This window comes from Hirundo rustica, chromosome Z (genome assembly GCF_015227805.2).
Source record: "Hirundo rustica isolate bHirRus1 chromosome Z, bHirRus1.pri.v3, whole genome shotgun sequence".
Lineage (NCBI taxonomy): Eukaryota > Metazoa > Chordata > Aves > Passeriformes > Hirundinidae > Hirundo > Hirundo rustica.
The window spans coordinates 71,694,425-71,765,795 of NC_053488.1; the positions used below are offsets into that span (position 1 = coordinate 71,694,425).

The 71,371-nt window shown below is 41.6% G+C and overlaps 2 protein-coding genes across 7 annotated transcripts; one reads left to right on the plus strand and one right to left on the minus strand.

Annotated features, from left to right (window-relative positions):
- The first annotated feature begins 2,494 nt into the window (after nt 1–2,494).
- CLTA (clathrin light chain A) lies at nt 2,495–16,483 on the plus strand. Of its 4 annotated transcripts, XM_040091172.2 has the most exons (7): nt 2,495–2,758; nt 8,823–8,860; nt 10,736–10,853; nt 12,216–12,327; nt 13,735–13,788; nt 14,956–14,991; nt 16,035–16,483. In XM_040091172.2, exons 1-7 carry the CDS (start codon nt 2,548–2,550, stop codon nt 16,204–16,206), a joined length of 741 nt encoding a protein of 246 aa, XP_039947106.1. In that variant the 5' UTR covers nt 2,495–2,547; the 3' UTR covers nt 16,207–16,483. The 4 variants fall into 4 exon arrangements, with proteins under 4 accessions (XP_039947106.1, XP_039947107.1, XP_039947109.1 ...); XM_040091173.2 differs by lacking the exon at nt 14,956–14,991; XM_040091175.2 differs by lacking the exons at nt 14,956–14,991; nt 16,035–16,483 and adding an exon at nt 14,532–14,781 and having other exon boundaries at nt 2,504–2,758.
- A 3,445-nt stretch (nt 16,484–19,928) lies between these two features.
- Nucleotides 19,929–53,957, minus strand: GNE (glucosamine (UDP-N-acetyl)-2-epimerase/N-acetylmannosamine kinase). Of its 3 annotated transcripts, none has more exons than XM_040091169.2 (12): nt 53,878–53,957; nt 40,841–41,049; nt 38,437–38,888; nt 37,270–37,422; nt 36,606–36,818; nt 36,310–36,397; nt 29,351–29,561; nt 26,846–26,975; nt 24,847–25,068; nt 23,697–23,879; nt 22,999–23,115; nt 19,929–22,275 (listed from the first exon to the last, which is right to left on the minus strand). In XM_040091169.2, the coding sequence occupies exons 1-12, from the start codon at nt 53,926–53,928 to the stop codon at nt 22,040–22,042; spliced, it is 2,265 nt and encodes a 754-aa protein (XP_039947103.1). In that variant the 5' UTR covers nt 53,929–53,957; the 3' UTR covers nt 19,929–22,039. The 3 variants fall into 3 exon arrangements, with proteins under 3 accessions (XP_039947103.1, XP_039947104.1, XP_039947105.1); XM_040091170.2 differs by lacking the exon at nt 53,878–53,957 and adding an exon at nt 45,020–45,091; XM_040091171.2 differs by lacking the exon at nt 53,878–53,957 and adding an exon at nt 44,715–44,869.
- Nucleotides 53,958–71,371: the final 17,414 nt, after the last annotated feature.

Consider the following 71,371-nt stretch of genomic DNA (forward strand, 5'->3'; position numbering starts at 1 on the left):
GCATTTTCCTTTGCCTCTAAAGCAATAACATTCAGTTACTCATTCTGATGGAACAGAGAAAATAATTTTCTTGGGCCATTTGAAAAATTGCAATTCTGCTTATATTTCATATACCTTAATCCCTATTCTGCAATTTTTAGATGAGCAAGTAACTGGATTTGCTTTTTTTTTTTAAATCACAATGTCCTACTTATGTTTGTGCTATCAGAAATCCCCCAGAGCACTAAGAGGCATTGATAAAGCAAAAGAGGAAATAGCTAGACAGTCATCCAAAATTCACAGTTAAAGGGAAGCAGTGCAATATTACTTTTATTTACATATAAGGAAAGAAGACTGACGAAAATGGACATGGGAGTATGCTTTTAGAAGAACTTGAGGAATAAAGTCAGCAAGTTTCTGTGAGTGCATGGCATACGCTTTATGATGGCATTTCATTTTTATCTCCTGTTGTTAGTTACGGGCCTGCTTGCTGCTGTTATTTTTAATTCCTTTGCTTTCCCATGGCAGCTGGAGATTATTTAAAATAAATAACCTTGCTGTGTTTCTGTGAGAGACAAAATTCAGGAAAGTCTAGCCTCCTGCCACACCAGATTCTGAGTTTTCGTAGGAGAAACTAGGCACATGTTTTGTTTGACTAAATGAGGTGAAGGGAGCTCTCTGTCATAGTACAGGAGTTCACTTGTGCTTTTTCTCTAGCAAATGATATGGATGAGGGGAGAAATTGTAACTCAGCATGTGGTTTATCTCACCCATTAAATTCACATGGGAAACAACTGTATTTCAGAGTTAAATTTTTCTCTGAATTTGGCCTCCTTCTGAGATATGTCTGAATCCTGGTTTGGGACTATAACACAAGCCTGGATAGCATTACCTCTAACATATCATGAAACGTAGACTTACAGAGACTTACAGGCAATATGTAAGTGGGATTAAACAAGTACCTCTTGCAGCAACTGCACCAGCTTGAGGGCTGCCAGCTTAATTTTCTCTTTTCTTACAGCAGTATTTTCCCCTCCCCACTCTGCTGTGCCAATAAACTACATGCATGGCCAGCAGGTCAAAGGAGGTGATTGTCCCCCTCTCTGCTTATGGGAGACCCCACCTGGAGTACTACACACAGTTCCAATGCCCTCAGCATAAGAAAGACATGGAACTTTTGGAGGAAGTCTAGAGGAGGTCACAGTGTTGGTAAGAGGACTGGAGCGCCTCCCACGCAAAGGCAGGCTGAGGAAGTTGGGACTGTTCATCCTGGGGATGGTTGTGCAACCTTGCCAGTAACTGAAGGGTAACTGGATAGGGAGTCAGTTTAGGGAAACTGGAGAGGGAGTCAGTGTCAGGAACTGTAGGGACAGGGCAAGGGGTAACGGGTACAAACTGAAAGGGGGGTAATTTAAGTTAGATATTAGGAAGAAATTCTTTAATCTTCTGTTGGGGAGACACTAGAACACGTTGGCAGGGAAGCTGTAGATGTCCCAACCCTGGCAGTGTTGAAGGCCAGGTTGGGTAAGACCACGAACAGTCTGCTCTAGTGGAAAGTTTTCCTGCCCAAGGCAGCAGGGGTTAGGACTAGATGATTTTTTTTGGTCCATTCTAATCCCTTAAGATTCTACAATTGTGTGATTCTATCTGTTATAAACCAGATAAAGGAACTGATGAAAGTAACTGTCAAAAAAATTGTACCAGAAATCACTGCCCTTCCAACGAACATTTTGTCAGCACACAGTCGATTGAACACATGCCTCCCGAATTTACACTTGTTTGACCTCATTAATGTGTATAAATATTTAAAGGCAGGGGTGTCAAGAGCAGGAGCCAGGCTCTTTTTGGTGGTGCCAACCACTAGAACATGAGACAACTGGGTAAAAGTGATGCACAGTAAATTCCACTTGAATATGAGAAAGAACTTTACTATGTGGATGACTGAGCATTGGAACAGGTTATCTAGAGAGGGTGCGAAGTCTCCCTCACTGGAGATATTCAAGAACTATACAGACAACAATCCTGTGCCAGATGCTCTGGGATGACCCTGCTTAAGCAGGGACGTTGAACCAGATGACCCACTACGGTCCCTACCAACCTGACACTTGCTGTGTTTCTGTGACTTTAGCTTCCCTGTGTCAGACAGAAGACACCCAAAATCACGAGAGGAACCGCTGTTCTGGACGTATTCTGCGGGTTCTAATTTCTCTCCAAGTTGCCGACGGATCCGTGTCTTGTCCCAGCGGAGCGCCTGTGCTTTGGCCGGCTGACAGAGACGATCCCGGGGCGGCCGCAGCCCGAGGGAGCGGATCCCTGCAGAGCAGAGCCCGCCGGTGCCGCCCGGCCTCTCCGGGCACGGGGGCCGCGCCCCGCCCCGCCCCGCCCTCCCGCTGCTCTCTGGGCGCCGATTGGCTTGCCTTCCTCAGGCCCCGCCACGGCCGCTCGCTGATTGGGCAAAGCCGGCGGTGCTCGCCGCTCATTGGCGCCGGCCGGGCGCCCCCGCCCCTTCCGCGCTGGTGCCCGGCGTAGGCGCGGTGCGGAGCCGCAGCTGCCTGCCCGTCTTCGTCCATGGCCGACATGGAGCTCTTCGGTGCCCAGCAGCCGCAGCAGCCGCCGGCCGGGAACGGGGCGTCCGACGGTGGCGAGGAGGATCCCGCCGCCGCATTCCTGGCGCAGCAGGAGAACGAGATCGCGGGCATCGAGAACGACGAGGGCTACGGCATCCTGGAGAACGGCGAGGTGCCCGAGGCGCTGCAGGGTCCCGATGGTCTCGGCATGGGTACGCCCTGCGGGGGCGGCGGGTGGGGCTGCGGGGTCCCGGCTCCCCTTGTCCCTCGGGGGCGGTGCCAGCGGGACCCTCGCCCCGGCGCTCTGCCCCCAGCGGGGCCCCGCTGCCCCGGGGTGGTCCCGGGGATGGATCGGGGCCGTCCTGGGTGCGCTGTGCCACAAGCGCTGTCCTGCTCCCTCGGTTATAGCATGTGCCCCCTGAAGATGCCTAAGGTGTGCCCATATCCTAATGCGAAGGGTGCTGTTCTCGTCTAATCCAGGAGCCTGCCTGAAGGAAGGCTTCTGAAAGCTGGATAAATCCGCCGCTTGAGTTTCTGTCTTCAGCGGGAGTGATCTTAGTATTAAAGCCTAAGAGCAGTTAAGCTAATGTTTAATTTTACTAAACCTTTAGCCTTTGTTCCTTGGTAACCTTTGTACTGAATGCACCAAGCCCGACGCTGCAGATCTTGCGTTTAGAGAATGGTGGGAACTGTGTGTTGAGAAGTATAGGTTAGTTTCCAGTTAGTCTAATGGTAGCTAAATCAGCCCGAAATAAACACTTCTCCTTACGAAAGGTTTTCACCGAAGCCTGAGTGGAAAAGGGTTGATGTTGCAACACTCTCAGAAGACTGCTTCTATTTGTCACCAGGGCCATAGGGACATATTTGCTCTCATGTGACATCTCTTTGTCACTGCAGTAGGATACCACTCTCCTTCAGACTAAGTTGGAACTGCTCCTCAGTTCATTGTTAGAACATCTTTAGAATTAAGTCTTCATTTTGCAACTTGATATCAGAAATTACTGGCGTGTCTTATGTATGAGGGGGCAGGTTTGTAGTATCTCTGTGAATAATGCTCATCTAGATAAACTGGGTAATGGAGACCTTGCAGTGCTCATTTAGTGATAGCACTGCCCTTAATGTCAGCTCACTTATAAGGCCCAAAACATATGGATTACATACTCTGAAAAAAATGGTGTTTACTGGGGACTATCTTGCTGCAGCATAAGAACTTGAGAATGTTATCAGAATACCATCCTGTTTTGGTATCATACATAATTTGACTTCCGTATTCTATGTATAGTGCAGAAACAGACACAATGGACACTTCCCTTCTTACTTTCAGACAAACATCATGCCTTACATGGGCTTTATGTTCCAAATAGACTCTGGAACCTTAAAGTATCTGTTTGAAAACTAAGTTAGTTGGAAAAAAATCTATCACTGACCTTTCTCACAATGTAGCAGAACAACTAGAGGAGTACGTTCTCTGCATATGTGTAGGGAAGACTATTGCAAAGTGTTTCCTTGTCAAAAAGTTGATTTGTTCAATGCTTCTAGATTGGTTAGATATTTAATGACTTCTGTTGCCATTTGTGTTAGACATCTCATCATCTGCTCAGTACCTGAATAAATATCAAACAGGTGTAGTCTCTGGCATATTAGCTCATTAAACTCTTCTGTAATTGAATGTGAATTTCTTCTTGAAACAATGCACGTTCTTATGCAAATCCTTAAGCATCATGACCAGGGATTTGTGGATTTACTTTTTTTAACCATAACCTTTTTTGAACTTCTTATTTACAGGTCTAGTGGATAAGTTCTCTCTAAATACTGGGCCAAATGTAATAACTTGGGCAGCTCTCAACTCAAGTTTGAAGATACTAACTTCGTATATAGTGACAAGCAGTTATCAGCTTCTTGAAATACACTTTTAAGAATCATAGTGTCTCGTCAACAAACAGTCTTTCAGTTTCATCCTCTTGGTAAATGATTGAACAAATACATGGACAGAAGTGAGCTTCATGAGTTGAAAGTGTCAGTATTGGGAATTCTGTTAATTGTCATAATGGTGGATACGGGGGGAGTATGGGGGGAATGACAGAATATTGCCAAGCTCGTGTGTCTCACACAGCATCATTTCACGTTGCCATGATCAGGGTTGGAATACTGATCCAGGCCTGATCCAGTAGGCCATTCCTTCTGTAAATAGCTATGCCATTCAAGCTGCCTGAACATGCGAAAACCTAATCTTATTTCCCTTGGAAGGTGAAGCATAATCCCAGCTCCAGAAAGAAAGGAGTACGGTATAAATCAAGTAATTCAGTGATGTTGCCTAGGTATTAGTAACATGATGTCTTACGAGATTTCAATGTCCATGTATATGCAGTGAGATTTTGACAATAGTATGTCTTGAGGTTGTATCAATCCACTTACTGTGTTTTCTGAGCAAGAGAGAGAGAGTTCAAGGGGAAATGTGTGATTTCTAGATAGTGTATGCCTATACAAAATCCTCCTGGCAGTTTGTCCAGTAGTTTCTTATGGAAAAATATTCAAAGACAAGCAGTTATATATGTTAACAATCATGCAAATACACAAGTTTAATGTAGGCTGACTAGTCTCAAACATTGCTTTCACGTTTTCGTGCTCTGTAAGTTTTATATTAACTTGACTGAATTATGTTTGTCTATCTTCGAAAGACTTTCATGAGCCTCTAGCAATTAAGAAAATTAATTGTGTCTGGTGGTTTGTCTAGGTATTTCAATTAACAGCCTTTCAGGAATTGAGTATCAATTTTCTTGAAATTGGCTTAGGAAAGAATTGGTTCTTCCTGTCTCTGTAGTTAGCACCACAGACAGAAGGAATTCTTGTCTGTGACTATTGATTTTTTCTTAATTGTTTGAACAGCCATTGATCTGGGTTTTGCTATGCAATCATCATCTGAGGCTTCAGACCCCCATATGACAGCACTGAGAAAGATATGATAAAGGGATGGTATCTGTCCAGCTTGTGTTAGTGATGCTGCATTTTTATGAAATCAGGACAGAAAAATCTATTTTTTTTTGTTTGTTTGTTTGTTTTCAAGAGAATACTAGTGGGAATTTACAGGAGGTGGAAATTGCAGAAGCTGTTACACTGGAAAATTACGGAAGCTGTTATGGCGGAGTATTTTTGCAGGTGTGTTTTAGTTCTAGCCTATTGATTATATTGAAAATGAGGGAACTAATGGGTTTTGATAGGACAGCAGATTAGAACTAGAACACCAGAAAGAGGCACTCTTCCTGAGCTGCTTGCCTTTATTTTGCACACAGGCATGAGAATGAGTTATGACTAAAAAAATTATTTCTTCTCCAGGTTCTTGCATAACTATGTAAACAAAAGTTTTGTAAAAGATGCTTCTTTCTTATCATCTTATGAGTGACAGGTAGGTAAAAGGAAAGCATGACTATGCCTAAAAGAAAAGGATGGGAAACTAGGGCCTTGAGTGGTGAAGTTACTTAACCTTGTGTCAGAATATATTAAACTTTATGTTCTTTTGTTGCTTTAACTAGAGCTGCTAGCTCACTGAAAGTAGCAGTACTTAGAGTACTTACTGTTTAAAAGAGATGCTGAAGGTAACTCATAAAAAATACATCTATTTTAAAAGAGCAAAAGAAAAATGTTTCAATGTACTGCAAAGCCCTGCCTCTCATGTTTTGGATAACAGTCCTCTTTTGCATTGAGAATAAGACTAGAGGGGCTTAGGTCCAGTGATACGGAGTGGTAATAATACCAGTGGTAGCCTTCGGAATAGTTGATCATTATTGTGATAAACCTCTGAGGCCATATATTTACTTCTAAGACTGAAATGACAAAATGGTTTTTGTATTTATCTTCAAACTGCCCAGCCTTTTCTTTTGTAAGCTGTAGTAAATGTGGAGGGCATTGATGGTAGATTTCTATTTCTGGCAAGCTTGGGTGTTGTATCTCGTGTGAATGCAAGACAGCTGCATAACTCTTCCAGATTTTAAAAGGTATCTGCGTTGCTGTATGAAAGTTCATTATTACCATATTGTCAGCATGTGTCATGGAACTGTAGATGTTTGGGCATGTTCACTGCAACAGTGCCCTTGAAAATAAGAGTTTATCTTAAGTTCAATAGCAAACAACAGGGAGTATGGATCATTACTAACAGAGATTATTCTAAATATGTGGATTTTAGGTTCAGGAGGTACAATACTGTGATATAATTGGATGGACTCTGAAACCAGTAGAGGGGTCTCATTGTTCATGGCTGCTGAAAATGTTACAATGGCACTACCAGTATTTAGGCTTTTTCTGTGGGAAGCTTAGTAACTTGCATGTTTCTGTGAACAAAAAAATCTGATACACAACTAGCACAGATTACTGATATGAAGGCTGGCAAACAGGTAGTTTTTCTATACTTCATACTTAATTATACAAGCACGAAGACTGGAGAGCTGAAATAAAGGAATGTTTGACTGTTGGTCTTGTTGCACTTTGCACACTTGTATTAGCATATGACAGCATGCTGGTACAGTTCTGTTTCCTCTTCTGTTTGTGACATGCTCAGTCAGCATGCTGACTCCACAGCTTAATTGCAAGTTCTAGGGAGCTCAGAACAGATGGGAAATTTGTTCTAATATTGCTAATGCTTGTGACCCAGGTGCCCTCTCGAAACACAGTTCAGTGTCTGTTAGTGTCTATTTCTGTGCAGAACAAAAATGGCCTTTAGACAAACCTATGTGTTTCATCTCAGGTGCAGCCTTAAGCAGTGATGTTGTTCCTTTTACCTGGGTGGTCTACCAGCCTGAGTAGTGAAGACCACAATGAATTTTTTTTTTGGTGTAACAAGAAAACTTGAATGTATTAACACTATTCTTGGAAGCATCCTCAAGCATTGTGAGCCCCCTCACTCAGTTGGTGACTTTAGTCTCTGTAGATGCCTCCTGTGCCTTGCAGACCAGTAGGAATCCGAGAGAGTAGCAACCATGTCTCAGTTATGGGGGTCTCACTATAAAATATCCATGTCTCATAACTGAAAAGTTATTTTTTCTTAATTTGAGTCTTCCCCTGCAAGTTAGTAACTATGTTCTTGGGGACTAGTATCCTCCAGCCTAACTGCCATTATTGAACTGATGAATTTACAGTCCTCTGCATGACACAGTTAATGATTGCTCTTCAGGGCTCAGAGATGTCTAGTTCCCTGATCAAGGAGTATGAAGAATGTCCTGTTTGTAATTTGCTAGTACTGTGAAACTGGTGCATACCTGGCCACAAACAAGAATGTACAGCAGCGTAACTCGCTTAGTTTCAGGTCAATCAGCTATCTATTTTTAAGAATAATAACTTGGTGCAAAATAACTTGATTTTTTTGCTTACTGTTAAGTACAGTCACTTTTTTCACTGAGGAGTGTATTACAGTGGAAATACTTCTGTGTGATGGATTCATCCATGGTGGCATGAGTAACATGACTACTTCGTATAGCATGCAGACATGTTCCATGGCGCTGCCCCAGAGAGATGCCCTGCTGAAACTTAGCAGTTCTTGAAAACGTTGATGTATTTTGTATTGTCCAGAGAATTAAATAGTTTCAAAAACTTAAAAGTTTGCCTCACAACTGGCATGTTCTCCCTATGGTTGTGTTTTAAAAAGATATTTTAGGGTTCTGTGGCAAAGATTTGTACCTGAGCCTTTTCCTGAGGTTCTGTTGCCATTGTCACTTCAGAGATAATAATGCTGCAACTGAAGTGGGAAGCTGTCAAGCCTGTTGTCACAGATGGTAGCAGAAAGGTGACTTTGCTAGGAATGTTAGATGTATCTTTTGAGCTGATTAGGAGGTAACAACATTAGGATAAGAATTACCAATTGTTGGCTGCAGGATTGTTAATCTTCCAAGCAGACACTAAAAGAGTCATCCTTCTTAACTTCAGAACAATTGTGTAGTAATCAGCTTCTAAGAGAGACATGACAGAGTGGGAGTAGCTTTAGAATGCAGTCTGTAGCAGCTTCTCAGCAGTATCAGCTCTGCTGTTTATGTTGTTAGAAGCAGAATTTCATGATGAAGAAATGACCTTGTATTTCTGGTTCTGCAGAATGGTGGCTCACTTGGTTTTTCATGCCTGTCCAGAAAAGTGCAGGGAGAAGGAAGTGTCCCTGCAGGGTATCAAGTAACATTCACTTTCACAACTCACACATTACATACTCTAGTAAAGCTTTCCATATAAGTTACAGAAATCAGTAAATCTGGCTGTTCTATATTTTCTCAAATGACTAAACAAGTCACCTCTTTACAGATGCCGTTGATGGAGTGGTTAACGGGGATGTCTATCAGGTAAGATAGAAGTATTCTGTACTTAGAATGTGCTTTTCTACTCTGAGAACTTTATCTCAATGTAGACTAATACTTCCTATTTCTTGTTTTTAAAGTAATTTAGTCTCCTATCTGAGGAGGGTCTTCTATTCTGGTAGCTCATCTCATAAAACTGAGTGTTCTTAATTATGCTCACTCTCTGAAGTTAGCGGCGGCTTAAAGCAGCAGTTCATTTTGAAATGCGGCTTAACAGTATATAACCACTGTAAAGCAGACTGATAGGCTCAGTGATGTGACTTTACATTGACTTGCACTGGCTGCTAAGCTGAAAGTATGCTCTGATTACCTAGTTTAAAGCAGAGTTTTCAGATTTGCTTGCTCTTTAAAGATAATTAATGCATCCTGGTTGTCTTATCAAGATGGTCATACAAGGAACGGACTGAAAACATTATACATTTCTTAGTGACATGAAGGTGCGTGAAATTAAGCTGATGGCTAAAAAGCTCAATCGCAGTATGAAAGCATGGTAGACAGCCATGATAATCACAAAAGGAAGAGATATCTGCTTTATTGGTGTCAGGGGGGAATGAGGCATGCTAAGGCAATCACGTTGTTGTAACTGAATTTCACACCAGTTTGTCCAAGCCATGGTCATTGCCTGGTGTCACAGTTGGCTCATTAGCCCTGATTAAATGAATGCTAGGGAAGGAAGCAACATATGAGCGATATACTCTTCCTTAGAGTTTTAAGTGAATGCTGAGCTTTGTGGAAACACAAACAGCTTTCACTGCTGCTGTCATTCTTATATCCTCAGCATTACTGTGAGATTGATGGGACAACTTGTATTTTACAGGCCCTTTGCACTTCCTTGTACAACAGAAGGTAGATTGCGCTCTTTAGATATCTTGATTTTGTGTTTGGAGTCCTAAGAGACCAGTCGCTTTGGTTGACAAAGCTTCCTCTTAATGAGAAAGAAGAGACTGAATGGGCTATACATAACTTATGTTCTAGCTACCTGTAACTAGCTGCCCCTGCAGCTGGCCAGTTTATTTTTCTGGATGAAATGTGAAGCCTGGTGTTGTTGCACCAGCCTAGTGTCTTATCTTTGCATTATTCCTTCATTGAGAGCTACAGGAGGTCCAGAGAGGGGCAAGGTAGCCAAATCTGTGGTCAGCTGCAATCGACCTGGTACTCTTTGGAGTGGTATTTCTTAACTCAGGGGTAGGATGAGGCAATAAAAGTTGTTAAACTTAGAGTATCTTTTGTAGAAAATACCATGCTATTTATTAGCTTTGTAAATCTGGTGTATTAATGTTAGCCCTATTAATTTCAAGTCTTCAAGATGTGAAAAGGACGCTAGTGCTCTCACTGTTCTGATGATTAAGTATTGAAACACCTCTTGTGTTATAAGCTGCACACAGCAATCCAGATTTTGTAATGTGACATGCAAATGTCTCCTGAAGTAGACAAAGCTGCAAAGAGTGTTTTATACTCCTGTGCGCAAAGCCATAAAGGAAATTACTTTCACAGCAAATATTTAAGGTGAGATGAACTCAGAGACTATCTGGCTTGCAACTGTATAGTGAGGTGCTAGGCTTTGTCTTCTGTGTTCTGCAGGCTTAGTGCTCTGGGTCTAAGTGTTTGTGGAACTTTTATTTCCAGTTGTCTTGAATTTTTGATCCTTGATTTCCGGATGAAGTCCTGTGTTAATTTCCTTCAATTCTGCTAATTGTAATTTGTAGCAAGATATTTTTGGTGGTGGAAATGTGTTATAATGTCAAATGAATGTGTTATTAGCTCAGTTCAAATAGAGTCTAATGTTATATAGCTGGCAGACAGTTACCTGGAATCTTCACTTGGTATGCACAAATGACTTTACTATTCCTTTCTTCCAAGGAGAGTAATGGTCCCACAGACTGCTATGCTGCCATCTCCCAAGTAGATCAACTGCAATCAGAACCAGAAAGTATTCGTAAGTGGAGAGAGGAGCAAAAGGAGCGCCTGGAGCAACTTGGTAAGCATGGTATTTATTGAGTAACTTAATGTTAGCTTCTCTCGGGCTGAGAGAGTTGGGATTGTGCCACCCGGAGAAGAGAAGGCTCTGGGATGACCTTAGAGCGGCCTTCCAGTACCTCAAGGGGACCTACAGAAGAACTGGAGAGAGAATTTTTACAAGGGTGTGTAGTTTACAGGAGGTAATGGCTTTAAGCAGAAAGACGGTAGGTTTGGATTAGCCATTAGGAAAAAAAAATTATGGTGAGGGTGGTGAAGCACTGGCAGAGATTGCCCAGAGAAGCTGTGGATGCCCCATCCCAGGTGAACGGGGCTTTGAGCAGTCTGGTCTCATGGAAGGGGTCCCTGCCCATGGCAGAGGAGGTGGAACCAGGTGATCTTTAAGGCCTCTTCTAACTCAAGCCATTCTATGATTCTTAAGCAGTAGAATTCTGAACGATGACATTGCCTCTTTGGAGCCTTAACATGCTTCCTGAGTTCAAGGAGCAAGCCTGGATGAGTCTTCTAGTAAGCAGACTGAATACTGGTGTGGGAGTCAGCAAGAAGTGGCTCTCTGAACCTTTACTTACAGACAAGCTGACAGCAAATGAACAGCTTTTGTAAGTTAAAAAGTTGAGAATAAATACTGCAGGCATTAATAGTTTTATTTCAAAGGATAAAGATTACTCATTTTGTAATTGCTGAGGCTATCTGTTGTCACATGAATCTTACTCTAATAACTAAATTAAGAAAGTAATGGATTATTAACTAAACTAAATACAGTAATCAAATGCAGTGGTATCTACCCATGTACAGCATCTAAGAGACTACAAACTGTGCTTCCTACTTCCATGGTGGATGAGCCATAGCCTGAAATTGTTAGGACAGAATCTTCTGTAAAAGGTAATTCTGGGTAGAGCTGACCCTTTTACTCCTCTTTTGGGCTAGTTACAGCAGATGTTGTGGTTGTCCTGAACTGTAGGCTGTGTGTAAAAGTATGCGGAGTGCCAGGTTCCTTCACTTCATCTAAGCATAGAGGCTTTACTAGGCTTTGTTCTAGCACTGGCATAGCAAGGTGACTGTTTCTGTTTTGAGCAGTCTGCAGGCCAACAGATTTACTGAATCTGAACTACTCTGCAAAATGCCTATCCTAAAGTGAGATGGACTGTCCCAGTTATACAGCAGAGAAGTTCTGTTTAGCTAATCCTTTGAATCTTTGTAGTATTTAGAGTTCTCATAGCCTAAATCAGGAAATATCCTAACCCTTATCTGAGTTGGTGAAGGAGCTGTCCTCATTAGAGTGCACCCTGAACCATCAGTTGAAATGTTTGCAAGATGCATTTGCATACAAACATGACTGACAAAGCAATTCTTAAATCTTCAGATGCAAACTCACGAAAGCAGGAAGCAGAATGGAAAGAGAAAGCAATAAAAGAGTTGGAAGAGTGGTACGCAAGGCAAGATGAGAAGCTCGAGAAAACAAAAGCCAGTAACAGGTAAAGTTTCTCCAGCCATCAGAAGAGTTATGGTTCTAGTTATGAAAATAATTGGGAAAGGAGGTTAGAATACTTCTTGTATGTCCTAAGGCAATGATCCTTCAGATCATTAAAGCAAAGTCTCCTCCTACCTATCTTTTTAAATTTTATTAAATAATCTAGATTAAATGTCCAGGAAGCATTAAGATGATGATCAAGTATTATTGAAGATTCCTTAGGGCATGAAGCTCGAACGTGGCCAGAAAATATTTTTCTACCCACTTATTGTAATGCTCCCAGCTGCACAGGCCTTCAGTGTCTGCAATTACCTACCCTGAGACTAGCTTTTTTACTTGCTTACTTTAGAACATATGGAAGTGGCATTCTAGTTAATCTTTGCTACAGGTGATTTCATTAAATATCATTAAATATCTTAAAACCTTTTGCCGCTCTTTTTGGATGCAGTTCAGAAATAACATGACTCAGTTCTACTAGTGAAAAATTAAATGCTGACTGTGTCTGTAGTGGTTTGGGTTGTCTAATTATGGGTCCTGTGGCTGAAAGTGATGACTTGGTTGCTGGCATAGTAAGATCTTACACTTTCTTAGAAGTTCCCTGTGGAGTTTTGACTTCAAGCTACGTGAAGATAAACGTGATAAAACTCACTTAATGCCTCTTAAATCTCTACTTGATTCTGTCCAGGTAATCATTGGGACTGCATTGTATTTTATGAACTCACAGGGTTCAAGATGAACTGCTGTTTTGTTCATTTTGTTGTTGTTTTTTTGTCCGTTTGTTGTTTTGAAATACCACTTTTCTTATCAAATGGCCATCAGGTTTGTCTTTATTAAGTCCTAGGTGGACTACTCTTCTTTCTAAAGGAAGAAAGGAGGTCTACACTGCCTTTGGAATGATGAATTTGCCGCTTCCATTCAATGAGGAATTTACTACCTTTTGGTTGGGCCAAGAAAGGGAAACAGGATTAGTACTGTTTTAGTTGGTGGCCAGAGCTCATGATACCCTCACAGCTTTATTATGGCCAGTGTTTGAGTGCAGGATATGGGGTCAGGAGCAGTGCTCATTAAAGAGATGTGGCACAGAAGTGTTTGGCATTCTCACCACCCTGGTGAGATCTCTTGCCTGATGGTAGTTTCTACCCTCTAGGAGTAGTCTAATGCTAACATTGGGACCCTAGTCCTCAACTAGCTGGTCCAAATTTCTAGGGTGTAGCTGAATTTCTGTGTTGCCCCTCTGACCAATGGTTTAATTGATACATTCCATGTGGTAACTGCTTTCCTGTTACAGTAAGTCTAGGTGATGCAAGGTTAATGTGCTTGTTAAAACTGTCTCCAGCTGTGTTCTGTACTTCTCATCCTTATCTCTTTTCTCCTGCCTGCTTGCCTGCCTGTTGGACTACTTGCTACCTAGGGTGGCAGATGAAGCTTTCTACAAACAACCCTTCGCTGACGTGATTGGTTATGTGTATGTTGCCTAACTACTAAATCTGTTTGCTAATCAACATGGTAATAAGCAGCATCAGAAATAGTGCTGGATGTCTGAAGGCGCTTTCTGAATATTTACTTTTTGCACCACTTCTGGTCTGCAGTATTAAGAGCAGTTCTCCTGTATGCCATGCACAAAGGCTAGCACTTTCAAATTAAGTCATATAGTGTACTACCACTGGAATTTTGGTAACGACTACAGTAGACTTTAGACATAAGGGTTTACAGTTGTTTCCAGGCCAGTGAATGTTGCTTAGCAAGATGCTTTGCTGGGGGTGTGGGTTAGTGCCTGCAGTTTCACATGGGTGCTGTATTTATTCCTTCCACAGAGAAGCAATATTTAACTCTGTAATAGGCAGTTGACCACCTGCTTTGCCTACATATCAGAAAAATATTCAGGCGATGCTTGCACATAAAGGTTCACAAGCCAAGAAAGGTAGAAATTAATTGCCTGACATCAATCAGTAAAAAATATGCATGCATAAAGAAATAGAAGGCTGTTAGAGAACAAATGGGAAGTACAAGAAGGTGATACTTGGAAATCAGTGTAAACTGCTGGGAAGACATTTAGGAGCAGTGCTGATGTTTTGCCAGCCTAATAGGTAAATGGAAACAGAGCTCAGACTTTCAAGCCCCAGTGAGTGTTATAGTTTCTGACTGGTAGAAAGATGGCAATGTTCATTGGCTTGTTCATGTATTTTAATTTCTTCCCTTAATTTGTAGACTTGAATTGAAAGATGGACATGTCACAGATTCTAAGGTGACACCTTTAGAAGGTGTACTGGTGAGCCGTGTTGTGGCTTTGAGTGCATTAATATTGAAGTTTGGTGTGAAATTCACAGCTAACTGTAGGTGGATGTAAACCAAGACTTGTGAAATGATGGATTTACAGGTGGTGTTTAACTTTTCTGAAATCTCCTGGAGTTGGTTTTGTTTGATTTCTTCAATAAAACCCTTATTTTCATCTGTCCAATGCAAATGTGCAGCGTAAGTGCTCCATAATAAAACTGGCTGCCTGTTTCCTGAATGTAGGCTAAGCTACTAGTGCATGTTCAGCCAGCTAATCATCTGCATTAAACTCATTCTCATTTTCTATATCTGACTTAAACTTTCTCTCCTTGTTTCTTTTCTTCTCTTCACCTTTAAGCACAAACATAAATCATCCTTGCTACAGCCTAGAACAGTTAAGTAAAAAAATCTTCACTGCCCCTTAAAAGTGTCATATCACATAAAGTAGCAGTGTCGTAGTGATCCTTGTCTTCAGTGGTGTCTGTAACCTTATCATCCCTGTGAATAGTGCTGAACCCTCATGGGAGAGTCATTTTCACTGCTTTTTCTGTACTGCTTGTTGGAGTAGATGGATTTGGTTTGATCTCTTGATGCTTACTGCTTCTGCATTCAGGCAGCTACCAGGGCCCCACAGTTCACATAAACTAGATGCTGGAGTGTTATCCCTACATTGAAGCAATGCTATTGGCAGCATAGAAAAGCCAAAATAATACATCTGGAAAGCCACTGGCACTATCCAGTACGTAATGTACAAAGCCTCCTTAGAGTCTCCTTAGGGTGAGAGCAGGGGAAATATATTCGTTCTGTGAGGTGACCTCAAACAAGTCATCTCCTCTGCCAAGATATGCTGTAGTCTATTGCATTCACAAGCATGGGATTCATGACTTAAATTCCTTATGATTCATGCTGCTTCACTACAGCATTGGGACTCAGCAGATAGTTTGATGATGGCCTGTAGGCCTTGGGGCTGATTTAAATCCTCAAATGGAATTTGTTTAAAACATGCTTGCAGGCAGTTGTAAATTTCCCATTGGCAAACGTCCAGTATAAGCCGTCAAGTGGCAGAGGCTTAACTAGTTAAGACCCGGGCGTTTCTCCATAAATAAAATGCCTACATAGAAGTACCTTACTTTCTGGAAGCTTGTGTGGTGACTCCTTAGGCAAAGATTCAGTAGTTATTCTTAAAACCAAACACCTGTATTCCAACATTTTACACAATTCTCTGTAATCCTCTGCACTGCTTGTGCATAGCATACTACTGCAAACTACTTTCATCTCCAGGACTGGGGCAGTGGGAGCTTATGTGGCCATAATGTCCACAAGCAGCTGTCGGGTCACATCTCTTTTGAAACATGCTGAAAGAAACTGCATCCTGTAAGAGGGAAGGAGTGCCTTATATGCTGGGCATTAACACAAGGTGCATTGCATTGCTTTTAGGGCAGCTGAAGAAGCCTTTGTGAATGATGCAGAAGAAGTTTTTCCGGGCACTGAGTGGGAACGTGTGGCTCAGCTCTGTGACTTTAATCCCAAGTCTAGTAAGCAGGCAAAAGACGTGTCCCGCATGCGTTCAGTCCTCATCTCGCTCAAGCAGGCTCCGCTGGTTCGCTGAAGCAAAGCTCGATGGAAACACTACAAATGCAATATCTTAACCTTACTCAGAGAAGCTATGTTTGCAGTAATTTGATTAATTGTTTCAATGTGTTTTTTTGGACCACATCATGGTCCATGGTATCTAGAGCTGATCATTGTTTGATTGCATGTTCTTCCTGATGTTTCCTTTCTGTGTCTGAAATGGGAGAACCTCCAAAACTGTAGTCTCTGTGCTGTTGTGCACTGAGGTGTCACTTCCCCCATTACTGATATTAAAAATCTGTTAAACAGCAAAATGTGTTGACTTTGGATGAATTGAGGTCTCCTGCTTCCTTTTGACAGAGGGTGTTTGAAATATGCATGAATAAACATTTCTCTTGATTGCTAGTGATTTCACCTTGCTGTTGAGTGTCCAGCCAGCAGTACTTCTGGTCTCTGCAAGGCAGTCCTGCTTGTTTCATTAAGCTTTCTTAAAGCTCTTGAGAGCTTTAGTTTAAAAACTGCTCCCTTATCACACTAGACAGCAGCTCAAGAAAACTCTAACAGCAGGCTCACTAAGGGGCTTATCTTGCTTCCAGTGGGACTGAGGACACTGCCTTCTGCAAGTAAGTAGTTTTGTTTAGTTTTCTGCTGTCACTCTGGCTGCATATCTCAGGCTCAGCATATAGGAGGGGCCATTGAACAATTAAGACTTTTGATATTCTACTGCTTATTCTGTTCCGCTAGGTTTTCTTCATATGCTGTCTTCATATGCAACAATCTGTGGTGTACAGGCTGTTTGGATGTTTTTGAACTGTGTCCTTGTCCTCACTGACCTTTCCGAACACTTCCTCCCACTAGGGTGGTGAACTGGAGAGTTGGAGAGCAAGAGAAGGGAAGACTTGCTCTTACTGCCGCTCATCTCTATGTTGGAGCTCTGTCTGCCAAGGTGGTTGAATCTGAAACAAACTGATCTAAAAAATATTTTCTGCTTCCTTGGCTCACCCAGCAGTCACAGGAGCTGTATTCTAGACTAGAGCCTTGCTGTGTTAAACCTTACCTTAGCTGTCTATCTTCTTAAACTAATCTGTTCAGTCTCCTACATTATTTCACCATGTTTATCAAAGACACAGTATCTTAACTACTGTGTAGTGCAATTGCTTTAATACCTTTTAAAGACATCCTGCTGGAACACTTAAAATGCAGCTCCATGGGTTCTGATTACCTCCACTAACACTGGTGCAGAGATTTTGCAGATTAACTCTTCTGCCTTAATTTTACATTCAAGTATGCTAGCTCACTATCTCCAGTGTCACAGAATCATAGACTGGCTGTGGTTGGAAGGAACCTCTAGAGGTCATGTGGTTCAACCTCTCTGCTCAAGCAGAACCCCATGGAGCCTGTTGCCCATGACCATATCCAGACAGCTTCTGAAGATCTCCAAGAAGTGAGATTCCCCTAAATCTCTGGGCAGCCTCTGTTAGTGCTTGGACACCTGTACAGTAAAGAAGTGTTTTCTGATGTTTAGTCGGAGCTTCCTGTGTTTCAGTCTGTGCCCAGTGTCTCCGGTCATGGCACAAATGAAAAGAGCCTGGCTCCCATCTTCTCTGCGCTCTTGCTTCAGGTATTTCTATACACTGATAAGATTCCCCTAAGCCTTCTCATTTCCTCACAGGAGAAATGCTGTGATTGCTTTATAATCTTTGCAGCTCTTTGTTGAGCTCTCTCTGGTGTGCTTATGTCTCTTGTGTACTGGGGAGCTCAGAACCAAGCACAGCACTCCTGCAGTCAGGACATTTTCTGTGTCTGAGAATTACTTTAGATACTTAGACCTTATGACAGGGAAAAAGAATTCTCACATTTATTTGGGCAGATCAATTCTCTTGTGTTTCTAAACATCAACTTGTTTTCTTCAGAGGTCAGCATCTGTCACTTTGTTTTGTAACTTCATGTGTCAGTGTTGTGCTACCTCTGGCCTGCTATGCATGCTCAATCCTGTTTACTGGCTTTAATTTCCCTCTATTGCTGCTTATCTCGATAGCATTAGTCAGTGGAATCTGGAAAAAACCCCTGGATGCTTCCTATCCTTCAGACATAATCCCAGCTGCATGTGCGTGAAGATCTCATGCAGTATTGAGAGAGAAGCTGTGGACTCCTGTTGAATACATCCTGGTATAGAACTGGCTTTGTTTAGCTTCTGATCAGGTGGCAGCCAGCAGCCAGGCAGTCTGAAATTACAATGAGCATTTGTAAAGAAGGGGGATGGAGAGGTCATGGGTTCACTGGAAAGCAGGGAGCCTGAAAACAACAGCACTGTGCATTCATCCTCTTAGCCTGTGGAACATGGTTAAGTTTTAAGCAGCCATAAAGAATATGGTGTGGCTTATCTGTTTCTTGCTGATGTGTTTTTTTCTAAGCAACCGGTTAAGATGGAAATATACACATTACTGGCTTGTATTTCAGAATGGACAACATGGGTGTCTATAGTCTTTACCAAGAGGATTTCTCCAGCAGTAGTTGTCATGCAGGCAAGCATGTTCCTCTGCAGAACCTTGTGCTGTGGCACTAGCTCTCACCCAGATATAATTATCTGGAATGGTCCAAGGGGTGTATGGCCCAAGTGTTTTATAACTAATGCCTGTAATGTCTCCATGGCATTTGAAAGGGACGCAGTGATAAGATTTCACTGAATCCAAGTATAAATTCTGTCTGTGCCTTAACTCTGTGTTGTGTTTTTGTAATACAAAATTACCATTGCCTCCACAGGCAATACCTGCAAGTTTTTGACAGCTTTGTTACAATTAAATGGAGGAAGGACAGTCATTTTTATTCATAATAAAAAATGAATTTATTATTTCCAAGTGTCTGGGCGGGAGATCAAAGATTCAAAATACTGAATAGCTAAACTTGATGGTCAGGAGACCAAAAAGAAATTCTAAACGCTGATTCTTTGTGGATTAGCTGTGTGGTTTTCAAAGCATCAGCAATAATCTGTAAAAAGATAGCTATCAAAACTCAGCTGGTCTCCTCATGATCCTAAGTTCTCGCTCTTTGGGTTTTTGTGGTAACACAAAACTGTTGTGGACAAAGGAGTCTTTTTTCACCACCTGCAGGAAGCAACAAGGTATAGGAACTTGTTAGAGGTGTTATATTGTTTACATGAATTAAAAGTTGTAGAACTAAGAACTCCAGTTTTAATTCGCTTTCCAGCCTTTTGGCACTTTACTGCTGTTGCTTGCTTATGTAATGCTGATTATAAACATCCAAATTCATGAGGGGACTTGTCCTGCCCAAGCTGTTGATGTTATATGCAGTTCTGCTGGGAGGGCTGGAGGGCAGCATTCCTGCCAAGGCATCTGCAGTTAGGATACCACATACACTTACCACAGACACTGCAAAACCAACCAAGATGCAACAGGCAATACAAGCAGGTGCTGCCAGTGCAGGTAATGAGAATGCTCTGCTGCTTTAGGCTCTGAAATACTGGTAACAGCTCAGGAAAGGGATTTTGTTTGGATATAAAGGTTGGTTTGCCTTCACTGGTGTCCATGATCTTCATAGTATGGGCTACTCTGAAGAACACTGGGCTAGCACAAAGTAACCACATTACTGCAGATATTCTGTGAATATATGATATTTGGTCGTCCTGGGACTGGATACAACTGGAGGCTAATGTCCATAAAATCTGGTCCACAATAAAGTATGTGAAATTCAAAGGATGTTTCTGAACAGAGAAAGAAGGAGAGATAAACAAAACCACTATTATGCTATTAGGTATGTTTTTTTATTCTTTCTGATTTTATAAACGGCTTGTACATTAGAGCAAGTTCTTGACCAACTGACAGAAAAAAAAGCATTTCAAAAGCATTTGAAGAATTGCTTTCTTAATGTGACTAGATGTTACAGGTGTAAAGCTTTTCAACTGTGTTTCAGTCTGTCATGGTTTTTTCCTGCCTGCAGCCTTTCTTCAGCTGCTAGGGAAAAACATTTTGACTCTGAGATACCAGAAATACAGAGGGTCTGGAAAGCAAAACCCTGGTCCCACTTTTAGCCAGGCATTCCAGCCAGGCATTCCTTGTGATGGTAGAGGATGAAAAGAGCAAATGACAAGCCTCCTCAGTGTTAGAACCTCAATACTCCTAATCTGAACTACTGTCATTGCAGAGAATATGCCAGTTTCTCCCTGACCTGCTCATAGAGCTAATGCCCTGGTACTGAAAGTTAGGAGTCATCAAGTACACCAGGAAAAGGAACTAAAACTCCTTGGTTACATAAAGCCTAGTACAACTTGGCCAACAGTAAGAACCAGTCATGTGCCAAGTTTGAGAAAACTGTGGCATAGAGGCTGCATGATTTTTCCTGGAGGCATCAGGAGGAAGATCTGGTGGTGTTGCTGAAATCTTCAGAGAAGAGGTGAATTACCAGTAAGCATTCCTTGTGGAAGAGAGGGTGAAGTAAAGATAATCTGTATAGATTATATCCCAGAATTAGCAAGTGTACTAGGAGCTATTCAGTCCAAACTGTATAGCATTGTATAAAGTACAATGCTATACAATGTTTAGAAGATTGTTTCATTTTGATTGGAGAAGAAGTTCAAGTGTGGAAATAGCCCTTGTACTAACATTACTGGACTTCTGAGAATATTAGTGGTTGAGTTAGATGTCAAAATAGACCATTAAATTGAGGACAAGATAGTCTTGTGACTCTTCCTCCAGAGTTATCTTTCTGGATTAGCTGATGGATGGGTTGGTTTTTCAATTTCTTCAGCATCTTGAAAGTATGCTATAAAAGCGGCTGGATAAAAACAGCACTATATATCAAGGACTCATTAAAGAAATACAAACCACAGCTTACTTAGGCAAGCCTTCACTGGCATTTGACATACTTTTCTCCTAGGCCTCTGAATGCTCTGAAGGCAAGGATAAGGGTCAGATTTGACTTTTCATCCTGAAAGCTGATGGTGAAAGTAGGAAAAGAACAGTACATCTGCAGCCACCCCAACGGCTGAGGGATGCACCCTGTCACTCTGCAGTGAAAGGTAGATTCTTTATGATCAGCTGTGCCATGTGGCTGAATTTCAGCTAACTGGCTATCAAGGAATAAGCAGCCACCCTTCCTAAAAGTAGTAGATTAAGTCTCTTGAGAAATCCCCCAAGATTAAAATTCAAACAATTTACTTTGGCCATAGCCAGAAGACAGAGATGCTCACTGCTATATGTATCAGTTTGTCTGGACTCCTCTGCAGGCTGTAAGCTCACTAAACTGTAGATATTTTCCTTCCTATGCAAAGCTTCTAAAATGGGACCCTGCCCTTTAGAGATGATATAACAAATAAACTTGGTTGCCTCCACCAAGTCCTTCATGAAAACGAATTTCTAGGTGTAGTCTTTTTTTGTTGTAGAGGCCCTAGTTTCCACCCACTGAAATTACTACCTGCTACTGGTGATTACATCATATTTATTTTGTGTGTGGAATCCTGGAAACTGAAAAGCTGGTAAACTCATTTCACATAGATGGGAAATGAGGTATGGATCCCCAAGAGTTACAATAATTTTACACAACATACACATTATCCCCATACACCAAGAGATACTCATAAATAATTCAGCCACACTCAAAAGTAATTTATAGGCTTACCAACAGAGGTGCTTAAAAAACCAGAATTGCACACTACTTCCAATGAAGTCAGCTGAAATTTAGGAAAAATACAAAAAGATAATACCTCAATTAGGAAATGCTAAGTAGTCACTAACTACTTGGAACACTACACTGATTCATTAGCTGCTCTCATCAAAGAAAAATTTTGGGCAAAGTATTCCCTCCACCCATTAGGAATTTGAATAATCCAATTCTCTAATTCTTCTGTAATTCTTCTAGTATATTCTACGTGTAGTATAATCCAGTACCAGGCTAGCAGCTCCAAGAAGAGCAGGATCTGCTAGATTTGACACCACCACATCCACTGTTTTAACAGAGGACAGCGCCTGTCGATTTATCACATCTTTGACAGCATTAACATAGTGGTTAGCTAGAACTCCAGAAAGAATCACAAGAGATGGGTTCACGGTGTGTAGAATGTTCACAACGCCAAGGCCCAGTGCTGTCCCAGCTGAAAAGATGAAGTAACAAGAAATTGAGTAGAATGCTCAGAGCCGTTCTGGCATCAGTAGTTGAAACAGTTCTGTTAGCAGCAAATAACACTGGAAATAACAGTAAAGTGTTTTGCTCCACAGAGTTTTATGTTATCAGGTAATACGTGTCTGCTACTAACATTTCTTTTGCAAAGTAAAAAAGGAAAGGCAATTTTTTATGCACAATAACGCATTATTCGACATTATGAATGTGAAAAGAGAAAACAAGGCATTAAGCATGCTTGTAAGCAAAGAGAAATAGGAAAGCATCACTCTACCACCTTATTGTTAACCACTGTGTAGAGGGAGGACTATGCTTAAAACTAAAAAACAAAAAAACAAGTAAAATACCCCATATAAAGTAGCACATAACGTAAATTGCCTTAGCTGCCTCATACCAACCATTCACTTGCCTACAATGAAATGTCCCAGAATTTTCCAATATGATGTTGAGACTTTACTTCTTTTTTTTAAACTGATCTTTGCAAAACCTTTTAATCTATTTTTGAACATGTACTTTTAACACTTCTGCTGACATTTTCTCCAAAATTTATATTTAAAATCTCATTACCATTAGTAAGTTCTATTCTGAGAGGGCCTCAATGTGTATAGGCTGTTTGTAGTGTTACAGGGGACTACCATTTCTGTATCCCTTAAAATACAATCATAGAAGTGTTTGATCCTCTGGACTATGTTCTCACCTGTTCTGAGAATGCTCTCTGCTTTTGTATTCCCAAGCTTAGCTGCTTGAATAAGGTGTGCAGCACTAACAATCTCCTCCTCCTTCATTGACATTCCTTCTACTAAAAGTAGATCATCTGGAAAGAAGAGAAGGCCAAGAGCAAAACATGATAATGTAGCAAGTCAGAGGGTAAAAAATTGGCAATTAAAATATTTTCATCTCTTTTACTTGTACATTGAATCCTGAACAATCTCTCCAATACCAAGTTTAGCCGAAGTAATCATATCCATATTATTCAGGAAACTACTTGCAGAAGTAGGGAATCCAACTCAAACAGTTAGAGTGTGGTAGTTCTCTAGTCTTGTTGGACCCAAAAATAAATAAAATATATTCTCAAACTTATTTAAGACGGAGAAGCTTTTGCTGAAAGATAATCACTGTGAAATCAAATGTCACAAAATGCCTGTTAGACTAGTTTACATCAAGCTTAAAAAGAAGAGACAAGCTCCACTGTGTGCTTCGGGGATTTCTGAGACCAGTTGTTCCAAATGTTCCTTGCCACTGAAAAAGATCTGTACTATATAGGCTGCCTGTACATCTATTCTTGTCTCTTCCTAGGAAAACAAAGCAGATTTATTTTTTCTTAATACCTTCTTTGAAAATTTCTTCCTATACTGCAGTTTAGTAACTGTTTTCAAAACCAGAGTAAATAGATACCATCATGCAGTTTCTTAGCTTCTCTCTGTAATGCTATTCCTGAGGCATATGCTTCTATACATCCTTGGCTGCCACACAGGCACTCTGGTCCATCTAAGGATACAACAATGTGCCCAAGCTCAGCAGCACAGAAAGAACTGCCATGGATCAATTCGTGTTGATGAACGATTCCACCTCCAATTCCTGCAAAGATATTAAGACTTGTATTAAAAAAAAAAAAAAGAAAAGAAAAAAGACAAACACCCCCTGCTCCCCAACAGTTTTTAAAGGCCACAGTTCTGCAAGACACTGATATATGCTTATTCAAGCAAATAGACAAAAATAATTTCCATCAGTCGTCATCTACACTAGAAACCAAGAATTACTAATTGGTAAAGAACTCTTGTCCATTTGACACACCTAATACACAAGCTCATAGCTCCCCCCTATTCATATATGGATCAAAAGGGTATATTTTACTTGTATTTTCTTAAAGCCTGTGGATGTACTGAACTATGACAGATCTTTTAAGCCTGAGAGTCATTTTCTTTATGCAGAGAACTAGCCAAGTGGCCTTAAAATCTTGCAATTCAGAGGAGAAGTTTTAATTCTGCCTTTAGACAGTTGAGCCTGTGTGTTAAAGAGGCAGGATACCTAAATGTGCAGGTCTGTGCTGCCCCTTCCCAAACTGGGTGTAGATTCATCCACTAGTTCTTATTGCCACCTCTAAAGGACTATATACTTAAAAAATGAGAAAAGTTACCCCACATTTGCATTTGAGATTTAAGCATACTTTCTTATATTCAGTTGCTTATCTTCTAGATACATATTCTAATCTGATTTGTATTTCTAAATATTGTATTTCTAAAGTTGAAAGAGAATTAAGCTATAAAGCTGAAAAAATGCAAAATTATTCCAGCTGAAGTTGCTCATACTTTCCTTACTTGTCTGCGTAGCAGTACCAGAAGAACTTCTTTCATCAAGAAGTTTAAACTATGGAAGTAGTTTTATTTGGCTGAATAAATTAAACAGCACCCTAAATCAAACAAATAGTGTAGCAAAAGAATTTTTGGTTTTCCAGGTATAGTGGTCATGTTTATGCCTGTAGAACAGCTGAGCCTCCAAGTGATAGTGCGGGACTTTGGGTTTCACTGAACTATAACATACTCACCTGTACCAGTAATCAGTGTTACAAAATTTTCTATTCCTTTTCCATGACCAAATTTCCTCTCTGCTAGAGCAGCACAGTTTCCATCATTGTCCACCCAGACTGGCAGGTGCAGAGCATCAGATATAGGAGTTCTGAGATCCACAGAGCTCCACTCCTGAATGAGTTTTGTAGAGTGAAGCACAATTCCTTCTCGAGGGTTTACTCGTCCACCTGTGGAAATACCTAAGTCCCAGAAATACAGGAGAGAAGAATGAAAACTAAGTCTGTGTAACAAACTTTTAAGTAAAAATCTATTTTTCTTTTTCTAATGACAAGGGTTTTTTTCCCTTAATACTAGGCTTTGAAGTAGAGCATGAAAGTAAAAATTTTTGAAGTATTACTGGCAGTTCCACTTTTGGCATGCAAAGATCACAAAATCTTGAAATGGCTCAGGTTGAAAGGGACCTCAGAAGATCATCTAATCCAACCTCTCTGCTACAGTAGGTTCAACTACAGCAAGTGGCACAGGATTCTGTCTGTGAGGGTTTTGAATATCTCCAGAGAAGACGTCTCCACAACCTCTCCAGGTAGTGTGTTTCAGTGGTCAGTCACCCTCAAAGTAAAGAAGATAGAATTCATAGAATGCCATGCCTCTAATCACAATGTACCAAGTATCTTAAGACTAACTAGATGGGTAGTGGTTCATGTTAATGTCCCTACTTCAGGCAAGATTGCAGCAAATCCCTTAATAGCTGTGTTTCTTGTTAGTGATGTACCTAGGACATAACAGCAAAAATAAATTATTCAAACCCTAGAACACTATTAGTGTCCATAAGTCTGCTATATATCTCAAGATTTAGAATAACTAAAATTAATTACTAGACCTCGTGATTTTTACTTAAAACCACACTGTTTTTGGGAAAAATCAAAACTGTGTTCAGAGATTTATCTACTGAATAGAGTAGGCTAGTAATAGACTCTATTAACCAACCCTATGAGTTTTCCCTGGCTGGAGAGGCTTCCAGAGTTGGTGGAGTCTCTCAGGACCACTGAAAAGTAGGTCTCTATTAGGAAGGTGTTTAGCTCTAGACCATAAAGTTCTAACATTTTATTGTACAGAACCTATGTAATTGAGTCACATATAAAGAGCTGTAATGGAGAGCAGCCATTAAAGTTCTAAAACAAGCAGGTGAATTGAACATTAAAGTAAGAAAGATCTGATTTGAAGGGCTAAGGTTTCTCCTTATGACTGTGTACTTAACATTGTTTTTTAAAAATACATGCTCAAGTTAAATTTTCTTTGTCGTGTGTGATTCAGGTAAGTTTTCATCTAAAACAAACTACTTTTCTTCAGGAGAATTTCTCAGCTAAAATGAAGATTCTATGTTCTCAAAAACCCAGTACACATTAATCAACATCTTCATAAATAACTAATATCTAAGGCCAAATCTCCTAATCACCATTAAACTGAAGAAGTCCCATTTGATATAAGCACAGTTTAACACAGAACTGGACTGCAAGTGAACTAGAAGTCAGCAGAAGGGCTGCTTTTGTCTCTGTGAGCTATAAATTTACTACTAACATTCTAGCCTTTTTAATCTGTCTTGGTGTATCTGAAAATTCTGCTGCACAGTTGATCCTAGCCCTAAAGAAAGGCTTGCAGGCAGCAGAGGAAACATGACTCAGCTGCAGTTGTTTCAATAGCTGTTTTGATAAACACTGAGCATCTGATTCACAAGGCCAAGACAGCAGAGGGCTTTAAAATCCAGAGAACTACATAAACGAATTTTAGATGTCATTTACTATAACTTAACAGACTGTTTAACAGTTGTTACAAACTCGAGAAACTTCAGTCTTCATAGTCAGCTTCTCATTTTCAGCCATTTAAAAACGTTTGTTAAGAGTACATAAGAATTTACAGTACACAAGATCCATTTTAGAAAGGCATTTTAAATTAATGAGTAATGATTTAATTTCATGTTGAAAAACACAGATGTAAAAAATGCAGATGTTAACTTACCCACTCCCAAAATTCTGCAGTTTACATTTACTGCCTCTGATGCAGCCTCAACACACATCTTTAGAATTAATGCTAGTCTGTCTTCATAGGTTTTAGGGTTGAGTTGGGTATATTTCTTAACTATTTCACCCTAGAAATTAAAAACAAAAAAAAAAGGCCCCAGAGAAATGTATGTCATGATGAAATTTCTCTTCCATATAAATTACAGGTCATTTTGAAAATAGAGAGCTGTAACTTATTTCTTTAAAAAAAAAAACAAAAAAAACGATGCTATGCTTTAGATCTTGGGCCTGCAGGCAAGGTTCTTGGCAGCTCTGGGCAACAAGTTTCTAAGATTAGGCATTACATTCTGCTCCTGTAATTAACCTCCCAACTGAAATAAAATATACTTTTTAAGGAACATGTAGCTTGTGTGAGGAAGTATCACCAGAGCTGCTGCAACTGTTGTTAGGCATAAACAGTGATAGAGCAATGCACTTAATCTCAACACTGAAGTCTGAAAAAAAGAAGAGAGAGTAACAAATTCCTAAAAAGAACAAAAAACCATAGTGCTTTAAATATAAAATCTTTACAATCTGACTGCATGAACAGTTTCTGTGGTGCCATTTCACAAAGAAGAAGGAGAATCAGAGAAAAATGCTAGAAATTTCAAGGCAAAATTTACTATACTTTCAGAAATAGCTTCTAAGCAATTACACTTCTGAGTCACTTGCAGTATCTCTGGAGTACCATCAAGTGCGATATACCATAGAATAGTTTGGGTTTAAAGGGATCTCAAAGATCACCCAGTTTCAACCTCCTGCTGTAGGAAGGAACACTGAACCAAACTAGATTGCTCAGAGCTCCATCCAAGCTGTCCTTGCACACTTCCAGGGAGGTGGTATCCCAAACTCCTCTGGACAACCTGTTTCAGTGCCTCCCTACCCTCACAATAAAGAATTTCTTCCTAATATCTAATCTAAACTCACCCTCTTTCAGGCTGAAGGCATTCCCCCTTGTCCTGTCATGACATGCCTTTGTAAATACTTTGGACAGGATGGGGGAGGGCTATGAAGATTATTTTCAAGCCTAGTCATGCAGTGGTAATAAAAGTATTCATGACACATGCTTGGAATCTATGGCTACTAAAGAAATTATTTAATTCAAAGTTTATATTGCAGGATTAAGCAGGGGACTGCTGAAGGTATCCTGCCTATCAGTGTTATTCTCCCTGTTAAATCCACTGTACATTTTTCTAGGGTACTGCTCTGAATTAATGCAACTAAGCAAAGAGGAGTAACAAAGACAGTCTATATGCAAGATGGCTGATCCATTGTTGCCAAAGAACTTGGAAAATTCCAAACTGACAATGGTTTTGAGTACTGTGTCCCACTGTCTCAGCATCACATGAGCAATGGAGTTTGTGGATTTTGGATGCTTAGTTTCTTCTTCACTTTAAATTTAGAAGGTGCATCAGAGAACTTGTTTTGGAAGACGAGGCTGCAGTAAGTATTATTGGAAGACGTAACAGCTTCTAAAAGGAATTTCTGAAATCTCCTTTTTTTGTGAAAATAAAATTATATCTCATATTATGCCACTGGCTGCTTACATCTGTTGTGTAAATTTTATTATGAAATTCTGATTGTTTTCACTCTGATTTGCTAGCATTTCAATTTTCATAAATGTCACTTTGCGCTCTGTAAAGTGGGCAGAATTTTCAAAAATTATTTCTTCCAGGCTGTGTTGACTCATAGGAAAAAATGTGGTGTCAATTTTGCTTCCAGAAATATTACACTTTTAAAAGCTGTCTTTAAAACCTTGGAGATCTGTCAGATATCTTTTAAATGAATGTGAATATTCTGGACTGTATCAGGTCACTTTACATAACCCTCCATGCTCCTGCAGACACCTTATTTTGCCTTCTGGGCAACTATTATTGACTGATCTAGTTATCTGCAAATATGGAGTGTAACTGTAGGAGTAATTGTCCAATACTGTTGAGAATAAAAGCCGAAGACTTCTCATCACGAGTTTTATTCACGTCTTTGAAATGCTGCAGAATTCAGTAAATTGATTTGCTAGATGCTGGTTGTTGCTCTGAATGGTCCTGTGTGTCCATTACACGGCAGCGTGAGGCAGTGGGGAAGCAAAAATCTACTATTGGAGCCTTCAGCATTTTGCTTGACATACAATAATTTGCAGGAAGAACTGAGTCACCTTTTAAGGAGAACCAATGCCTGTGAAAGTTGTTCTATTCTTCAGAGTCTGTAGTCAACCCATAAATAAGCAGCTACCGCCTTGCACCAGCAAATGGGCATTGCTAGTTTAACATCAGTCTTAAGAAGAGCAAACCAGTAAGCAAGTTGTATAATGACTGTAGGAAAGGCAGCAAAGACGGGGAACTATCTTCTTTATCCCTCAACAAAAGTCAATAGACTGCTTTGTTTTGGAGCTCTTTTGCATCACAAGCCCATATCCACAAAGCCCAATATTGCAGAATAACTAGAAGCACAACAGAGTATTTACCTTCATACTGACAATTGCTACTCGGAGATTTGTTCCACCTAGATCCACTGCCAGAGCACTCTGTGTCTCTAGGATATGGTCAATATCTTGAGAGATATTATCTTTGACAGGAGGAAAACAGAATTTCTTTTGCAATGGTTCTTTGAGGTCAATAGATTTAAGGAACTTCAAAATCCTTGGAACAGCATTACCATCTCCATATATTTTTGAGCTATAATACAAAAAAGAATTCATGTAATTGGAAATAACACTGCAATCTATAAAGTTCTTGGTATGACAGAAGAGTTTAACAGTGTCATTACAATATTATGATCTGGCTACTCTGCCAATACTGCAGCTCACACTATGAAAGTCTGTCATGAAATATAGTACATAATGACAGTAGTTTAAAGAACACACACAGATCTTTCAAGTCTGGCACTAGCTCCATTTTGGAATATGAAACTGGAATGCAGAAAACTGGAAACTAATGATGCCAAAATCCCTGTAAAATTGAGTTTAATTAAGGGACCCACACCATAACACAGAAATAAAAAAATATGGACAGTTTATGTATGTGCTACAAATCAAGTAAGATGTACTTACCACAGAGATGCTAACTATGTAATAGTAAACTGTACATTCATGTCAGTTTCAACATGCCTGTTTCTAAAATACCATACATGGCGTCAGATACTTTGTATTAAAATATTCAGTTTTACTGCTCTGTTTAGATTCTTAAGAAACACTCCTTTTATCCTTGTCAAAGTTTCTAAGAACTTGCGTGTTAGAGAAATAAGGGTCAATATTCATTAGGGCTGAGGAATAAGGAAAAGCACCTTGCTAGAATTCTGCAGCTTCCCTGGAAGCTTGCACTCAGAACTCTTTATATATCATGAGGTCAGAACAACTATCCAGTGTTGTGTCATAGAAACACAGAATAGCTTGAGTTGGAAGTGACCTCTGGAGATCATCTAAGCCAACTCCTTCCCCAAGGCAGGGTCACGTTGAGCAGGTGACACTGGAACTCATCCAGATGGGATTTTAATGTCTGCAGGGAGGGAGACTCCACAACACAGCTGGGCAGTGTGTGCCCATGGTCTGGCACCCTCAATGTAAAGCTCTTCTTCATGCTGAGTTGTAACTTGTGTTTTGGTTTATGGACGTTAGTCCTTGTCCTGCTGCTGGGCTCCACTGAGAAGAGTGTGGCACCATTGTCTGGGCACCTGTCTTGGAGATATTTGTATGGATTGAAGAGATTCCCCCCTCTCAGCTGTGTCTTGTCTTCTCTAGACAGGGCCAGCTTCCACATTCTCTCTCTCTCTCTCTCCTTCTAAGAGAGATGCTCCAGACCCCAAATAACAGAATCACAGAATAAACTAGGCTGGAAAAGATCTTTGACATAATCGAGTCCAACCTGTGAAATAACATAATCAGCTAGACCATGGCACTGAGTGCCTCATCAAGTCTTTTATTTAAACACCTCCAGGGACAGCAACTCAACCACCTCCCTGGGTAGCCCATTCCAATGCCAAACCACTCTTCTAATATCTAGCCTAAACTTTCCCTGGAGCAGCTTGAGGCTGTGTCCTCTCATCCTGTCAGTGGACACCTGGGAAAAGAGGCCAACCCCCACCTGGCTACAGCCTCCTTTCATGGAGTGTACTGCGTGATAAGGTTACCCCCTTCTCTCCAGGCCAAACAACCCCAGCTCCCTCAGCCACTCCTCATAGGACCTGTATTCCAAGCCCCTCACCAGCCTTGTTGCCCTTCTCTGCATGAATTCAAACATCTCAACGTCCTTCCTAAACTGAGGGGCCCAGAACTGGACACAGCACTCGAGGTGTGGCCTCACCAGTGCTGAGTACAGGGGAAGAATGACCTCCCTGGTCCTGCTGGCCACACCATTCCTGATCCAGGCCAGGATGCCATTGGCCCTCTTGGCCACCTGGGCACACTGCTGGCTCATGTTCAGCTGCTGTCACCAGTGCCCCCAGGTCCCTTTCCTCCAGGGCACTGTCCAGCCACACTGCCCCCACCTGTGGTGCTGCAGGGGGTTGTTGTGACTCAAGGGCAGGACCTGGCACCTGATCTTGTTAAAACTCATATCACTGGACTTGGCCCGTCTATCCTGCCTGTCCAGGTCCCTCTGCAGAGCCCTCCTACCCTCTAACAGCTCAATGCCCACTCCCAGCTTGGTATCATCTGTAAATTTACTGATGGTGGACTTGATCCCCTTGTCCAGAGAATCAATGATAATACTGAACAAAGCTGGCCCCAATACGGACCCCTGAGGGACACCACTGGTGACTGGCTGCCAGCTGGATGCAGCACCATTCACCACCACTCTCTGGGCCTGGCCATCCAGCTGGTTCCTAACCCAGCGAAGAGTGCTCCTGTCCAAGCCACGAGCCGCCAGCTGTTTCAGTGGGGTGCTGTGGGAGTGTCAAAAGCCTTGCTGAAGTCCAAACACACAAAATCCACAGCCTTCCCTTCATCCACTAGGAGAGTCACCTGATCATAACAGATCAGGTTGGTCAGGCAGGACCTGCCCCTCTTCAACCCATGCTGGCTGCATCTGAGCCCTGGGCCATCCTGTAGGTGCTATGTGACCACACTCAAGATGATCTGTGCTATAATCTTGCCAGGCACCGAGGTCAGACAGACAGGCCTGTAGTGTCATCGATCTTCCTGCCCTTCTTGTGGATGGGTGTCACACTGGCCAACCCCCAGTCATCTTGGACCTCATCAGTGAGCTAGGACTGTTGGTAAATATGGAGAGCAGCTTCACAAGCTCATCTGCCAGCTCCCTCATCACCCTGGGATGGATCCCATCTGGTCCCATAGACTTACGAGCATCTAAGTGGTTCAGCAGGTCTCTGACTGCTTCGTCCTGAATTATATGGGGACTACTTTACTCCCTGACCTCATCCACCAGCTCAGGCCAGTTGCCCCCAAGGGTGTTACTGATGAAAACTGAGGCAAAGGTGTTAAGCCTCTCTACCTTTTCTTCATCTTTAGTTACTAAATTCCCTTCCCCATCTGTTAATGAATGGAGATCATCCTTGCCCCTCCTTTTGCCATTAATGTATTTATAAAAATATTTTTTATTATTCTTCACAGAAGTGCCAGATTAAGTTTTAATTGGGTTTTTGCCTCCCTAGTTTTTTTCCTACATGACCTAGCCACATCCTTAAACATTTCCTGAGTTCAATGCCCCTCATTTCCAAAGGTGATATATCCTCTTTTTCTCCCTTAGTTCCTTCAGAAGCTCTTTTTTCATCAGGCCAGTCATCTTCCCTAATGGCTCGTCTTTTGGCACAAATGGACAACCTGCTCCTGTTCCTTCAAGATTACTTTCTTGAAGTATGTCCATCCTTCCTGGACCCCCTTGTTTTTAAGAGCTATATCCCAAGGATTTTTCCGAATCAACTTCTTGAATAGGCCAAAGTCTGTCCTCCAGAAGTCCAGTGTGGAAGTTTGGTTGGTGCCCCTCCTTGTTTCACCAATTATTGAGAATTCTATTATTTCATGACCACTGTATCCTAAATGGCCCTCAACCACCACATCTCCCACCAGCCCTTCTCTGCTGCCCTTTCTGAAGATGGGAGTAACACTGGCTTTCCTCCAGTTACTAGGTGTCTCTCCCACTCTATGACTCTTCAAAGATAATGGAGACTGGCTTAGCAACATTTGCCAGTTCCCTCAGCACACATGGGTGCATCCCATCCGGCCTGTAGATTTATGGGTGTTCAATCTGCCTAGCTGCTCTCTAACCCAACCCTCTACAAACAAGTCTTCCATTCTCCAACCTTTTTCTCTTAGCACCAAGGTCTGGGATTCCTGAGGGCTGTTCTCAGAAGTAAAGACTGAGGGAGAGAAGGTATTCAATAATGCTGCCATCACCAGGACACCCATACGATCCAGCAGCAGCCACACATCTACCCTATTCTTTCTGTTGCTGCGGAACTTGGAGAAGTCTTTCTTGATGTCCTTGATATCCCTAGTCAGACTGAATACCAGCTGGGCTTTGGCCTTCCTTCTTACATCCCCGCATATCCTGACAGTGCTCCTATAGTCCTCCCATGCGGCCTGTCCCTTTTTTCACATCCCATTAATTTTTTTTTGAGTTTTACAAGACTCACATTAGGTCTCCATCCCTCTTTGCCTGATTTGTGAATCATAGGGATGCACTGGTCTTGAGGTCAGAGGAAGTGATACTTAAATACTTTCCAGCTCTTTGGACACCCTCCTCATCTGGAGTCCGAACCCACCAGATTCCTTCAAGTAGGTTCTTGAAGATGTCAAAGTTAGCTCTTTGCAAGTTTAGGGCACTAATCCTGCTTGCTGTTTTGCTTCCCCAGTGCAGAATTATGAGTTTCTAATGGTCACTGCAGCCAGTGCTGTCCCCAGCCTTCACATCTTCAACCAGTGCCTCTTGGTTTGTTAGTACAAGGTCCAGAACATACCCTTCCTCACTGGCTCTTCCACCACTGCATCAGAATTATCTTCACTGATCTGCAGGAACTTCCTGAACTGTGTGTGCCAAGTTGTGTTGTCACTCTTAACAAATATCAGGTACAAGTCTCTTAGGAAAACCTGGGCTTGTGACTGTGAGGCTATTTCAGTTGCCCACACAAAGCCTCACCAACTTCCTCCTCCTCATCAGGCAGCCTCTGGTAAATACCCACATAAGTGTCACCCATATTAGCCTGCCCCTTAATTTGCATCAATAAATTCTCAACTTGTTCACCTGTCCCTGAGTAGAGGTTGATAAATTCCAATTGCTCTTTCACACAAAGAGCAACTCCACCATCTTGCTCCTCTGACCTGTCCTCTCTAAAAAATATATAGCCATCCATGACAACATTCCAGGTATGTCACCATAATTTCAATGAGATCATGACTCTGCAACCTGACATAGATTTCTAGGTTATTAGATTATCTTGTTTATACCACTTGCTGTGTGCATTAATATACAGGCACTTCACTGAGGATCAATCAACCAGGTTGCTTGAAAGGGTGTGTGAGTCATAAACACCACAGTCACAAAAACCCTTGATGTGCTTTGCCCTATGATCTTGCCCTGGAGTATCCATGTTATTGCATTCCATATCTACCTGCATCCAAAAATTGTTACTGTTTCTTCAAGACTCTGCAGCTGGGGACCTTGTGTGTGTGTGGCCGGTGGCAGGGTGACTGCAGGTATTTTTAAAATTGCCTTGCCCAGGGAGTTTCCTGCCTTTTGCCGGGTAGTGTTTGCTTTTCGGGCTGTTTCATCTTTGTTTTGGCAGAGGTTTTTTTCCCTTCCCTTTTTGGGCTCTCTTTTCATTTTTCCCCCCTCCCTTGTCTCAGAGGGACTCCAGTTGGTGGTTTTGGGCTGTCTTGGGGTGAAGTCCACAGGTGCCTTCCCGCTGCCACAGAGAGGGCCAGGCCCCACCCCAGTCTGAGCTGCTCCAGGAGAGAAGACTATGGGAGTAGAGTCTCTCCCAAGCCTTGGGTTTGCCATTCTAAAAACTGCAATTTGCATTTAGAAACTGTTTCAAGGTGAACTTCACAAGGCCTGCTGGCAGAGAGTTCCTAGGGTTGGCCACCCCCTGCCAGCGCTGATTGACTGGTCCTTCCCTACCACCCCACCCCACAGCCATGGTGTAGAGCACAGCAGCAGCACCAGCAGAGCCCACGAACAGCAGGAAGAAGTGGCAGCAGCAACATGGATCCTACATGAACCAGGAAGTTTCCATCTGCCTCCAGAACTGCCCTGCAGACTCCTGCCTTCCCGGTGGGGGTTGTCACCATCTTGCCTCTTTGCTCCTGCAAACCTGTGGTCAGCTGGGAGGCACCATCTTAGAAGGGAAGGGTGTGATGCCAGCTTCCCTTTGTCCTTTAGCCATGCAGCTGCCTCTGGCAGGCACCACTTCAGAAACAGTTATTTCTGGCATGTCAGGTCTCTCTTTGTTCCTGCAGGGCTATGAGATTTAGTTTGGTATCTAGCAGTTACTTACTTTTTCCCCCTGCCTGTTGGCATCCTGTTTGTTAATAAACATTGTTTTTTTACTTATATCTACTTGTGTCTTGTTCCTTATTGGTGGAAAGGGATTGGTTGGAATCAAGGGGGAGGTTACTCATTTCAGAGTGCCCACCTCTTTAAATTGCCTCAAAACAAGACAGATCTCCAATATGAACTGCAACCAAGGAACATCTGTCTCTGTGCACTGGTTGCTATGACCTGCTCTTTAGGATGAAGCAATGGCACAATCATTGCCATTTAGACCCCACTCCTTGAGTCCTGTTAAGGCCCATTGCACAAAACTGGCCAGCGTGCTGCCAAAGACTCTCTGCCCTTTTTAGCCAGGGTAATCCCATTCCCCCATGACTAAAAATCATAAAACCACAACCCACTATTATAAAAGCCAAAACCTTCTTGATAGGATCAGCCACAAACCCAGACATTGATCTGCATGATGTGTCTGCCTTTTGCTGTCCCGATTTCTCTTAACTGGTAGGATACGTGAGGAGGTGACATGGGTGGTGATGTTTTTCACGTGCCCCACAAGGGCTTTATAGTCTTACTCGATCTTGCTCATTTTTTGGCTCTCAGTGTCATTTGTACCCACATGAAAAAGTGTCCTTCAGTAACAGGTCAGAGTAGGTAGACAGGATGTTCTCCCCCATGCTGCTCCTCAAGAACAAGCTCCCTTAATCACACTGATCTAAGCTAATATGAATTCTGTCCTCTTGACTTTCTGCTGGATGTTAAATGACTACTTGTATCAAAACATGACTAGTAACATTTTGCTCTATAAATACTACTGCATACCAGACATTGCATTATAGTTCTGAAATGAAAAATCATTTGTAACCTCAGATCAGTGCATCAAAAGCACTCCAGTGAAACAAGATGAAATACCTTAAGACTAAATGCCTCTTACTCTACTGCTTTAACATCCCCTCCAATGAATTAAGATGAATGTACTCACCATGGATATTGCTTCCCAAACTGCAGCTGTAGAGCATGAAGAATCTTATCCTGTGTATCAGCATCACGAACATGAAGAACATTTTCACCTAAAAAATTAACATAATAGGATAGATGAGATCCTTAAATTGCATTAGAGTATGAGCTGCTTTAGAAAAAAATATAGAAAGATGCCCATCAGATTGACATTACTCCTCATCAGTTATGTGCCTCCCCTTGCTTCCACTAAAGCAACAGTGACACCTCTGATACACTGTCCTGCATTACAAAACACTAAAGAGTCAAGCAAACATGTACCTGTTTCTCTTCCTGTCTGACGTGTCCCGAGATTGATGACAGGTGTACCAAAAGCTCCCACTTCTCTGACACCACAACTGCTGTTACCAATCATGCAACCAGCATGAGCAACTAGCTGAATGAACTGGTCAAATGGCACATGCTTTACTGCCCGAAAATTGGGATGATGTTCAATGCCTTTCTTCCTCATCACACGCACCATCTCTTTGCTTCCTACAGAAAACCAAAGTAGAATAAATGATTTAAGTTCTACTTTTAAAATCAAAGTCCAGACATGCAAAGAATCTAGTAGCCAGCCATTCACTGAGTTGCCAGCTCTGAACAGGTTTCATTCTCTTTTTATGCTTACACTGTAAATCACATTATCTCAGGACATATGCCAAAGTTTGATACAAGAATTCACTGCAAAAGTATCTCTGTAGTTTTAAGTTAATTTAAGAGGCACTAATATTGCTCCTATATGTCACATGGTTTCTCCTCATTTTCCTTCCCACACTGAGAAGCTGAAATGTCCTCCAGTAATGTGAACATGGAACTGCAGCAGATGCATCCTTGAGGCTGACACCATCCAGCTATTTCCATCTAGCTGGAGGACCTTGGATAACAGCACTCTTTTGAAGACAGTCTGTTATGTGTCACTCTGTCATGAAGGTATTCTACTCACCTGCATCCACATTAGGGAACAGAACAAGTGTTCTCTTGTTGAAGGAGATGAGTGCATCTAGTGTCAGCTCAAACATTTTTATGGAATGTTTAATATCTGTGGTTACAGGATGTTGCAGAGCGACTATATAATCTCTGGTTTTGACATCTTCACCTGTCCAAATGGAGGGCAAGAAAAGTTTTTTTATTGGCATAGAATAGCAAGAAGAAGGAAGGACATACTTTTCGAACTACAGATGTGAAAGCCTGAAAAGTCAAGGCACTGAATGGGATATACCTAACACACAGGAATCAATGCTAGAATAAAAATGAAGTTACAGGGTAGCCTAGCTTATTATTTGCCTCTCTCATCATGTCTCATAACTTTAGAGACCACTATGTAAATGTCAACAAATGGTTAATTTGCAAGCCTACTTCTGAAGCTGTCAAAGACTACACCAGGATCAAGAGACTGTTCTCACACCACCATAAATCTGGAATAACTCCTGAAGCTGCTCAGAACTTTCTGTCAGTTGTCCATTCTCAAGCAAAGACTTAATTTCCACTGCTTTAAAATAGTCAGCCATACTTGTCTTAGTGTATTTGGTAAATATTTATCTGCAAAACATACTGATCGAAAAATATTTCAATTTCCAACTATGCATAGTAGCTGTACAGGAGACTGCTCTGTCAAAGATAAAAAGCAAACATAAAACCCCACTCCTTACAGGAATTATCTGTAAGTCAGTGAGTATGAAAAACCAAAAGCCTTTGGCGCATTTTGTCCTGTTGCAGTGCCTTCCTCAGAAAAAGGTTTAAAATAATAGAAGTGGTTTGGTTTTTTTATATTAGGCCTGAACAGCTTTGATTCTATTTACCCAAAACTCTATTACACCAAAGTAACTGCTCATGTAAGACTGTTCTGCTATTAAATGGTTCAGCTCAGAGAAACTGCCCATTTAAGGAGTTATTTTTTGACTTGGCAGAAGGTTCAGAAGTGGTCAGTAAAATACATTTGAAGCTTTTCAGCTGTACGTGGTAGAATACAGAATGAAAGCAAATGTAGAAAATGTAGAAAAAAATACCAGGTACTATTACAAAATTTATTACTTTTTGACTGATAACTTACTTAATGAGTTCATCTAATGTTGAAAGGTAGGTGAGAAAAACATAAAAGTGGCCTGCTTACCTAGCCACATGCTAATAATGCTCATATAGTCCTTGTTTTTGGCAGAGAGAAGCTTGTCATATGAGGGACAGCCTGCTAAAAGGATGCGGTCGTGGTCTTCACACATGGCTATCAAGTGCTGCTCTGCACTCCTCGTGCAGCACACGTGGTAATGGGCCAGTTTGGTTATGGCATGTCTGATGGAGTCATCGATGGTCCCACTGACTTCCCCACCTTCAATGTGAAGAATGCGAATGTTCATCAGGGCTGCAGACGTGGCCAAGGCCAAAGCATCGAATCTGTCCCCATGAACTATCATTATGTCTGGTTTCAGGCGATTGAGGACATCGGGTAACTTGACTAATGCAAGGCCCACCGACTCCACCATAGCTGCCTCATCTTCCCCTCTCACGATGGTGTGTAATCTTGTATGAATATCAAAGTCATCTTGTTCAATCATACGATAGGTATTACTGAAGGTCAGAGAAAAAGGGTTATTAGAGTAAATACAACTTGATTTACAGCAATATTGCTTCACAAAATAATCACAAATTACGACAGCTGCACTGGGGAGTGAAAAAAGACCTGCTTTTCACATCATCTTCACTGAGGAAAGTAGCTTTCAAGATTTTAACAGAATATCCTCATCCATGTGAAGATCCTCCCTAATAGTCCAAATATCCAGTTTTTCTAGATACTTTTAAGGAGGAACTGTGCTGAACATATTCTGAAAATCCTCAGAAAACAAACTCTTTGTTCATGTGTTCACAGAGCCTTTCAGAGAATAGGCGTGGCACGATTTCCTGTCAGAAAGGGTATGTTTATTGACTTTTCTGTGGACAATTGTATAAATAGAATGGATGTGATTAAAAGCTGAGGCCTGTATGTTTAAAGAAAACGTACTGCAGGTAGCATGATTCTCTATTTTTCTAAGGAAAATCTTTTTCATTTTACTGAGTAAAGGGGCTCAGGGTTTCTTTGGAAAAAAACCCCAAGGAGTACCTGGGTTTTAGAATACTTACCATAAAGTAACTGACAGGAAAAACATTTGCCAGATCAAAATCTCTACTGTTTGTTTTGTGCATTACAAATCATTCACAATACAGAGATAAATGTTAAACACCTTGGAAAAGTAGTATTTTCTATTACCCTGCACAAGTCCTGCAGACAGGAAACGGTTATGTGATATAGATAAATCAGGGCCATGTTTATCCTTTTTAGCAAATGAAATGGGATTACTTTATTTCTCCAGTCATACAGGGTGCAATTCAACATATTAACCTGTCAAGAAGTTCAACTGCTTTTTTTCTTGTCTGGTTTTGTTTTGAATCAGGTTAGTTTTGTGATGTTGAATTCACCATGCCATGTTACTGGATGGAAACAATGTCCAGTACAAAGCAAGGAACAGAGCGCTGTAATGTGCAGAAAGAGAACAGTCAACACTGGAACATCCTGTCTTACTAGTTTGAGATAATATAACTTCCTCCCGTCCTAGCTTATAAAATGCCAAAATTTCTCATTGGAAAGTCCAAAAAGTATCTCTACTTGAAGATACGCTTATACATTCCTAAAAGTTAAACAATGCTGATATACTGCAGACCTAAACTAAAGTCTGATTTTGTTTACCAAAATATGCGTTTTCATATCTATTTCACTTACTGGGTCCAATCTGGTAAATGCAGCCTGAGGAAAATCAACAATCCCAGAAAGACTATCTATGCTCTTCCTTCTACCTTCTTCCCAGCAACTAGGAGAATATCCACCTGGGATGAGCGAAGTCTTCCCAAGGGAAGGGATTTGGACCGAGATATCTCATCCTCCTGGGCAGGGGATTTGACTGCTTAATTATGGAGAGTTAAGGATGGGGACTCTATTCTCTCCCACCTACCCACATACCACAGATAACCATATAACTATTATTCTATCATTAATTTTGTCAGAAACATACGACCATACTTTCCTGTCTCCACAATACTGGATGTAAGAACTAACAGTGTTCTCCTGGGATATGCAGTATATAAGTACTTTCTCCAATAACTGTAAAGCAGAAGAACTGCAATTTAAAATGTCTGAGGTGGCTCTTTTCTCCATGAAAATTTAAAAAAAAAAACTGTAACACATTTTCATTTGACAATCAGGGTTTCAGGGGAAAATGCAGGTCACAAACTTCTCACTTTATACAGTCTGTGATCCTGTTTAGGGTCTCAATTACAGCATTTGCACAAAACTTTCTAGAATTCCAAGACAGGCTGCAAAAATTCCCAGAAATATGCAATCCCATAAGGAGCTGCAAAATAAAATTCTGAAAAAAAACTCCAAAACTTTGTTGTGTACACTCATGATGCCAAGACTTCTTTTCACCTAATGTTCATATTATCATTGTTAACACCTCAGAAAGATATTGGTAGATAAAAATTCACCTTACCCATAATCATCAATCAGGTGGGAACCAAGCACTACAACATCAAGCTCAAAAAACTGTGGTTCTGCCTTAATACCAAACATAATGGGAGCTAATTTTGAATAATCAGCACGGTTGCAAGTAGCAACACAAACACGAAGTTTGTGGTTGTTTCCATTCTTCTCCATGACTTCCTTTTGTTTCTGTTTTGAAAGATTCTTGAAGTACACCTCCTGACATAATAGGGGGGAGGGGAGGAAACAAACAAACAAAAACAAAAGAAAACAACAACAAAAAAACAAAGGTGTATCATTAATAATAGCAATTTACTTACAGCAAATGGTATACACTTCATGAACAGCATATACAAGCGCAGCTCAAACTGTGGAAACACAGTATCTACTCCACTGATAATGGATACCTAGTACCTAACAGAACGAGTAATCTCTGTTTCCAAAATTTAGAACAGAATTGTATTTTTTCTAGTTAAAACTCAACTTTAATACTTTTATTTCTACAAATAGTATAAAAATTTCTGTATAAACAATATTTAAGTATTATGAAGTTCAACTGAAATTAAACAGTAAGATTACTTCTCCCCGTTCCAATGGAAACATCTGTTTAAGTAGAAAAATTATTCTGCCTTAGTAAATGAAAGAAAGAAAATCTCATATTCAAAATAACAGAACAGAACAAATTGCTCAGATGCATCCACTGACAGACCCTGTAAACAAAAGAGAAAGTTTTTGACTAAGACAGTTTATGTATCTCCATTAAACTGATTTTGGGGAGGTAAAGCAAGTTAAACATTTACTTCTAAAGCCTTACATACCCTTTTGTAGGCCAAAGTACATTAAGAAAATCAATAATACAGTATTAGGTTCAAATAAACCTGTTAAAAAGGATACAGCAATAATAACCCCAAAATAACCCAAATTTCCTCTCCTCCCAAACAAAAATTACTAAGGTGTTAGCAAGAGTTTAAGTAAATACCATACTTTTGGTATAAATCTAATTTTATGTCAGATTTTTGCTCCACTGTGCAGACTGAACTTTTTCTGGATTAATGCACAAGGCTTATCCTTGACTCAAAGCAGTATCAATCCCTCTACTGATTTTGCCAGCTAGAAAAGCATGACAGTACATGATAATATTAGCAATTCCGTGTTCCTTTTAGATTGCATTCAGATTTTTTCAGAAAAGTTCTAAAAGAAAGGCTACCGTGACATCACACTCTCATGAAACTTAAAAAAAATCATCAACTTTTCAAGATTTCCCTATTCTTAAGACATTAGTTTAGGTTTCCTCACACACGATGAAACAATGCTTTGGTGTAATAGCAACAGCAGGGTGATCAGGAATCTATCCCAAGGTAAAGTGGCATCTCTAGTTCACTTGGAATCCATTATGGATCTGCAAACCTATGACTGGCCAGACCCAGAGCTAACAGACCCACTGCTTTTCCTCATTTTCAAAACAACCTCTCTTTGGAGGTGGTTCTGAGTAGAACATCCTGTCATTATTTATGTAAAATCAGCCACTAATTAAAATAAAATGGTGATCAAGATGTGAATGCCACTTCTGACACACCTATAAGCTTGTCTTTGAAACTGCCTGATCAATAGCAGTATAACTAGAGGCAAACCTCTCACAAAACTCTTCAAGTTGGCCACTGCTGCATACATATTCAATATTATATAACACAAGAAGCCAAAGTAAAAAACTGCAAAATAAGGAAGTGACAAAGGAAACTTATCTGAAGTCTGTTAACTCCAAGTTACCTGTCTGAGCTAGGACCATCATGACCACTCTGACAAAGCAATTTATTTTCATTTATGCAAAGCAGGCTATTAAGAAGCAAAATAATTTTCTGTCCTCCTTTTTTCTTCAAGCATGGTCTAAAATTCTAGAAACCTTCCACCCAGACACAGAACATACCACCTCCTAAAACAGAAGGTCTCTAAGTTGAGAAAAAAATAAAATCTCATTTTTCACCGTAACTACAGAATCAACAGATCTGAATCACTAGTCCACACATCCTTCCAGCCATGAAGATCACATTTAATTACAGCTGGCATCTGACTGCAAAAATGGTCTCTTGAAATAATTTTAGAGGTAGATGTGGAGACACTCCAAATCTGTCTGAATTTACTAGAATCAAAAGCAATTCCTGGTATTTGTACATTTCAACTTAACATTACATTTCAAAGCAGAATTATTTCCAGTACTGCCTTAAAACTCTGTAACACAGTATCAAAAAGCTGCCAGGTGAGCCATGCACTGGCCTTGGTGCAGACAGGTTTTCTATTGCTGCCAATTTTAAACACCTGCTTATCTGAAGGACCAAAATATTTACCCCAGCCTAATGTAGGCAACAATGCAATATAAGTATCAACTGCACGTTGAAATTTGCCATTAATTAAATTGGTTTATTGTTTTCTAGGATAATCTGGATGTTTCCTAAAGAAACATGTGATGTATTGCTACATCACGGTTTAGGAACAGACATTATTCTGTCCTGACTCTGACCTTTTCTGAGCCCAAATGCAAAAATAATTCTGTATTTTCAGACAGTATTCACTATCAACAAGTAATGGCCAAGTCCCTTCAGACATTAACAGCAAATTCTTTCAAGAAGAGCTGTGATGCCCTAGCTACAAAATTTTGTTACCACTGTAGTTTTAGAATTATCAGTTTTTGCAGGCACGTAATCTCTTTTCAGAACTGTTCACCAAAATTATTTGAAATAACTAATCACTAACATTTGCCTCTTAGTTTCTAGATGTTTGATGATACATAGAATTTTCTAGCTGGGGGCTCCTCCTGTTCCAAGGTCTAACTCTTCTACCTTAGAGGCACTAGCAATCTTTAGCAGCAAGGAGAAGAAATAAAATAATATTCATTGAAGGACTACCTGAAATAATTAATCTCCATGTGCTTTGGTCTACTGCTCTTCTATATCCCATCCTAAAGCTTTTAGACTATTACAAATCCAAGGACTTTTTAAGACTGGAAAATTCTGGGCCAGACTTTACAGCATCCAAACAGCCACTATTTTGCTGAGCAGTTCCCAGAGCATGAGATACTCCTCGACCCATGTTTCAGAAATAAATGTAACCACCTGTATATTCCATATTCTACATTCACACCTCTGTGAATTATAAAATCAAAGACTCTGGAATATTCCCTGTCTCTACACTCTGTCTATGCCCATGTGTTGAGAGCAATTTCATCTTCCCACTTGCTTTGCTGTGTGGCATACAGGATATTCTGCCCTGAACTCTTCCCACACCCTGTACTACTATGTGTATTCCCACCACCCTTCTCCACCCATCGGTTGAGCCATCGGTTCTACATCGCCTGTATATGCACACACCCGGGGCCTCTTCCTAGAGCCCAGTGCAGGTGACCAAACACTAAGCCCTTCACACTCCTTCAAATGCCTCTCTCAGGGTGGAAAAGCATCCACTGCCCTGCACATGTGTTAGGGCAAAAAATGCTCCCCCATTCCCTCCATGCATGCAGCTGATGTCTTCACCAGGCCCCTTCCTGCTGCTAGGGATCACCCTCTGTGCTCCTCCAGAATATTGATACATTACGAATCTCAAAATATGATGATGCCAGTGCTGAATTGGAAGGGACCCACAAGGACCATCGAGTCCAACTCTTATTTCTGCACAGGACACCCCAAGCATCCATGTGCCCGAGAGCATTGTCCAAACGCTTCCTGAACCCTGTCAGGCTGCTGCTGTGACCACTTCCCTAGGGAGCCACCCTCCGGGTGAAGAGCCTTTTTCTAACATCCAGCCTAAACCCGCCCTGACACTTGAGGCCATTCATTTGTTACACAACTGGAAGGTCTGCTCTGGTACTCCCCCTCTCACGCAACCCCCCATACCCCGGGAGAAGCCACGCCTGCGGCCCGCCGCTCTCTCTGTTCTTCTGGACAGTGTTCGTACGCATCTTTCCGCTGCGGAGGCCCTGGATCCCCGCTTTTCCCGGGGACCCGCGCCCGCGCCTCCGGGGCTGTGGATCCCCGACTTCGCGGGGACGCGGCCCGGCCCAGGCGCTGCCCCGCCCCCAGGCGCAGCGGCACTGCCGCCCCGCAGAGCTCCCGCCGCCGCCTCCCCGCACCGCTGCCGAGCGCCCGGCCCGGCCCGGCCCGGCCCGGGCCCAGGCTCTGCGCGGCCGCCCCGCACTCACCTTGCCCAGCGCCGGGACAGCGCCGGCGGAGCGGCCCGAACGCATCCGCCGGCAGCAAGCGCCGCCCCCGCAGGAAGTGAGCGCGGAGGAGGGCGCTGCCCCGCGCCGAGCCGCGCCCCGCCGGCCACGGGCGCTCCAGGCCCGGGCGGCTCCCGGCTCGGCGTTGGGCAGGCCTCGGGGCGTCTGTAGGGCCGCTTGCAGACTCACCTTCACAGAATCACAGAACCAATTAGGTTGGAAGAGACCTCTGAGGTCATCGAGTCCAACTTAGCACCCAACACCGCCTTGTCAACCCGACCATGGCACTGAGTGCCACGTCCACTCTCCCTAAACACCTACAGGGACGGTGACTCCATTGCAACGGCAACCCATTCCAATGTCCAATCACCCTTTGTGTAAAGAAATCTTTCCTAAAGAGGAACCATATCGTTGAAGTGGCACAGTCTCGTTGGTTTATACATGGAATACTCCATATATACACATCTGAGCAATCTAGTTAAAATTGCTGGAAGATCTTACAGCTTCATGGGCAACTACCATCATATTAAGAGCTTTTAAAGTGAGGGCTGTCAGGGAACTGGGGGCTGTGGAGTTGCTGTATGAGATGCACAGTTAAGACAAACAATCTACAGGGGTGTATGGCAGAATAAGGCAGTTGCCTGATAGTGCAGGCTGTGACGAACTGCAGCACTCCAGTCAGGGCACCTGCCAGTAGCTCATGAAGAGCGCCTGGGTAGGATGCAGAATTTTATAATTTTGACATTAACTCAGCCCAGGGTGTCATCAAATGACAACTTCATTGGCATGCAGCACAATCAAAAAAGCTGTTAAACCAACTACCACCAGGTTGTTGCTGTCATCTGTGTTCCAGTTGACTGTAAAAGAGATGTGGCTTCTTTTCTCAAGCTGGAGGAGTTTTGAGGTTGAGTCTCACATTGATGAAGTGACTGGGACTTGGATCCTAATTCAATACCTGAGCCACCATGTGTAACAGCAGCAACCTGTGCCCACTATATTCTGCTATGAAAACAGCTACCTAAAACATTGCAGTAGCTGGTGTCACACAGTTCTAGTAAAAGAGCAATTCTTCTACCATTTCTGTCTCTCTGATCTCATATTTGTGTGGCTGAAACCTAAGTTTAGTGTGGTAAGGCCACACACCTGAACAAGCCTGTATTAACATTCAGCTGTTTGGTACTGAACTTTGCCACAGTTGTTCAGTCCAGATTGTATTTGTTCATCCATATAATACCTGAGGGGTCTCAAAACCCTTCTAGTTTTGCCTTTTAATTCTTAGAAAAATTAGCCATAAAAGTGACTTCTGTGTCTGACATACCTAGAAGAAAGTAGGTGCAAGGAATGAAATAGTTGCATTTCTGGGCTTTACCAGGGAGAAAAAGGTTGACTTTCCTAGCAGTTACAAATAGTTGTTTAAAAAGACTTTGAGAAACAATTACAATTAATAAAAGAAAAAATAGCTTCAACAGTGATTATTAAAGTAATAATCCTTTGAGACTTGCCCTTGGGAATTTAAAGTGATGATTTGCCCAAGAGATATAGAAAGGATCTTATCCTATGCTGACATTCAGAAAGTCCTTAGACAGCTGTGAGTCATAGCTCCTCAAAGACTCAGTTTTTTAAGAATATTGCAGCACACCCACTTCTGAAATTACCAGGCATCTTTGCTTGCAATACTGACCACATATATTAATAGCAGCTGGAAGGCACCTAAGGTTCAATTCATGCCCAATTTAAATTATTTTCATTGTTCTCTGCATCACTAGACTTCTTTTATGCACATTGCTTAAAAATCCATGTGCATTCTGGAAATGTCATATTAAATAAATTTGAGTTGTCTCCTGTTAATGCTTTCAGGTTATGATAAGCTTACCAGCATGTCTATGGTTGGTTTCACTGAAACAAAATGCTGAAGAGCCTGAATCATAGTTGAATGTGAGTGTATGGAAGTGTGAACATATAGACAGACTCTGGTTTATACGAGTACTAACACAGCTAGAAGCAACTACATGGAGAGTTAATTACTCTTAAAACAGCATCAGTGCATCTCCTCATGTGATTTTTCTGTAAATGTTCTAATGGTGTTTCTGCATGTTGCATTGAAAGGTGCAGAAGAAACAAGAAAGTTTATCCTACTTTTGGTTATTTCTCTCTCACAGACCTCACATATTACATAAACAAGATTAAATTTTCTTGTTACTGAGTGAGCCCTGCCTCAAGGCTTTCCAGCAGAGACAAATGTTATGCAGAGAGATGAGATGGGAGGAGAAGACTCAGCCCATAAACTGCCCGGTCCAGCCGATTTTATGCCTTGCTGCTCAGAATCTCCAATGACACTGTGAAGAGGACCTCCTGTCCTTGACAAGGCCTGTGGCTGTGAAGGGGCTCATTAGAGGATTAGGTTCTCAGTATCCAGATAATTCATAGGCACTTCCTTCATCAGAAAGCTTTGCATAAATAGTAAAGGCTATGCAGAGACTAAATGGACATTAGTGTTGAAGTGTTGGGAAATGCTGGAGATGAGGAGCATCTTTTGGGAGAGGTCATGTTGGTCAAGAGCTGAACAGAAAAATCAGCATCAGTGGGTTTGGTTTGCAGCTGGTTTGGATTTTTTGGAAACCCATCCTCCAAGAGGTGAAAGGTGCTGAAGTGGGATGGCTTGTGCATGACTGTGCCCCCGAGATGGATAGTGTGGACAGACGGAATCAATAGCACTCTGATCTTCTGCACTGGTGCTAAGCACTGTGTTGCTTATTCCCTTCTGAAAGCAGAACATTGTGACTTTTCAACATCTACATGATGTGAATCTCTTATTACTTCTTACTTTTTCATTTACGTCCATTTTATTTATGTCAAAGACACATGTTGAGAATAAGAAGGTGAAAGCTTCCATTAAAATTTTCAAAAGTGGCTGTCCATATCAGTTCTGTACTGTCCAGCCTAAAACACCTGAAAGCAACTTGGATTTTAAAGATCAGGGCTTTCAGAAAAAGAGGCCCTTCTGACACAGCTAAACTGATAACTTCTGAATATTCTGGCACAGTACTGTTCAGCTACTGTGAATGCACTCCATTACAACTATCCCTTGTAGGAAGAGACCAAGTACGATGTACTACATGAAATAAGGAGAATATAAACAGTTACAGTAGGGAAAGCCTAACAAGTTTTACCTTCCTGCATTTTCCTGTTTGTTCTTCCCAGTTGAAACTACCAGGTGAGCTGTGCAGTTAATAGCAATTGTGGGCAAGTACATCACAGTTCATATCTGATGTTCCAGAGAAGGGGAAGAGATCAGAGATAAGACAATGCCATAGATGCTATGAAGAGGGAAGTTTGGGGATTTATTCTCTTCTCATCACAACACAGATCTCTTACATATTTGCTCAGTGTCTTATGCTAACAGAAAATGGGCATCTACACATAGATAAGACTGTAAGACACAGAATTCCCAGCTAAGAGAGAGGAAATTGAGAACTATATGAAAATTTGTTCTTTGTCTCTGGAAAGATACTGTCCAAAGAAATCAATGAAGATGGTGCAGGGAGCAGCTGAGGGACCTTATCACTCTTTACATCTACCTGAAGGGAGATTGTAGCAGGATGGATTAAGAAGAAGCAGCTTCTTCTCCTAAGTAACAAGTGTAAGACAAGAGGAAATGGCCTTAAGGAGTGCCAGTGGAGGTTTATTCTTGGATATTCAGAAATACTTATTCACTGAAAGGGTTATCAAGCATTATAAGCACCTGTCCAAGGAAGTACTGGTGTCACCGTCCTAGAATTATTTAAAAGGCATGTAGATGTGGCACTTAGGGACACGATTTAATGTTGGACTTGGCAGTGCTGTATTAATGGTTGGACTTGATGACCTTAAGGTTCTTTTCCAATCTAAATAATTCCATGAGTCAGTGTTAAAATCAGGTGCTTAAAAAACCCAGGTAATGAGCAGAGTTGTGAATCTCATTGATATAATTAAGAATTAGGTAAAAAAATATCCCATAATTTTTTCAGAGTTTCCAATGTTCTATAATAGATTACAGTCTCTTTTTTCCTTATTGGAAAGATGGCATATTCTGATGTCTGATGTGTTACAAAATAATGGCATTTGCACATATCCTATAAAATGTGAGTAAGGTTTATTTTAACTAGCTAGAGTTATAGAATGTGATAGATGCATGGCATAAAAAGCAATTTCTGTTCTAGAGAATTCCTTGACCAGGAATGTGTGTGTGGGATAATATATTATCCATCTAAAACCCATGCAAAGCACTGGAAACAGTACTGGAAACATCAATAGTTTGATTTGTTTGTTTTCCCAGTCTATTCAATGTCTTGAGCCTTTATCTTAATTTCAGCTAATAAAAATAGAAGCCACAAAACTTTTCTTTCCCTTCTATCTAAAAATAGTGGAACTGACCCACTTTTTGTTGTAATCATGTGACAAACTCTGCTTGTGTGCTCAGTTTAATTCTTCAGAAAGGTCTGTTTTTCTTCACTTGTAATCAATGCTGTTAAGGTTACGGTTTGTATGTTTCTTCTGAAGCTCTTCTTTTTCAGTCCTGCAGGAATGATTGCTGCTGATTTGTTGATGCACATCAGACATCCTCTGGGATGTCTGACACAGTTTAACATTCCCACAGTTGGTCTAGAACAGTGATGGCAGCCTAGGCTGGGGTGATTCTTGTGGTGTAATTCTTCCTCTTACTGTGCTGTGCATCTACACCCCTTGATCAATAGACAGTGTGGTTCACTTAAAACAACTTGTGGAATGTTCAAATTAGAATGAGTAGAGTTGCTGTACATACTCAGAGTATTTGGGCGTGAGCCAGCACCGAATGAACTTGATTGAGTTGTTATCACTAGGTAAGACAGTGGTTAACTTCAATTTCCACCTCAGGCACAGGCGGAAGAATTATTTGTTATATATGAATATTTTATTTATATATATATATATATGTATGGATATATATGCATGTCTGGTTGAGGAAACCACGCAGAAGGAACAGCTAAGTTGACAACAACCAAAGATGCAAATGTCTCTAATTTGTGAAAGCTTGGAAAGAAAGTCTGTTAGGCTTTCCCAGTTCTGATGTTAAGACTGGCTAATTTTTTCACTTGAAGTTGAGATGTAGTGCTGAAAAGAAAGTTAGAAGTCTGGCAGAAAGGATGAATCAAACTCTGACCACTTCTTACTATTAATAAATACCACCTGTATTGCACGCAGATCTAGAGATTCCTCTTGGCTCTTCTTGTTCAACTGGTTTGGTGTTTTTTCATCTCTCCTAATTATTTTGAGGCTCTTTGGCATCCTTCTTAAATGCAACTGTACTTTTCAATGTGACCATCAGATGACAAATATTTTAAATATTGTGTCTTCTCTGGTAATTGCTAATTTCTAATTTTAAAGAGTACTAATTCTACTACATAATTACAAAAAGAATCCATTAAGAAGTGATCCAATATCAGGACTAAAGAATTGTAATAGTAAACTTGTATTTCCACCCTTTATGCCATATTAAAATAATTTCTTTCATGTGTAGTTTGGCTATTAACTGCACTAAGACAAAAATTGTGATGAAAGAAGAAAATGAGATTGCAAAGTTACAGTTACAGTACTAAGCGGATAGTCACTTTACACTTACCAAGACAGCTGAGGAAGTTTTGTGAGACTGAGAATATAAAATGGACAAAGAAATGTCACAGCAGCTACCCTTCCCTAAGTCTGAATTCTCCTGTCTTTTAACACACTAGGTATTGTTAGGTGAGTTATTCAAATGTTGCCTTTAATCATGTGACTCTCAGAGGAATCTTAAATCCTAATCTATAGCCTAACATAGCTACTATAATTCCCTGAAACAATTTCAGCTTTTCCATTTGAAGAAGCTTGTAGAGATGCAACAGAAGGCCTAAGTGCCAGTCAAAAGCACAGTGGTATCAGGCGTACCACAAAAGGACATCTGCGTTTTTAATTCCGAGTCAAGAATAAAATCTCCTCATTTTTTGAAGTTTCTGCAGCACTTAATTTCATTACCAAAAAAGTCCAGAAAAGGTTTGATTTCTCCAAACAACAAATAAAAGTCAAGGAAAAGTAAAAACAAGCACACAAATTTAAAAAGAGGTTCTGATTCTAAAGCCTTCAACCAACAAACCCTCTGTGAATGTGGTTTGATTGGACAGTAAATCAAGACCTTGATGACAAAGAGCAAATCTTCGGAATTCAGGATGACATTTAGGGAAAAAAACAAAAACAAAAAACAAAACAACAAAGAACCCCATATGCTAAATTGCCATTTACTTCTCTCCTTCTGGCTTTTTGATACTAATCTGGAAAAAAGTCACATGAAGAGAATCTGAGTCAGCTGTTACGCTAGAATAGTTTAATTTTCTCAGCTGATTTGCTATCCATGTTCTTTTATTAAAGTTTTGATTTAGTACCAGATGTTTTAATGAAAAATTGTCCATAATTACAGAGACATATAAGTAACTGCTAAAATATTACCTGATTTTTGCATGAAGAGCAACTCTTCAACAGACATTCTAACACCCATGTCCTTAGGCTGTGCCGAGTCCCTCCAGGAAAGACGATATGCTATTAAGAGAATACCAGCCTATTTTTCCAAGGCCTTCTCTGTGCCAGAGTATAGGAGGTTACTCAGAATCATGTGGACACAGACCACTTTCTGACTGGCCTGGCTGCTGAGGCACTATTTATAAAAAACTCAGCCACAATGTCCCTGACAATGAGACTTCAGGTTGTGAGAGGCTCTCTCTCTTACTTTTCATGTGCTTTTTGAAACCCTCTTATGTGTCTCTGAAAGGCACTTATGAAATACTGGCAATGTATGTCATGCTCTCATGCCTGTATTTTCTCATACAAAGATCCAATGATCCAGTTCAATCTTTTGATTTGAATTAAAATTTGATTGCAATTGTAAGAAAAAGCATGCAATTTGAACATGATTTTAAAAAGGACGTTCCTGTATTTTCAAAGCTATGTACTTAGTGGGAAAATCACTATGATTGGCTTCTACCAAATGAAATCATTTACTGAAAATATTATGGGTGTCCTTGACTCTGCCCTAGTGTGAATTTAACATAGCCCATCAAAATATGCCTTCTCCAGGCAGCACAGTGTTGATGGGAATCATGTCCCTGAGTGCGGGTCACCAACCTTCTTACTGGTTAAAATTCTCCAGGCTGCAGGTAGACTTGTTAAGTGTCTATGATATGCTTAAGGAACATTGCAGCAGAGGTGAGAAATCTTCTGGTAGAGGAGTGCTCTAGTCCACATAGTTCCTGTGTACTGGCATTCTCATTTAAAACCTTGGGGGATATGTGAACATTGTATAATTTCCACTCACACCCGTGATTTACTTAATGTGGATGGGGAGTTTTGTTAATTTTCACTTTTGTCCCTGAGTTACTTCACTCTTCAGTATCTGATGTGCTGACATGGTGGTTTCAGATTTGGACACAGAGTAGTAAAGGAAAACACTGCTATAAGAGGGCAAAAAATGATAATTAATTTCTTACTTAAAAAATAATACAACAGATATATTTTCAGTGCTTTCTGGAAATCCATTTCTTTAAAGCCTAAATCTGAGTCCTAGATGGATACCTTCACTGGTGAATATCCAAGATGGTATTTCTCAACATTTCCAGATCTCAGGGAGACCTGGTGCCAAATCTGAAGTCAAAGCTGGCTGGAACACAAGAGGAAGTTAATATGTAAAGAAAAGCTTAAGAGAAAGGACTGACAGGGTAGGACACTTAGATCAAAATGGAACAGGCCTTCTTTGCATGATAGGCACACATCTTTTGTTTTGTATTTTAGTGGACATCACCTCTGGTACCTGTTCCATGCACTTCAAGCATGCAGAGAGCTATAGCTCCTGGTAGTTAAAACCAGCTGGCCAGTCAGCCACAGAACCTGCTGTACAGGTGGCAAAGTTAATCGCCTGGGGCAACAGCACCAGCAGGACTACTTCCTGCAGTAGCAGGCCAAAGAGCAAGGAATCTGGCCCCTCCCAAGGGTCTTGGCCCCCTGTCCAGTGCTATCTTCTCAGCCTTTGTGCATTTGCTATCCTCCCTGCTGTACGGCTCTCCTCTGCCTTCCCCTCAATGCTGTGTTGACTTCACCTGTTAGCTGAACGCCTTCTGAGAAAACCTACCTGAAATACTACCCCACGGAGTTCAAGTCCTCTTGTTATCCCGCCTGTACTCATGCCTCTTCTCCCAAACCCTGTCCACATCCTGCTTGAAAGTGAATCCTTGGAGCCTGCATGCCTTTCTTGCTTATGTACTTGGATAGCACCTGGCATGTTGGGGCTATTCGTCATTGCCACAGGCATCAACAAAATAAAACTGAAAATTATTCTAGAACCTTGCCGAGACCACCCTCCAGGGTGGGTCGACCTCCTAGTTACAAGGAACAGGGTGCTAGCTTTGGGAAGGTCACCGGCTCCCCGCAGTTTGCTATGAGCCGGGTAACGGAAGGAGAATCCAGAGAAAAAGGGCACAAATAGGCAACCCATTCAGCACAGGTCTCACGAGGACTTCTAAACGCCCAGAACATCAGCCGGCACGGCCGCAAATCCCGTGTGCCCGGTGGAGACACGGAGATAAAGAGGTGATCCCGCGATGGCCCTGGAGACGGCGCCTGCCGTGACATCCTCGCCGAGCGGGCAGAGCAGCTCCCTCCCCGGAGCATCCCCCCGCGCCGGGAGCCGGCTCGGCGCGGCTCGGAGCGCTGCCTTCCCTCCCGCCCCGCGGGGGCTCGGCCGCGGCACGGCCCCGCAGCGTCCCCGGCCCGCCCGCGGCCCCCCGCGCCCGGCCCTGACTTACGTGGGGGCCGCGGGCCAGCGGCTCCCGGCGCGGCGGCGCGTTCGTCCCCATGGCGCCCGCCGCTCCCCGCCGCTCTCCCGGGCCGGCTCTGCCGCTGCCAAGCCGAAAGGCACCCGGGCCGCGGCCACGCCGCGGGAGAGGCACCCGGGGCCGGGGCCGGGGCCGGGGCCACGCCGGGACCGCCCCGCAAGCGCCGCCCTCCGCCCGCCGTCGGGAGGGGTTCGAGCGCGGCGGTGGAAGGCGCCGGAGGGGCGAGGGATGAGGGGCTGCACTGAGGCTTCTCGGTATTCCGGGGTGATCCAGGCGTACTGGGGGCCAAGGCGTGCGTGCGCTAAGGCCGCCCCGTATCCCTGCAGGGCAGCGTGGGAAGCAGGGTCCTACTTCGGGTATCCCCCGGTATCGCCTCCCAGTGCTCGCCTGTGCCTCGGGGAGCCATTCCCCCGCTGGGTACCCTCAGAGCACTCACAGAGCTGAGGAAATGCAGGCAGCCTTACTGCTGCCAAGCATCGCTGTGGATATTACCCGCTAATATCCATGACACCTAGTGTGTTTAACATCACCAAGGCTATCCAGATCCGTTCAGAGCAACAGGAATCTGCAGCTGTCTCCAGGCAAGGAATCTGTCGAGTGAGTCTTCCAAAATCAGGTCTGTCAGAGAGCAGCAGCCAGAGCTTCACAAGTCTGATTCCAGTTTCTCCTTTTCTCAAGACAACGTTTCAAGGCTGTGATATGCTGTGTCTTGTAGCTGTACCTCTGGCCCCTGGGAAATCCTGGGGCCTGCATGTGTGTGCCCTGTCCCAAGGGAGCCCTTGAAGTTACCCTTCTCATGCAAAGCCCCAGGCTGCTCTAGACACCTGTGTGACCACAAATTTCTGTGTCATCTTGGGGTACTTGCAGTTCTTTTGTGGATGTCTTTTGATTTTTGAGATGTGTGCCTTAGTGTTTGCAGAGAAATTACTTGTCTCCAGCTATTCTCTCCTTTCCTGCTTATATTTCAAAGAACACAGATGTTCAAAGTAACACAAATTTATAGCAGTTTACTCCAGTAAGCAGGTCAGCACACAGCACCTGTAAATTTTAGTGACTGGCTTTTTCTCTGTGACCAGATTTACACCTGTACACAAACAGTTCAACAATAGTGGCCATGACTATTGCTGTGATATTATTTTAATTTGCATCACTGTGCTATATTGGTACCTGTTTTGATTCCTCCCTTATATCTGTGGCAAATTATAATTGGTTGTTTATACTTTTTTTTTTTTTTTTTTTTTTTTGCATTCTGTTATCACAGTGTTTTCCTAGCTGCTCATTTTATCCTGTTAAATATCTACAAGGTAAGTTGCTAAATAAAACATCAGAACAAAAGGAAGGACAATAAAGCAGCACAAAAGACTAAAAGGGTGGGCATTTGTAGAATTGGAGAAGAAGTAATAATTTTCTTAGTTTGTTGTGAACTGTATATTGCATTTCCCCCCCATTTTACACACCCTGCAGATCTGTGTGATTCTCTTTTCAATATATTTTCACTGTGAGTTCTTTGCTGTTCACTTCTTTCTTTGTCTCAGAAACATATTTTTTTTCTGTCTCTAGTCTAATCTGAAACTCAACAGTGTTTACACTGTTCTACTGAAGTCTCATCCTGCACAAATTTTCAGCTCTTATTTCTTCTCAGAACTGAAACATCTCATTAACAGATTTTCTTCTCCCAGGGTCACATTACAGAGGTGTATATGTGTAGGGATACACATAAATACATAGGTAGGCATGCAGGTTTTAAACATATTTGCCAGTTGTGAGAGAAAACGAGCTGTATTGAAATTTCCCTTTGTGAGATACTTGGTTTCTAAAATTTCTCTGTTGTTAATAAAAAGAGGACTTTAGATTTAAAACTTGAGGCTCTATTTTTTTTCCTCTGGGACATCACTACTGAAAAGAAAAGCCCCAATTCCCCTGGGCTTCTCCAAACAGCATTCCTTTCTTACTGTACTTTTCCACTTTTGCCAACATTTGTCATCCTGCTTTTCCAAATGTCACAGATCATTCGTTTGGCATGGGACCTTTACTTCCTACTCTGCTGATGATTAGTACACTTCCAGATGGTCCTTTGTTTTGGATTGATACAAATGCAAGTTCATGTATTTATTTCAATTTTTTCCCTTTTGTACTGTATTCTGTAGCACTGTGGAAAATTCAAGTCTGCCAGAAACTGTCTGTTGTGCTGCAGGACCGTCTTTTACTTTTCCTGAAATGTAGCAAAAGCAGCAGCCTGAGAGTCTGGGATGTCAGCCTGAGACCTTATTGACTCTCCTCTGAAAACTCACCAATTCCTTCAAACAAATGAGCACACCTGACTGCTTGTAGGGACTGTTTGTTTCAAGATCCCTTGTGCCATGTGAGTTGTGCTGGTGTTTTACCCAGTGTGCAGGAAACCATGGCTTTGGAGGTGCAGTAAAATATCTCCAAGGTGTTTGAGGCTCTCAGTATTATGTGGCTTTGTCCTGGCCTCCCTAGCTGAAAGATGATTGTTATTCTCAGGCAGCCTCTACAGACATACCAGTGTAGGTGCACTTATTCGTAAGTGTAAGACTATGCAGGAGGGATTACAGGGACTGCATAAAGTGAACCTTTATCAAGGTTTTCCCTCACTATCCCCTGATTTCGAACAGCAACAAGTAATAGCTGTGATATGTCCATGTCCTGGTTTTAGGTGGGATAAGTTAATTTTTGTCCTAGTAGGTGGTATAGTGTTGTATTCTGGATATAGTATGAGAATAATGTTGATAACAGACTTACATTTTCAGTTGTTACTAAGTTTATAGTAGTGTTTATACTAAATCAGAGAATTTTCAGCTTCTCATGCCCCGCCATCAAGAAGGCTGGCAGGACACAAGAAGCTGGTAAAGGACACAGCTGGGACAGCTGACCCCAACTGGCCAAAAGGATTTTCCATACCATATGATGTCATGCTTAGTATATGAACTGGAGAGGGAAGCTGTCTGGGGCTTGCTACTTGGAAAGTGGCAGAATCAGTGAGCAGGCAGTGAGCAATTGCTTTGTGCATCACTCTTTTATTATTATTATTATTATTATTATTATTATTATTATTATTAATCACCACCATCATTATTAATATGTTATCTCTGTCCCCATTAAACTGTCCTTATGTAAAGCCAGAAGTCTGAGTCTGCTGATTCTCTGCCCCTTGCTGATGAGAGGGTGGACTGAATGAGCAGCTCTGTGGTGCTTCATTTCCTAGAGTCCACAACGCCTTCTCTGCACACAAGACAAACAGAGAGGGTTGTGTTCTTCTTAATCTTCAGTAGGCTTCTGAGCCATCTAGGGTTGTACAGGCTAGTTGGACCTAAACGAGTGCCTGGCTTGTCACACAAAACCAGACCTTCAAGTGCCTTATGTTGTCTTCTGGCCTCTCCTTTAAGGAGTAAGTCTTAGTAAAATGCTGTTGCCCAATGTCAACTCAGTCTGCAGTCTAAAAAATTATTTCATTTTAAATAACACATTGGTCCATTTTTATCAATCTGGCAGAGGTTTCAATTTCTCCCCCTCTTCCCCTGCTTTGTTGAGACCAGTGACTTGCAAATAGCGGTAATCCCATTGAACAGGGTGTTCTGAGGTAGAGGGAACTGCACGGGGAACTCAAATTGAGCTGCTTGCATTGTGTGCTGCCGGCCACCTGACAGCAGCCTGGCTGCTTGATAATGAAAAGGGAATAAAACCAGCTTTGCCTTTGTAAAATTTTACGTGGTATTAAAATGAGTATAGTGATATATAAGATATACTCTGATGACTACATACAGCCATGTCTGTTTTCCACACATCTTCACTGACCTTTCCTATTCAAAGGGAGGTAGCATCACCCTTTTCCTGCTAGTGTTACCTGGACTTTCAACAACATCTTACAGGTTCACTTGATCTCCTTTTGGCAGTTTATACAGTCTGGAGACTTATGCCCTGCCCAAGTGATGCGGTACTAGGTGTGAAGAAAGCTGAAGTGTGGACATGGATGATTTGCAGAAGTTTTTTTCTCCTTCTTTGTGGCCATTCAGAGCACTCAGCTGGTGTTGCAGGAAGCTGAGAGTAAATGTTAAGTCCTTTGACCCCTTCTAGGATATACTTCTCTCTGCTTTAGGGCAAAGAGGAACAGAAGGAACTTTTCAAGTAATCTCTGATTAAACAATTAACCTTGTTTTACTAGATTTTCTTGCTCTACCCTCCTTTATTTGCCTCCAGGCTGTTCCTGTAAAAAAGCACGTGAATAACATCCACTAAGAAAAGAGCAAACTGCTGGTATGTAGTTCATTCAGGCTCAGCTACAAATGTCACCACGAACAATGGAGGAATTCAGTACAACTATCAGGGTAAAGTTGCTGAAGGAGAAAGGAAGGTCTGAACTTCCAGAAATGAAGGTGATTTCTACCAGCCGCTGCTGTGAGGGACTGTGGCCTTCCCCTGCCCTTTTCATCTGCCACATGAGTACCTAACCAGACAGTCTGAAAGAATGTGGATCCTGGATCCAGCAGAGACTCTGGGTCAAGAGGGAGGTGAATGGGAAAGTGCTGTGTAGAAAATCCCCAGGTTTGCAGACTTAGTAAGATCCAGTATTTTACACAGATTCCTGCCTTGGGGATCTTCAGAGGTCATCTGGACATAGTCCTGGCAACCAACATGAAGTGGCCTTGTTACAGCAGGGTGGTTGGACCAGATGACCTCCAGAGAGTCCTTCCAACCTCAGCCATTCTAAGATTCTATGACAGATGTCATAAAATATTGAAAGCGTAAAAGTTCTTACAGGTTGTGTACTGACACTTGAAGGCCATGAGGGTTGCCTAAAGGTTTTTAAAATTACATCAGATGCCTGTGTTTCAATGCCTGAATTACACCTTTGTGTCTTGGCAGTAACTTCTAGTCATAGCAAACATGTTGCATTCAATGTTGTGTCTGTGGATGGGCAGAAGCAGGATATGGATCCTGCTGAAGAGGAAGAGCATATTTATCTTAAAGGTGTTGGCTTGTTTGGTGTGTGAAATGATGCATTACAGAAAGTTTTGCAATTTTTTTCCCTCAAGAATGAATTTTTTACTTTTTTTTTTTTCTTCTTCTTTTTTTTGGGGTTTTATTGGGTCAGGTTTTGATTCTATTATTTTGCAGTTTGTATCCTTGTCAGACCAGATATGTGCTTAGATTTGTGGTGGCAAAGGATGCTTTAAAATACATGACCTCAAGTATCAAGGTAGGAAGGGTCTGGAAGCCTGAGTACCCTTACAGATCTGCAACTTGCTGCTTGATACTTCAGAGGTGGAGATTACAGTCTGTGTGGCCCTGAGCCAAGTGCTTGGGACTTCATGTTTTAGAGAGGTCTGCATCAGGAGACTTTGACAGAAGAGCTGAAATCAGGCTTGGTCACTGCTGTCTTTCAGCTGAGAATCTAGGCTTTGAGTCCAGCTGGGATTTGGGGTAGCAAGAAAAAAAGCCCTTCCTGATGAGAGAAAATTTTTAGGATTGTACTGCTGCTGCCTACAGGCCTGCTAGTTTTCCATCCCAGATCACCTGCAATCTCATCCTGTTTCTGACTGTAAGATAAATTGTAACAGAAAGCTACTGCAGATACCATTTTACTGTGTTTTTCTCTTGAGGAAATGTGGATTGCTTTTTGATTTTCTTTTTTTTCCATGTGCAAACTATGATTAACAGGGCATCCGTGCTTGCATGACCATTTTTTACTGTCCCAAAACCAAGAGGCCGAAATATGAATGAGAATTTAAGTGAGGATCTGAAATATGCTGGATCTGAAATGTGCTGGATTCACAACTGCAACAGATCATTGAAAATCCAGGGGTAGGAAAACAAGATGTAAATTTTGCAGATTTCCTGTATATAAAAGATAAAATAGAAATCTTTGTGGGCATCACACAGAAGGGAATATATGGAGCCAGACTGGAGGAGTATTTATTAAACAAATTTTCCTTGGAAGGCAAAAAGAGAGAGCCATCTTTTTGCAAGTCACTGTTCCTGCTAAATGCAAGGGGAGCAACACAGATTGTACTTTTTAAGAGTAGCCTTGAAGGTGAGTTCATTCTTTGGGATGAACAGGGGACAGGGCAGGACTTTTTGTTCTTGGCAAATGTATTTGTAATGAGCTGTGTAGCTGGCAGTCTTCTGCAAAGAAAATACAAACCGTGGTTACATACTGAGGCTAGTTTTTCTTTAGTTTACTTGATGAATAAGTGAGATCCCTACTTACTTCAGCACTTTGCTCATCCAAATTATGAGATGCTCTACCAGCAAATTGCTTTGGCATCAGTGCAGTTCTGGGAGTCAATGTGCCATTCATGTTTAGCTTTTTAATCCAAGAGCAAAAGAGAGACAGGAAGGCTCTGGAGGACATTCTGTCTTACATTCTGTTTTTACTGGGTTTTTACTCCAAGTGAGGACCCTAGCAGATTCCTTTGTTTGGGTGAGGCCTACTATAGAGAGAGAATTTAGGAAGCGAAGATGTAGTGTACAAGTGATATCTCTTTCATAAGTTCTGCAATCACATTCACTGGTGTACAGACCCTCTGCACAGAGTGTGTTAGGGTGAATTCTCCTTTAAGCCTTCAAAGCAGAATCTTTTCCCAGTGCTTCAGATTGTCCAACTTCATAAATGTCACACATGCTTCTAGAAAGCACAAGAAAGCATATGTAGCATGCACAAGTTTAAAAAATTCCTAGCGTTAAACCTATTGAAGACTTTTAGTGCTTCATATGTGTTGCGATTATCTGTATATTGGCTTGCCTTTTATCTGAATGGTTTTGGAAAATGTTCTGTTCTAAATGTTCTACATCAGTTACCCCCCAAAAAGCCAAACTGAAATGCTTCATAAATCAGGAAAATAAATCACCTCTGAGAGAGTAGACTGTGGTATTACAGACTGCAAAAGATTTTATTTGAGGAAGTTATGTACAATAAAGAAAGTCAGAGGGGCTGAAAATTGTAAAAGGCCTAGCTGGATTCTTCTCAGCCTAGTTTGAAAGCCACTTTTGATAGGCAGGGCTAGATGGATTCTGATTGAGGAAGGCCAACTTTTCAAAGATAGTTTGGCACTTAAAATGTGTGAAGACACCGCTGGGAATTTTGAATATGCCGTGGAAGGGGATAAGATTCAGAACTCCCTTTCCCTAAAGTATCTAGCCAACTGGGACCTAACACAACCAAGACCTTTCTCCAATCATAGGGACCACAGTGTGTTTGAGAAGCTGACAGTGTGACGCCCAGTTTTTTCCTGGAACAGAGAGTTCTGAAGCTGTTAAGAAACTAATAGTGCAATTATTCTCAACTTCATCCCTGGCTGAGGGTAGGGAAAGTATTAGCAAACCTGCAGGATTCTTAGCCAGACTTTGAGACTTGGCACCACCCATGTGGGCTCTTGCCTTTTTTGTGTCAGAGGACTTTCAGGGGTGTCCCAATGGTGGCACAGCAGGAGGCAGAGCATGGTGAACAGCACGTCTTCTGCTTCTTCTTGTTCCCTTTAGGTCACATAGTTGTTTCAACAAAGAGGTACAGTTCACACTCCAAGCCACAACTCCACCCTCTGAGCGTGTAGCCCCACGGGAGTACTCTGCTTAGCCAACTGTTGCAGTGTGTGCTTCAGCCAGTCTAACAGCTTGGAATAAAAATATGTATTTGTGCTTTTGCTTCTGGTGCGTGACTGGCTTTTCCTAGGACTCCGTCTGAGCCACAGAACTCAAGAGCACACAGTTCTCTCTGTGAAGGAGCAGCAAAGAATAAGCTGTATGGTAACAGTTTGCTGTCAGGGAAAGAAAGCTGTAATACATATGTGAGAATGGCATACCTAGAACTAAACAACTCAAGATCACCACTATTTAGCTAAAATCTGTGGCATATAACACATAGCATAGATCAGTCTTTCTCTTCTTGAAAATACAGATAAGTATGAATAAAAATAACTTACAGAGTGTGCCTTAAACATTCAGGAGGGAGGAGATCAAAGTAAGAAAATATAAAATACATGGCATAGAAATCTTCTGTTGTCTTTTTAGTGAATAAGACAACAAAAATAAAGTATCTGGGACTCCCTCCTCTCTCTCCACTTTCCACTACTCTTCTTTAGTTCATTTGTGCTTTGTTCTTTTTTGGAAAGTAAATTTCCTCAGTCTGTGAGGACCCTATGACCTAAGCAGATTATCAAAACCTGTGCTGTGCTCATCTTCTTGTATCTGCATACCTACAGTTGCAAGAGCAAGGGAGTCCTTCAGTGATTTCTTAATCAGATAAGTTCAGGGGCAGTGAGGAAGGCCATAGGCACTTTATGGTGGCCTTTTGCAGAAAAGATTGCTCTGAGAAATACTGTGTGATTACTTAAGGTGAGGACTTCCCTGTCAGAACAAAGAATTCTGAACTAGTCAAAACAACTGATTTCATGGACAACAACTGGTGAAAATCAGCAGGGGAGGTGCTCTTGTGGGTCATTTGGGCTGTCTCTCTGAAGCTTCATGGGGTGTTTAATTCAAATCTTGCCAAGCAAACTGTGCTAGGATGTAAGAAGTAAAGGCAAAGCTAAGTGTGCAAGGACAGAAGAGAGCTGTAGACAGATGTCCAGAATTCATTTAGAGCAGCAGTGAAGGGACCAGAAAGGCATGACTTTAAGTAGAGAAAGCCAAGACCCATTTGGTTACCTCTTTCACGACATGGCTGAAAACAGATCAGTGCAGACCAGTGTGGTCTTCCTGGAAGAGTTCACCACAGCTATTGGGTCTCCCTTCTGTAAGGACAACATCTGAAACCAACATATGGATATCATGACACATTTAAGTTAAGCATGGCTTCTTCAGAAGATCAGAAGGCAGGTTGTGGACAGAAAGCCAGATATTAAGTGAAGCTGTGTTGTGTTCCTCTGAGGAATGGTTTTTCCCTTCAGAGTCCTCCTGAAACCTGTGCTATGTCGTTTAACCCTTTTTCCCTATCAGACCTACTCCTGACCCTATTGGCTCAGGGCCAATATCTTTCCTTGGCCCAAAACTAGATAAACCCCCGTCTTTTCCTGTTTGCTCTCTCTTTTCTCGGGCTCCTGGAACCTCACATCGAGAATAAAGCTTGGACTGGAGCTGGGGTGAGAGCCACTCTTTTGAAATCTTTATTCTGTCTCTCTGAAATATATTTCCCTAAAACCCCTGAATAACTGAGCTAGCGAGAGCCGGGGGGTGGCAAGAGGGAGTATATTTTCAGAGCTGTAGGCAACTTCACCTGAATCAAGATGAGTCTTTCACATTTGAGAAATTTGGTTTGGGTTAGATGAATTGTCTCCCAAGGAGAGTTGCCAAGAAGTATGGTATTGTCAGTGCTAGAGGTCTAAATGCCAGTCCCATGGTACTTCATACCTGAATTTGGACTTCAAGAAAGTATCCAAATGAATTTGTAGCCCTTGGGCCTGGGTTTTAAGAAATCTCTCTGAAAGTAAGGGGAAAGGTACAACCTAAAAACATTAAAATTAATTTAAAAAGCCAAAAGTCAATCTAATGGAGATTGGCATTTCTATGATCCTATTCTGTTGGCATCCCTGGGTGACGAATCCTCATTTCCTTCCCATATGTTCCAGTCCTGACTGGAGCAAATGCTAACCTTCAAGACAAAATCGGAATCCATGTGCTGGACCTTTGGGTCTCTGGCATATGTCCCTGTGATATGGAAGAGACATCATGAGCTCCAGATGTACAATGGCTCTATTCACTGAAGAATGGTGAGACTCAACAGCCTGGTATGCTGAGAGGAGCAGCTTGTTATGGGGCTTGCATACTGAGAGGACTAACCCAAACACTTTACTACTGCTCCTTTCACCTGCCAGTCCAAGACTTTGTTCCAACCACAAGCACCGCAAAACAGGAAAACTTCAGTGATACTAATTCAAGGCTTGGAGGGCACTTCAGTGTGAAATGATATGTGCTTGGAACTTATGGGCTAGGTATTCTTTCTTCAGCACCTTTCTTCTGTTTCCAGGACAGTTAATGAGCAAAGCAGCGATGGAACTGTATACATCAGTGATAAATTCAGCACTTATAAGTAATTTAGGTTTGCAAACAGGAACTGCCACTCCACCTTCTAACAAAGTACAAAAATCTGCATCTAAGCCTGTGGAGACATATGCAGTCTTAGCACATGCTAAAAACTGTAATACATCAAGGCAATAAATTATTTCCTCTACAAAAAACCAAACCAAACCAAATCAAAACAAAAAAAAAAAACAAAAAAGAAAAAAAAAACCCCACAAACAAAAACCCCCCAAACAAACAAAAAAACCCAAAAATCCCCCAAACACCACCAAAACAAAAACAAACAAACAACTACACCCCCCCCCCCCAACCTTGATGCTTTTCAGATGTTTCTTAATATCTACAATTTTTTGTATTGGTTAGTCGATCCAGTTAGTTGATACAGTTAGAGCTGTATTTGTTTTCCAGCCTGGGTTTTACTAGTCTCATATTTCTGAAGATGGTGATGGCCGTGTCCTGTGGTGCAGGGTACTGACAGGAAATTCAGGGCCCAGCTTCTACATCAGACTCAGTATCTGTGCTACTGTCATGGGGATAGGCCAGATGTGAGGTGAAGAGAATGAAATAACATATGGATGTTGGCAGGACACCACATGGACAATGATCAGTTGTTTAGAAAGAGCATGAAAGGGTTCCAAAATGCTATGTTTTGCACATTCCTTCCTGCCTCTGAGCAGTGTTCAGCTACGGGGGCTGCTATGACTGCAGAAATCTTTCCACTCTGCTGTCCACCATCTTAGATCAGTCAATTATTGAACTCCTTGAGTTAAAATAAATGTCTTGCAGTAGTTCTGAAAACATAATTTGTTTTAAACAAGGCAACTAAAAGGTGTTTCTCAAGTCGATGGCAATCACACATGAAAATTTTCTATGCAAGACAGCCTTATCTGATCTTTACAGGTCATTATTTCTGTGCAAATGTTTGTATAAAAATTTAACTGTAATTTCTGGATCTGAACCTGGCTCTTTGTCATCTCCTTCCTGGCTGTACAGAGATATGAGCCAGTGCCAGGCCTGTGTTACACAGACAGCAGAACCACTGTGCCATCCTGCAGGCAGCAGTTCCCCCTCACATCCTGTACCTGTGCTGGGGTTATGAGGAAGGAGTTCCTCTCATGCCAAGTGGAGCAGAGATAAGGGTCATATGCATCAGCAGGGTGGTTGTGCCAAGGGATATTCAGTTTGGCATGTCCTGTCTAAAGTCAGAAATGTTGCATGTTTCTTATTTGCTGCGTTTGCTCAATCACATCTTGGTAAGGCGTTCAGAGCTGGCTGAGGCTATATCATTAAAGCTCCACGGTGTGTATTTTCCCTTTTCATTTATTTCTTCTATTCTTGTGTGGTTAGTTTGCCATTTCAGGCGATTTTTTTAATTCAGACTGTCTTTTCAAACTTGTGTTCTCACTGTAATCACTACAGGTTCTTTGAGGTCCCCATAGTATTTCTGGGAATTAACAGGTTAGAGTCCTGATTCCAGAGAAAGAAATTTATTTTTAGCTTGCAGACTTGTATACAACCCACCACAGCTGACCTGGGATTGGTGAACTTTACTAGAAATGGAGTATTTCATAGTGAAATGACTACTCATCCTCAAAACTCAACAGAGATTTTTATTTTGATGTACCAGCCAAGCTGAAAAATGTTTCCATTTTATGTTGGCTGACACCTCACAAACCAAATAAAATTTTCTGTCTTGCTGACCAGCCAATGCCAGTTAAGAGTGTTCTTCAGGGACAAAGCACAGTCAAAAGCACAGCATGTCTCTTCTTTTTAGTTATCTAAATATTCAGCTGAACTAAAGCAATGTATCCAGAAAATGGAATTTTTTTTAAACATCTTGGGAGAAAAACAAAAACTTATTTCTTGCAGAGCGTATAGATTTGCATTTGAACAAACTGGATGTTTTGTTGTTGTTGTTGTTTCCCCTTTCCCAGGAAGGAAAAAAAAGGAAAAAAAGTCAGTTGGATATTTTTGTTTCTTTCCACTTTTCTGTTGGGGCTTAAGAAAAACACTCACAAGGTCCTTCTCAGAAGAACTGCTAAAATCCTGCCTGACATGGCAAATCTAAGTGTGTCTTGTTGAACTATATTTTAGTATCTGTAAATTCAGGGATGGTGGTGTGATATAAAAAGCTCTCTCTCAACAATGAAAAGTACCATGTGTAATTAACCAAATCAAACCTATGCAGTTATTTCATATGATTTGCTGTTTAGGAGACTGAGCTACCAAATGAGACAGTAGGAGGCTAGAGAAAATTCCAGGGGTTGAGACTGTTTGGAAAAATGATACATTATTACAGGGCAAGGATATTCCCATGGGACTTTTTTTACTCCTCCTGTAGTCAAATCCTGGCTAAACACTGTTACAATTTCACATCTAGCAACCAGGAATTGTTGAGGGGAAACAGATGTGTGCAACACTGGCCTTTTAATTTTTGTTCGTTTTACTAGTGGACCAGGTTGGTTTGCTCCAGAGGGAGAATGGTCTGGTGGATTGAAGGAATGAGTAGCATGATGAAGGAGGCAGTGCCAAAGGACACAAAGAAGCTCTGCTTTGGAACACTGGGAAAAAGTGCAGCAAGCACCTTGGTATTCCTTCAAGAAGTGCTCCTTGCTTCTGCAGTGGAAATTCTGCAGGAGATGCACAATCTTGCAACAATCTCAGAAGCCAGTCCTGCAAGTGCTGGCTAAACAGTGCACCTTTGTAACCTGTTATGTCAGTAACAGCACTCTCCCAAATTCCCATTTCTTCAAGTCTAATAGGAAGTCTATCTTAAGAGGTTTTTTACCTTCTGACAGACCTGGGCTATTTTAGCTCAGGAGTTTCAGTGTTGTTTATGATCCTTTAATGTTGAGATTCCTTTGCGTGTCAGATGCTCCAAGAACATTCACTAGCAGTAATGACCCAGAGAGCATGTGCCACAAAATAGTGTATTTTGCTCAAGTTTGTGAATGGGTCTGTTGTATTCTGTTGTTCAGAAGAGGGAAAACTTTTCAAACATTCTGAAGAGAGCATTTAGACTGTGCTTTATTCTCATGTTCTGTTCAAAGGGTATCACAAAATTTGGTCTAGAAGCCTTTATCTGTAAACCGAGAATCAGCTCACAGTGTTTCCTTGTGGAAGCTAACTTTCAGTTCTTACTAAAGAAATTGGGAAAAACTGCATATTTCTTATCTCCAAGAGTTCAGAAAATATCAGTTATTTTGTGAAGTAGTGTTAAATTCTTTGCTTTGAAAAATATTTTCAGTTTTTTACATTGAAAAGCTACTGACATTTACTTAAAATCCTAAATCAATGTATTTGCCTTCATACTGTCTTTTTTTGTGTTTGAATATTTTGTGTGCCCCTATTTTTCAAGATTTTCTCTGCCACTCTGAAGAGCAGAATCCTAATACTTTTATTAACAAGGAGGAAGTCAGATAATGTGATTGCACTAGCTGGGACTTAAGGCAAAACCACAGTACTTGCCAATGTAGTTAGTTGAATCCTCTGTCTTCAAACTGTAGCAACTGTGTATTTGAGGCACCACATCAGTCTCCTGGAATGGCCTGAGTTATCTGCTTGGTAGACAATGTGCCTCAGAGGTCAGTTGTATGAATCACAAATTAAGCAACTCTGCACAGAACACTCCTTTTTATATGTGGGGCAGACATTCATGTTTGACTGTGGTGAAAAACCAGCCAAACCTGACACTTTCCCAGCACCAAAGAGAAAGCTGAACTGACCCTGTTACTAGTCTGTAAGGAAATTGGAGAATAGTGTTAACTTTCTCTTGTTCATTTTCACCCCAGCTGAGAGAGGAATCTGTTCCTCTAATTTGAGTCTCATTCCTACAATGCCTCTGTTATCATCCCCGGGTACTATGTTGTTGCAGACATAACAGGGGTGGTGGGCAGAGACTTGTGGTGTTCTAGAAGAAGGATTAGGCTTTTTGGTATTTACTTTCCATTCCTATTACATTCTTCAGTGTCGATTCAGTTTAGAAGGAGTGGGAATGGGCCATTCCCAGAAATATAAGTGGGATTCCCTCCAAAACGGGTGTGTGAGAAATTTGCAGACAAGTCCAGGGAAACATAAATGAGATTTTTGTAATGTATCCAGTGCTGCAGTATATTTTTTTGAAAGCTTGTAACAGAAGTCTGTCATTGTTCTACTGGATGCTATAACAATGAATAACCGAGATTGAGTCTGAAGCCACTATAATCACATGCACCTTAAGAAATCAGTTATGTTGTTAAATCAAATTGGTATGTTTGATGGCCTATATTTCCAGCAAAATGTTACTGTGTTGACTAGGTAGGTTAAAGAGATACTTTTATTTGTGGCCTTTTTTTTATAACGATAGACCACAGAGTAGGACTTCATAGAACATTTCCATCGGAGTAATACCCTCTGGGGTATAAAATTTTAAGGGATTTAAAATGATCCACTAAATTAGAATAGTTTCAATAACATTTAGTTGAAGAAACCCAAATATAAATAAAAATTCCTAAAAGCTGTCTTTTATGTGTGACTCAGTTTTATTTAACAAATTCAGTTGAAGAAATAAGAGTGAGTGGGTAAGTGTTGTAGAAAAGTGCTTAGAATCCATAGAAACTAGAAACATAAACTGGGTTCCCAAAAGATATCTTTCATTTTGATTTGAGATGAATATATGAATATGAAATATGAAATGACAAGCATTTCCCAAAGTTTTCTTTCTGTTGTCGCTCTGAGTCAGTATAGCAGTGTACCCTGAAAATCCATCTGCTTTCCTAGAAATGAAGGTCCAGTGGAACACTTCATCACACAGCACTTGGAATAACAGCAAGGTTGCAACAACTATCTCATGTTGCAAGACATACTTAACACAGAATTAATTTTTAAATCCTGAAAGCCCTTTGAGTAAGGAAAGAAGCACTTGGGGATGTTGTTTTTAGGCCAGATATGGCGTAATCAATATTGCAGAAAATGCCTCAAGTAATTTGTGCATGCCTTAGCAAAGATAAAAGCATGAGGTGTGTGCAGAGAGTGTGGCAGTATCACATGCACTGCGTTGTCATTGTAATTAAACTGGCTCAACTGGTCCACGATAGCCTAGTGTAAACATTAGGCATTATCAATACCATCAACCCCTTGTAATCTAATGAAAATAAGAGAGTGACCATAGGGAAGCAGACCTGTGAAAGCCTGCATGCTACCTGAATGTTCCAACACAAGGAGAAAGGAAAAAAAAACGGTGATAACACCCAGTGAGGGAGTTTCTTACTGAGCCACTCTCTGAATCCAGTGTCAGTCTTTTTTAACCCTGCTGGTACCACCACGGATGGTGGTTACCACCCACACGGCCATGCGAATATTTCTCTGTGGGTGAAAGGCATTGGGGATGTGGTGGGTCAGGTGGGATCTAAGCCATTGTAGTTTAGCAAGCATGAGGAAATTGCATAAGTGCCTGAATGCCGCTCTGGTTTTCTGATGTTGGGGTGTAGTTTAGAGGGAGTGGTGCACATTTGGGCCAACTGTCAGCGTGGCCATGTAAACAAATGCAGGCCATGGGTACAGGTGAGGGATAGAAAGAGCTTGTTCAGTGCAAAATTCATCAGTTCCCCGTGGTTTTGATCTGATAAATGCTAGACTTCTGGGGAGCTGCTGTCGGCAAACCTCTGTATTGTAAACTAGAGGAAGAGGGAGCATTTTCAGAGATTTCTTTGCCCCTTGCTTTAAGTAGGTTGTTTAAATGTACATAAAAAGAATTTTAAATAATTTCAGGGGGTAATTCTAGCAAAATGGGACAGTTTGATTGCAAATTTGCTTTTTTCCTTTTCAGTTTGTCATGATCAAGATATTTTTTGGTTTTGATAAAGTTGAAACTTTTTATTTGTTTTGGGAAAGCTGACTTCCTGCCCACCTGGCAACTTGTAGTTCCTCCTACTTCTCAAAAAGTCTTGAGGAGTGCTCAAAATAGACATTCAGTCCACTTAATTCTGATATGTCAGAAACTTACTCTCCACTGCCAGCTGTGAAAACTCTTGTCTGTTTTTTTTTTTTTTTTTTTTAATTTTATTTTTTTTTCACCCTTCTGAGAAAGCTGAGTTCTTCTCCAAATTGGACTTGAGATTTTATTAAAAATTTACATTATTTGTAAAACCAGTTGCAGACAGATGAATGTGTATGTCTTAGTTCTGCACTTGGGGAAGTTGTTTTTGTTCACTTCGAGTGTTAGCTGTTCTTTGGGAACAAGAGACAACACCAGGATTAAGGAGCTGGAGTGGGGAGCCACAGGAAATGTCTGTAGATGAACTTTTAAATTGTAGAGAAGAGTGTGACAGAGTGTGAGAGCAGCTTATGGTACACTGGGAGGGGTGTAAGGCACTTCAGACAGTGAAGGAAAAGTAAGACGCACTCAGTTCCTGTGAGTTAGAATCCTCCCTTGACACACTGAGTCTGGGGATGTCTCATTTTGCTTGCAGCCAGAAGGAACAAGCAAGTAATCCTCATTTCCACAGCCAAGAGAAGCAGGCAGGTTCAGCTTTCACTACCTCTGGGGAAGTACAACAAAACAGTGCTCCATAACAAAGTGAATACAGAAAACAGACAGCTCAGGCCAGTGCAGACAGCCGCCCCTGCCCACCGCTCCACGCCCCCCCCCCGCCCCGTCTCCCGCCCCCCCACTTTCCCCCTCTTCCTTGGGTTTCCTGCTGTTGTAGAAGTGGCGGAAAGAGAGAGGTCTGGTCAGCAGATCTTCATCCACCCATCGTCCTGAAGATCTGCCCTGAACATTACTTGGACCATGGTCTTTAACAAACCACGTAATGGCTAGACTGGGCTTCAAGGCAGTTCTGGTCACCACCCTTTTCTGACAGCCACAATCCCTGATGGAGTCAGAAAATTGGAACAAAAGCATCATCCACCCTAGACAGAGACACATTCTGACCCACAGCCCAGGCAGTTTCTGGGAAAGGCAGAACTGTGCAGAGTCCTGGGAGGTATGTAGGGGTGGGGAAAGTGAAAGAAGAGGAAGCAGAGAGACGTGGTTTAAGAGCTGGCTGATATAAGTGATTTTGGATAACACTTCTATTTCTTATCACGTGTTGTGGTCTAAGATAGGTATTCTTTGTGTCTCCTTTGGAAGTTGAATTATCTTCCCTGCCACATCTCTTCTACTTCTTGTCAAAGCTCTAGGTTTTAGCAAGGTACTTTGGTTGTACAAGATGAACCTATGCTGACAGAGGCCGTACGTAAATAAAACTCAGGAGACACTGGACTGAAAGGCTGAGCTGATCCAAACCCATGAAACTGAAGATAGGCTGGCTCCTATTAGGTGGCAATTCGTGTCTACGTGTTCCATCAAGAATTTCAGTCTTATTTTTTTGGTTCTTGTTCCTCCTTACACTTTGTTATTCAGTACAGTAGTCACCTCTGATCTCCCATGGCCTTTGGCCTCCAAAAT

What these genes read in the sequence shown, in the direction of transcription:
- CLTA (XM_040091172.2), top strand. Translation starts at nt 2,548, where the DNA reads ATGGCCGACATGGAGCTCTTCGGTGCCCAGCAGCCGCAGCAGCCGCCG. An exon ending in TTAACGGGGATGTCTATCAG is followed by an intron (nt 8,861 to 10,735) that starts GTAAGATAGAAG and finishes CTTTCTTCCAAG; the next exon opens with GAGAGTAATGGTCCCACAGA. An exon ending in GCTGACGTGATTGGTTATGT is followed by an intron (nt 13,789 to 14,955) that starts GTATGTTGCCTA and finishes TTCACCTTTAAG; the next exon opens with CACAAACATAAATCATCCTT.
- GNE (XM_040091169.2), bottom strand. Translation starts at nt 53,928, where the DNA reads ATGGGGACGAACGCGCCGCCGCGCCGGGAGCCGCTGGCCCGCGGCCCC. An exon ending in TTTGGGAAGCAATATCCATG is followed by an intron (nt 29,562 to 36,309) that starts GTGAGTACATTC and finishes TTTGTATTATAG; the next exon opens with CTCAAAAATATATGGAGATG. An exon ending in TAGCAATTGTCAGTATGAAG is followed by an intron (nt 26,976 to 29,350) that starts GTAAATACTCTG and finishes TTTAATTTCTAG; the next exon opens with GGTGAAATAGTTAAGAAATA.